Here is a 60,948-nt window from a genome sequence, read left to right on the forward strand (position 1 = left end):
GGTTCAGACTAGTAAACAAAATGCAGGGACATGTTTGCTCTTAAGAGATTTTAATTGTGTTTTCTCTGCCCATGAGAAAAGGAATTGGCAACTTGTTTCTGCTTATGATTTAAAGACGTCAAGGAATGTTTTTTTGATCAGGGGCTCTTATATTTGAGGTCTACTGGTTGTCACCTTACGTGGTCTAATGGTAAGGTTTAGTGCAAGCTAGACAAGGCTGTGGTGAACTCTAGTTGGCTGTTGTCTGGCTACAATGCTCATGCAGATGCAGTCTTCTAGTTACCAGGGCACTTATCTGTTCACTCAGCTTGTATTGTTTCAATTTTTGAGGAGGAAGGGTTAGGGAGAAGACCCTTCAAGTTCTTCAATATGTGGACTATGCACTATGACTATCAAGAAGTGTTCAGGGAGGGTTGGGAGTTCAGAATAGGGGCTGCAACCAGTTCAGATTTGTTAAGAAGTTGCATGCTTTAAAGAAACCTTTGAGAAATCTTAATGTTGTGCACTTTTCCCTTATTTCAGTTAGAGCAGATAAATCCCATGCTGAATTGATGGACCTACAACAACTTTTGCATGACAATCCTTCTGATATTGATATTCAGAAGAGGATGGTTGAGAATAAGAATGAGGCTTCCAGACTTGGAGAAGCAAACAAAATGTTTCTTGCTTAATTAGCTAAGGGCAAGTATTTAAAAGAATATGACAAGAGTACGTCTTTCTTTCATGCTCTTATAAGAAGGCACACTAGCAGGAATCATATTTCAATTGTTATGAAGAACAATAGCGAACAAACAAATTCCCAAATGCAGGTGGCTGAGGAGTTTCTTTGTTTCTATAGAGAGTTATTGGGGAAGGAGGTGCATAATACTATGGTTGATGATCAAATCATTACAAAAGGTTGTATCCTCAATGATTCTCAACAAGACCAGATTATGACTCCTATTACTGATGAAGAGATCAAGCAAGCTTTCTTTAGTATTGGTGATGAGAAATCCCCAGGTCCTGATGGGTTTTCAGATTGTTTCTTCAAGAGATCATGAAATACTGTGGGGAAGAAGTTTACTAATGTTGTTAAAGAATTATTCTCAATTGGGAAACTTTTGAAGCAGATTAATCACACTATTATTGCTCTGATTCCTAAGTCTAGTCATGCCTCAACTATTAATGATTTTCGACCTATTGCCTTTGCAATGTGATGTATAAAGTCATTGCAAACATCATAGCTGCAAGGATCAAACCTTGTCTTGAGGAGATTATTAACCCAACTCAATCAGCTTTTGTTAAACATAGGAGTATGGTGGAGAACATATAACTTGTCCAAGAACTTGTGAGGAAATATCCTAGAAAAAGGGTGTCACCTAGATGCATGTTGAAAATATACCTCAAGAAAGCTTATGATTCAATGTCTTGGAAGTTTTTGAATGAGATGTTGGTACAACTTAATTTTTCTCAGGCCATGGTCAATTTGATCATGGAATGTGCGTCTGCTACATCCTACTTTATCTTCTTGAATGAAGGCTACTTTGGGTTTTTTGAAGGGAGGAAAGGGCTTATACAAGGGGATCCCCTTTCCCCTCTGCTCTTTGTGATCTGCTTAGAGTACCTTTCTAGGCTTTTGAAATCTCTTGAGGAAAATTCAGATTTTAATTTTCACCATAGATGTGAACATCTTAAAATCACTCACCTTGCTTTTGCAGATGATTTGATTTTGTTCTCAGGAGGGGATTTTAATTTAGTAAAGCTTCTTCTGGATAGCCTTGGTAACTTTACTCAGTGTTTTAGGGTTGATTGCTAATTGTCTCAAATCCAACTTGTTTTCAGCTGGTGTGAAAAGCGAAGACTTGGATGGGATTAAAAGAATTACAGAGTTCAACGAAGGGGAATTTCCTTTTCGTTACTCAGGGATACCTCTGGCGGCTTCAAGATTGAATTCCATGCATTATTCACCTTTGATTAACAGGATCACTAGCCTGCTTAGTGGATGGCCTGGACACACAATCTCTTATATAGGTAAGCTAGAACTGATTAATTATGTTATTCAAGGTGTGAGTGTTTTTAGTTGGCTATTTTCCCTATCCCAAATTTTGTTCTGGATCATGCTATAAAACTCTGGAGAGCTTTCCGTGAAGTGGAAGGAAGATGCCCCTTGTAGCCTAGAAGGAGGTTTGCCTCCCTAAAGCTGAAGGAGGCTGAGAGTATTTGATATTTAAGCGTGGAACAAAGCCCTTGTCACTAGAGCCTGTTGGAACATCCAAGTAAAAAAAGACTCTTTATGGTCAAAATGGGTTCCCCAGATTTACCCGAAGGGTTCTAGTTTTTGGGATGCTTCTTCAAAACATGAAGAATCCCCTTTATTCAAGAGGATGATTGAGATTAAAAATTAGATCTTGCAGAGATATGGGGGTCATGTGGCTGTTGACAGTTTGTTTAATTAGTGGGTTGTAGATGGTTAGATTTGTTCTTCAGAAATCTATAATTATTTGAGGAACAAGGGAAACAAAGTCACTTGGCTTAAAGAGGTTTGGAAATGTGGTAGCTTGCCTAAACATGCTTTCACATTGTGGCTGGGAATAAAAGGGAAACTTTTTACAAGTAATAAACTGCTTGTTGAAGGAGTTGACCATAACTGTGTATTTTGCAGAACTGATATTGAGACTATTGACCATATCTTTTTTAGATGTAAATTTTCTAAAATTGTGTGGGATCTTATTCGGCGCTGGATGGGGTTCACTAGAGTTATGTCATCTCTGAAAGTTGCTCTGAAGTGATTGCATATTGAGGCACAGGGCACAAGATTTAAATCTATTGGAAATAAGATTTGCTTGGCTGTTATTGCGTACTTCCTATGGCATTTCAATAAGAAAAGGAAGTTTGACGGCAAATCAATTGAACGAGAGGGATTGTTTAAGGTGATTCAGAGTCACACTTATAGAGCCTTTTATGATAAATTTGGATTGTACTCCTTTGATTGAGTTTTGGAATGCATGTTTTTGCTTTTGATTGTTCTGTTTCATTTGGCCTCTTGGCCCATAGGTATGCCCAAGCTGATTTGTATTTAGCTATTGTCTGTTTCAATTTGATCTTTTGATTAGGAGCTTGACTTTCCCTTGCCTAGGTATGCCCAGTGTATATTGTACATATCCATTTTTATCAATATTATTTACCATTAACTGATAAAAAAATAAAAAAATAATTGAACACGAGATTTAAAGATGATGTAATGGAGTTGCTTATTCTTAGCTCAACATTGGATCCAAAGGATGGTTATAGATTATTTAATGTTGATAATATCAAGCTTACTATATCCTGAGAATTTCACTTAGCAAGAAAAGTTGCATTTCAAATACAAGCTGCAACATTTTGAACTTTGATATTCATCAGCGCCTATAGTTTCAAAAATTGTCAACTATTTCTAAACTATGTTGATAATTGGTAAAAACAAGAAAATTCACAATTTATCCTTTTGTTTATAGATTGACTCGATTTGTTTTTATTCTCCATTTAATGTTGATAATATTTGCAAGCTTACTATATCCTAAGAATTTCACTTAGCAAGAAAAGTTGCATTTTAAGTAAAAGCTGCAACATTTTGAACTTTGATGTTTATCAGCGCCCATAGTTTCAAAAAATGTTAACTATTTCTAAACTATGTTAATAATTGGTAAAAACAAGAAAATTCATAATCTATCCTTTTGTTAATATATTGACTCGATTTGTTTTGATTCTCCATATTTCTATAGTTTCTGTCAGCTCCAGTGTGCGTTTAGAGGGGGGGTTGAATAAACGTCTTTTGCGGATATATAACTTTTTCTACAAAATAAACTTTGGGCAATAAACAAGTGAAATACATCACAATAAATGACAAACAAAAAGAATCACAACAAATAAATAGTGAAGGGAGAGAGAAGCTCAACACAATGATGTTAACGTGGTTCGGCATTGAGGCTACGTCCACACCATGAGACCAACTCAAGGATTCCCCAAATCCACTAAGTAATCCTCCTTCAAGAGGGAGAAGCCTTTACAATCAGGGGTACACAACCCAGCTGCTCACCAAGAGCTACAACAAGATGATCACCAAGAGTCACCTTACAAAGGCTCACAAAGAATCCCCCATACAATGAATCAAACCAAGTAGATACAACTTCAAAGTGCTCCTTCTTAAGCTGATAATACAAGTCAAAACCTCACACTACTCTCTTGTGCAAAGATATGTAAACAAGAGTAAGGAACAATAGAGCTTGAGAACAAGAATGAAACCTTAATATGAATGCTCAATAATGATGCTCAACCACCAAAATGCTTAACTAGATGTAAAATGAATGCTAAAGGCTTATATTTAAGGATAAAGGGACTAGCAGCACGCTAGAGAACCGTTGGGCTTTAATGGAAAAAAGACAAGCCCAAAACTAGCCGTTATTGCGCATCAAATGCAATCTGCCGCCCGACACTCGTCGACAAGTCTGTGGACTAGTCGACGAGTCATACACATGCGTCAGTCGACGAATCCTCTATATTTGTCGACGAGTCTTCTCTGCAGGTTTCAGTTAAGTCTCGGTATCTTTTCGTCGACGAGTCCTTTGTATACATCGACGAGCGACCTTCATACATTGGTTGATGAATCCCCTTTACTTGTTGACGAGTTAGAGATTTTAGGTGGTCTTGGGATCTCTTCGTCGACAAGTCCATGTGTACATTGATGAGCCACTTTCATACATTGGTCAACGAATCCCCCATATTCGTCAATGAGTTACCTCTGAGATTTTAGGTGGGGGATCTCTTCGTTGATGAGTCCCTATGTATGTTGATGAGTTCATCGTATGTGCTGGTCGACGAATTCCCTGTATTCATCGATAAGCTCCTTTGTTTTACTTAAATAAAGACCTAAATGAATTTGGACAAGTTCAAAAGTAGTTTTTGTTCAAGTTAAAATCCAATCTTGTCCAAAATTAACTTTTATCATTTATAAGATGTCTTGATTTGATAAAACATGTTTGAAAGACGTTTTGACATCTTATGCAATTAAGTGACTCAATATGCATGTGCAAACTCGGTTTTCATGTTCTAACCTATTATGAACTAAATGCATATGCAATTGCCCGTCTCTTGCAAGTTACTCTTGAAAGAGTTACAACATTAACCTACATCTCACACAACCCATCAATTATACAAATAATATAAGATTTCATATACGCTTTGGTTGGTCGTGTTCCGGATGTTCCATGTGTTGAATTTTGGTAATGATCATTTGCTCATTGCTTCTTCCATATACGTCTGATCCTTATGCTTGCTTTGAAATTATTCAGTACATCTGAACTGAACTTAAGGAAAAATATTAGTAGATCTAAGAACCACTAATGAGTTGTTATCAAAACAAGTTGGAATGAGATTCTTTAGCCATTAGGGCTAACAATTACAACCGAGCGTACTTTTTCAACAATAAGTTACGTCAAAACTAGACTTCACAATAAGGTAGAAGATGCCTATCTTGCGAATACATTGATTATATACATTGAGAAAGAAACTGATTTAACATTGATTTGATAATTTATGACCTTTATGCTATGAAAGAGCGGTGAGCACAACTAAATGATTATTAGTTTAGAGTTTATCTTTGAGGAAGATTTTTTGTATACTCATAATTATAATTAATGAAACCATCATTTTTATTATTCATGGATATTGATATAATGGATGATTTTGCTGAAAAAAATAAAAATAAAATATATAATAATTATAAACATCAACAATAGAAATTTTAATGTATATAATTTGGTCCCCCAAAGGATGAGCCCTAAAATTAGCCACATATTAAGAAAATAAAAGTGAGATATAAAATGATAACAGAGGTTGGAGATAAAGGACCACAGCTTTAAAATATGTATATAAAAAACAAATTCACATTAGCAACTTTATATTCTTATTTAAGTTCACTTTAGATTGTTCTAGCCTTTAATTTCATTTTAAGTTTATTTTAAAAATAAAAAAAAACCATTTTAACCATACGTGGGTGAACATTGATCTTTTGGTGGTTGCTCAGCGATCAAAGCATCGGCGCGCAGAAGAGTGGTGGCATTCTGAATGCCGATAATTCAGTCGGACGGACTTCCGGCGCTTCAGATGGCGACCACTCTCCGCCAGTTGAACCCAAATCCGCGCGTCTCACGCGTCGCCGCGTGGGGGCTTCCAGCAAGGGCTGCATCTTTCTTAAGCTCGGTGAAGCTGAGAGCTTTTTCCGCCGACGGAAATGAGACCGTCGATAAGGTCTCTAGCAAGCCTTCGATATGTACCGCCGACGAGCTCCATTACGTTTCCGTGTCGAAGTCCGATTGGAGGCTGGCTCTCTGGCGCTACACGCCTTCCCCTCAAGTGGGTCACTTCCTCCGCTGGTTTCTGTTGTTCACAATGCTTAATGTCGTTCTTTTAATTATTTATTATTACAAAAGTTATGTTATTATTTGGCCATTGTTATATGGAATTTTCATGTCACAGGCTCCAACGAGGAACCATCCGCTGCTGCTTTTATCGGGGGTGGGGACTAATGCCATCGGATACGATCTCTCTCCTGGGGTATTTCTTTCTGTTATATTTATTATTATTTTTTTCCACTTAGTTGATCTTTTTCGCTCCGCTTGGTTCAAGATATTTATTTAAAGAAAAGGAAAAGGAAAAGAGAAATAAAATAAGAAGAAAATGTCTTTTACATTATATTTTCTCCATGTCAAGTAGTATTAAAATGAAAATTTATTCTAATATGATTAAAGATTTTCAAAAAATCAAATGTTATTCATGTCTAAAATAAAAATTATATTCCTTGATTTGTTATATATTTTATTTTCCTTCTTATGATAACCAAACTGAAAAAGTAGATTCCTATATATTTTCCTTTTCTTTCCCTTATGTTTTTTCAAGTTCCAAAGAGGCCCTTTATGTATGCGTTGGTAATTGTTCATTTGGAATGGTTTTACATTATTTATTGGAACTAATATGATAATTTACTCGGCAAAAGATGCATGTTCATTGTTCAATTATGTGATTGACCTAATCCTTTACTTTTTGGTCTTTTAACATTGAATTTGAAAAAAAAATAGGTGTTAGGGTTAGGATTTAGTTTTGTAATGCTGCTCTGCAAGTCAGACCATTGCCAACAAGAGATGCGGATTGAAAAATGTTAAAAACAGTTGAGAGGCAAAATGTCTCATTAAGTCGATTATAAAATTTGACAAGGAGTAGTCGTAATGCAGTATATTTTGGAGTCGTTATGAAAATATGAAGTTATGTTTCTTATTTTATGATGATGAACAATGCAGCAATAGTTATGGAGATCTGTTACGCATTTTACATTTTGGCCAGTTTTTCTGGCTACATTATTGATCACAAGTACTGTGGGTTTTTAGTGCAGACTTGAATTTTGGAAAATGCAGCTAAATAAATTTGTATTTCTTGATGCTGCAACATCAATAGTTAATGTGATGCCTGATTTTTCTAGATTCCCATTGTGCCCCCAGGGTTGTTTTTTGGTCAAATTGTGATACTTATTGTGAGTGCCAAGGGTTTTTGTCAAAAGAAGTTAAAAGGAGCTGCTCTTGAATGTTCCAGAGTTTGAAAATCTTTTAACTTTGCAGAAATGCAAATGACCAGATAGAATGGTAGAATATGCAATATATGATTGACTGTTAGTCTACTTAGAAGCAGATATTTGGCCAACATTTATTCCTTTCATTTAGACTTTTTATATTTAGAATGATAAGACTGAGTGATGATCCTGCAGTGCAAAAGGGAGCCAATTCTGGAATGATCAACAAACGGAATTTGTTTATTTATTAGATATGGCACATTTGGGGTTTTTCCAGTTCCAAATATACTGTAGAAGAGTAATTGCACCTCATATATTGCTGAGACTAATGCGACAATCTTGAACCTTACCAATGAATGAGGAAGAAGTTTTGTTTACTTCAAGACATATTTCCCCAATATTCCAAGTTTGATCGAAGAAATATTTTGTATACACTATATACTTTAGGTGCTTGCATTTCTCTGAGAATCTATTTGCTGGAATGTCTTCCCAATCCAATCTGTTTTATGGGGTAAGGTTGTGTTAGACCTAAGATCATAGAGACAAATACATGGTGGGAAAGACTCAAAAATCTTATTGAAGTACACAGCCAGTAACTTTAATTGCTTCTTCATCAAAATTGAACCCTTCAATCCATCAATTTTGAGGTTGGTGGCATTTGTGTTGATATTTTGTGCTCATCCTTTTAAAGAATTCTTTTCTTTTCTTTTTTCTTTTTGTCTTTATCTGCTTCTTTTGTATGCTATAAAGCTCTAAGATTTCAATGCATAAAATTTACCTGCCTTTTTCTTTTTTAAATATTCCTTTTGTACGCAGTTCTTCATTGAAAATCATTGTGGAACAGTAGGTTAATGATTTTTCCAATCTCCCCTTTATTTATTTAAAATTTTCACCTCCCCCCTCTCCAGCTCGGAGAAATAATTAAATCAAATGTGTGCCTCGTAATCTTGCATTCTTCCTTATCTTCCCAAAGTCTCATAATTCTTTTATTTAATTTTGGGTTTGTTAATAAGCTCAATATGTAGAGGCTGGCTGCCCCTTTTGATGTGGGAAATTTCTGCATCCATCCACTCAAAAGTTGGAAATTTTCTTGATGTACGTAGAAGAAAATGATGTACATAGTGACATGGCAAGCTAGGTGTATAAAGCTTGAATTTCATCTTTGAGAAAGGGTTGAAATGTGATGTATTTAAGGCTTGAAGTTTGCCTGTGGAAAATTTCCTTTTGTTTTAATCTCAATAGGATTCTCTTTTTTCTGGCTGAGGGATTGCTCAATTATGCCAATCTGAGACTTAATTTTGTTTTTGGTTGATGATTCTCACTCAAGAAAATTTTCTTTTAGTTAGATGCCCCTAAGAACATATCTAGTTGGCTTGTGGATAGGGTTCTATGGGTTGTTTGTCCATTATATCCCTGATGGCCCAATAACAATTGTAAGGTGCTGGGGGTTGTGGATGGAGCATAATGCGTGCATTTTTCTAGGGAAGAAGTCATCACATTTGCTGGTTTGGGAAAGGATACATTATTTTACTTCTCTTTGATGTGTGAGGCAGGGGAATTTTAAGGGGGTGAGCTTTTCTGATATTCAGCACGATTGGGGTTATGCGCTGCATTGTTAGTTCGTGCTGGTTTTATTTGTCTTTTTTTAGTTTTCCGTTTTTTTTTTGTTTTTTATCTGAATTTTTCCAGACTTTGTGAAGGAGACGTCTTATTCTCCTGGCTGTATATTCTTTATCTATAAATGAAATTCTTCTTTTACTATAAAAAAACAACTGTAAGGTGCTGACAAAGATTGTCAAATGCTGACAAAAATTGAATTTTTCCCCCTAGTTGGCATGTTACATGTGATAACTTATTCCCTGTGTGCATTTAGGGGTATGTTCATGAGTGTGGTATGTCAAAAAATGATGGGTATGAAATGTCTAATTCTACCAATATCCTATAGTTCACACTAGGCATTAAGTTGTACAAATCTTAGCAATTTTTCTAATAAATTGTTTACAAGAACCTTGTAGATGTGCTTCGTAATCTACACATTTTTGGACAACCATGACTAAGACAAAATATATGGAATTAAAAGTTGGTCAAACCAAGCATAACATGAGGAAATAAAGAAAATTTATCATGGGTGACTAAGATACCAAAAAATATATTGTATTTTTTATCATTGCATGCTTTACACAAATGTAAAATTGGTATTGGATGAATGTTCTTAATAGGATGATTTAGTGTAGGGTCTTAGGGTGAGTTCAGAAGAGGCAATTGTTTCTCATTACAATTTGCTTGTTATAATATTTGTTTCCTTTTTGACACATCAGGTTCTTTTGGTATTCTATTCACTCTTTTGCAAGTGTTTGGAAAAGTTGCGAGGTTAAAGGTTAATCTTTGTAACTGTGGTTTGGTGGGTATATAATCTAGATATGGGATCTTTATTTGAGTTTATCAAGTTGGCATGTTGTATGCAAGGACTTAAATTTCGATTTCAATGGAAATTTCAATGGTCTCAATTTATAGAAATTTTGATGGAAATTTTGATTTAAAGAAATTACGGAAATTTATAGTAAATGATGGAAATTCACAATAAAACTTTAGGAAATATTAAAATAGATGATTATGCTAAATATGGTATCAAAATACATTAAAAAAAATGCATATATGACAATTTTTTAGTGTGTTGGATATTAAATTGCATATCGAGAAACAAACTATGAAGTGAAGAACATTCAAATGATTATAAAGTTTTGAAGCTATTCCTTTAATGATTTAAGGCAACAAATTATCATTTAAACAACTACATTTTCAATAAATATCATACATTTAATGATCTAATACCGCATGGACTTTCTTGATGACTTAAAGTCATCTCTCCTATGACCTATCTTTATCATTGGGATTTCAAGATGACATATATTGTTTACAATAATCACTCCATGCCATAAAATTTCCAAAATATTGAGTATAGGTGTACATGTGTTGTTCATACTCCTCCATAGTCATCTGGTTCATGGCAGTTTCTACTCGGCCAAAAGATCTTCTTGTACGAGGATTTCTTCTTGCAGGTTCTACTTGTTGTGTATGTCCATAGGATTGTTTTGCATACTAGTCATACTCATATTCTTCGTTTGTTTGTCCATACCCATAGGCATGTGGTTGCCAATTTCCATATTATCCTGCCTGCTCATATGCATACAGAAACGGTTGGCCGTATGTAGATTGTGAGGAGCTGTTCTGTGTAGATTCATAACCACTATAACTATTAGAGTCATACTCTCTTCCTATACTCATAGATTCCTAACTAAGGGAAAAGGTATCCTCTTCTATTTGATACATCTTCCCTTTTCCCTTTCTACGGCTGTACTGCCTATCAACTGGGCGCGTTTCTCTTTGTGGACCCTCATCTTTTAGTTGGGGAGGACGTGTATATTCCACTTTTGGTCTATAATCTTGCCATCCCTTATTTCCTCCATAGTCCCCACCATCACCACCTTGCTTACTGCTACCACCGGGGTTAGATCTGTCACCACCAGCATTGTCGTCGTCGTCGTTATCATCATCACTACCAGAGGGCATAGTGGATGAAGTTCCATATCTAGACCCAAGATTCATTAGTGAGTCATCACTACTAGATATTACTTCTTCTACCATCACCTGATTAACATTAATGGCAAAGTCATCTCGTGCATGCTTGGTCATTTGTGGGTGGGGACTTCCGTCTCGTTCATCAAGATGGGATGGTTTAATCCACTAGAAAAGTGGATACTCATCCTCATCACCCAATTCAACTGATATGTGTACAGGGGATCTTGTTTAGCCACTTTGTCTATTTCAGCCTCCATATCTCTTATTTGAAGTTTCATGTTGTAATAACAAAAATTAAGTTGCTGAAGTCTGGTGTAGGCTAGTCTATTTCTTTGCTTTGTGTGAATGAGTGCAAATGTGCTCAAATTTCGTTCACAAGCTGATGAAGATGCAATTTGTGATAAAATGCGCAATGCTAGCTTCCTTAGGATTGGAACACTTGATCCATACATCATCTTCCAATCAGCTGTGCAAGATATTTTAAGAACATAAGTTAGTACCTAGTAGATTGTACTTGAAGTTTGTAACTTTGTATTGTACATTTATATATAAATACTTACTAGGTGTCATGGTTGCTCTAGCTGCTTTAGTAGCTGCTTCTCCGAAGCTTCTTTTAGCAACTCTAAATAGAATAATATTAGAAAAAAATTGTTATTGAATAATTAAACATTGATTAAGACTTATTTATTTAATTTTTAGTTTAAAAATATACCTCACTTCCAATTTGATCTAGGCCAGAGGAATGTGACTCAAGGGTGTTAAAAACTTTATGAATTGCATCTAGAAAATAAGGATCTTCCCTAACACCTTCTTTGTATTGACATTTTGGATTTAAAAAATGCGCTGTCAATCAATTAAAGTAAAATCTAAATATGTAATAAGTAATTTGATATATGAATTTTTGAAATTTATAAATATTTTATACCTGTTGCATAAAGAGGATGTTCAAGGGTTCTTTCCCAGTAGTTATTGGTTACTTTGAGAACCATCTTGCACTTCTTACACCTACTTCAATGGCCCCTTTCATCACCTTATTGCTTCAAACACAACTCATAATGTTGGCCACACTTCACTATCGACTATACGCAATGCTCGATATATAGGCTCAAAATTGTTACAAACTTTTGCCACTCTATACCAAAATTGATGGTTAAGAACTGTGCTTTCAATTTCTTTGCCCAATTTTGTTCGACTAAGAGCATGCTCAACCCATTCATCATATGTGATTAAAGATTTTAAACCTACTTTTTTTTTTTTTTTTTGTAGGCTATCAAGGGCAATGTAGTTTGTAGCAAATTGTGTGGCTCCTGGACCCACAATATCCCCTTGACAGTGCTCCCTCATTTTAGCAAGCAACCATCCATGGTTATATATAAAATTAGTGATTTGTCTCCCTTGCAAGATCACTGTGCTTATTGCCTCTCTTTTTCCGTTCTCCTAAAAAATGAGATCAATACAATGGGCAGCATAAGGAGTCTAATACAAGTTGAATTTTTCCATTAATTTTAGACCCGCTTCCTTGTAGGCACTGCCATTATCGGTCACCACTTGGACAACATGTTGTTTTCCTATCTCTTGCACAACATGTTTTAATAGGGAATATATGAATTCATGGTCTTTTATTTTGTCAGAAGCATTTACTGACTTTAGAAAAATTGTGCTTCCTTTTGAGTAAACCATGAAATTTATGATGGATAATTTTGTAGGGTTGTCCATCCATCACACATTACAATGCAGCTATACGTGGCCCACTTTTTCTTCACTTTTTCTACGTGGCTTTCCATTTCTTTTACCTCTAAATCAAGGTATTTTGTTATAATTTCATAGGGTGTCGGTGGATCGACTTACGTTCTAGTTGTTCGGCAACCCCATAGTATGTTTTTAAAATGAGGTGATTTTGCCTTCTCAGGTGGAATGTTATTATATATAAAAAACTTTGAAATCAACCTATTTATTTCTTCTTTTATTTTACCTCCTTTGAATAAATTTTTCTAGCTTTTTTGTTTTGCTGCGTCTGACTTGTAACATTGAGAAGGCTTTGAAATATATGGCTCTGTTTCTGGTTCTCTCACACTCTGAGATCGCCTCATTGGAGGTCGCCCTCCACTACTACCAGCCCCATAACTGCCTCCTTGTTGGCTACCTACAAACCTATGAGATTGGTCTCTTTCCTATTCCGTATGTTTTGAAGCATAGAATGCTCGACAATATGCAGACCTTTCATAAGGAGGAATGTCAGGCGGGTATGCAATATCGTCAGCATCGCCCTCTTCATCAATTTGTTGTGGTTGCATCAACTTCCCACGCAATTTATTTTTTATTTTCTCCATTCTTTCTATTTTCTTTGCCTTAGCTGCTGTTTTTTTTTCTAAAACAATTTTCATTTCCTACTTATCTTTTGGAGGTACTTTGTTGTAGTATTTTATATTATGCTGTGGGTCATAATTTGCTAAGTGCAATTTTAATCTTGTTGCACAACCACTCTTCATTTGTATTCCGCAGTATTTGCAAATAAATCCATTCTTTACATTCAGCATCAGGTACCCATGTTCCTATGCTGGATCTTGTTTTCTTCCTTTGGACATTTTTGCAGATAATTTTACTTTCCTACAAGGTTACGACAACAACAACAACAAAACCAAGCTTAAGTCTCACTAGGTGGGGTCGGCTATATGAATCCTTTTCTTCCTACAAGGTTACAATGAATCAAAAATTAGGTGTTAAATTAGTCAACAATTTTAAAAGGAAATTATTTGAGATGTTTTATTATTAATATAAAATTAATTAATAAGACAATTATTAAAATATTAAATTAAATTTACGAAATTTAATGATAATGTACAAAGTTACTAATAAATTATGGAAATTAAATTAGTCAAATAAATAAAATAATTTAAACTATATTAAGCTAATAAGTAGTAAATTACTTTAATTTATTTAATTACTAGGCTATAATGATTAGGTGTTAAATTACTGTAAATTTTTTTAAAAAAATTATTTGAATGTTACTCTACAATTTTAAAAGAAAAATATTTAAATTCTAAATAAAGATGAATTAATAACTAAGAGAAATATTATATTATTAAATTAAAATTACAAAATTAATGATAATTTTTACAAAATTACTATTAAGTAATAACTTTTGGAAATTAAAATATTCAAATAAATGAAATAATTTATTAATTTATACTATAATAAGATAATAACTAGTAAATTATTCTAATTTTATTTAGTTACTAAACTTACTATTTACCATATTTACTAGCAATGTAGGATTAAGGGGGTAAATGGGAGAGGTTAATGGGGAAAATGTATCTAAGTTCTAAGGAGGGCAATCTCGTAAATATATTGGGGAGAAGGGAGATTTTTGAGTAAATAAAAAAAAAAAAAAAGTCAAAAGTTAAAACATGAAATTTAAAACTTAAACCAGCAATTTGCCATTCAGGTTTTCAGCCCTTTCTTTTTCCGTGCTGCTGCTCATGGAGGTGGACTCGAGTCTCGAGTCTCTCGACTAGGTCGTATGACTCGTATCTTGTTCACAGCTCTGTGAGAGCCTCAGCCAAGAGGAAGATTGCAGCGATGGGAGTTGTTGCTGCTGGTTGCGAGTCTGCGACAATGATGGAGTTGGAGGGTGAAGCCGAAGGCGGAGCACTGGAGGGGATCCGAAGGCTTGGGCTTTTCGGAGTTCGAAGGTGGAGGCAGGACGCAGCTGGAATCTAGGTTTTTTTTTTTTTTGAAAGTTTGAAGATGGAAGATGGAAGAAGAAGAAGGCTTCTCTCAAGGTCCTTGCGGTATGTATCCTAATGCAAGCATGAAGCTAATTTATAGAAAAAAATTGTTTAGATATTTTCATTGGTAGCCTGTAGGGTCTTAAGCCTTTGATTAATTTTTGGAATTGTTGGTTTGAATCTGCAGATTATCTCTGCAAGATAATTTTTTTTTCCACTGTATACTCACGGGTTGCACAACTTGCACAAAAAGAGCCAACAAATCATGTGGAAAAAACAAAATAAAGTCAGAGACCAACACTGAAATTCCCCTCTCCAATTTTTTTTTTCCCGTGATTTCCAAAAAATTTCGGAAGAACAGCTGAAATTTCGACATTTCGACTGAAATTTAAGTCCTTGGTTGTATGTTAACGGTATTATTTGTTGGCCCATTGCTTGTTTAGGCGTTCCTTTAGGTGGCTACCATAGAATTTTGTCCTTTGGAATTTTGTGGTGGAAAATGTGGCTAGGAGGCTGGATACTTGGAAAGGGGCATTTTTTACTTTGGGGTGGTTGATTTTACTTTGGCTGAGGCATCTTTTTTGTATATTCCTCTATTTTTTGTTTGTTCTTAGATTCCCCATCAGTGTTTCTAAGAAGTTAAAAAAATTGACAAGAAATATTTTTGGTCAAGGGTAGGGGAGGTATTTGGTTTGTGATAGGCTTTGTAAGATGAAATATGAGGGTGATTTGGGGTGGTAACCAAGTTTCGAAGAACATTGCCTTGGTGGATAAATGGTTGTAATGTTTTTCTTTGGAGCTTGGATCTCTATGATAAAAGGTAATTCACAACAGTTTGGACTCCAAGAAAATGGGTGACTAGTGGGATGCTAGATTTTGTATTAATTCTACTTATATGAGTGACTTGTAGTTTTTTTCTTAGATTTTCCATTTCTTCTTTCATTGGGTAAGATTTGGGTGAGCAATGGGGAGAAAATTTGTTTTTGTGAGGATGAGTGGCCTAGGATAGAGCCTATTTGTAATGCCTTTCCTTGTCTTTACAATCTCCCGATAGGAATTTTATTAAATAACTTTGAGGATGACACGGATTCGGTAAATTGGAATTGTTTAGTGGGTCTCATTACATGCTTACATAAACTTATTTTCTGAGGAGGATGTAGGAAGAGCTATGGTTGAGCAGTCAGATAGGTGCCCTATCTCAAGAGACAAGGCAAGATGGCTTGAGAGGCCTTTTAGGGAGGTGGAGATTAGAGATGCTATGTTTGGAATGGATAGAGAGAAAGTTCCAGGACTGGATGGGTTTATGATGACTTTTCTTCAAGATTGTTGGGACTGTTTGAAGGTTGACTTTTCAGAGTCTTTCATGAGCTTTTTTTGTCAACATGGTGGTTGGTAAAAGTCCTAACTCCAGATGGTCTCTAAAAAGTCTCTGCTAATAGAATTAATGACTTTAGACCAATTAGTTTGGTTACAAGTGTTTATAAGATTTTAATTAAAGTCTTATCCAATAGATTAGCAATGGTCTTGGTGGATACTATCCACAATATTCAAAGAGCTTTTATTGGCGAAGGACAGTATCTTGATGCTGCATTGGGGGCTGATGAGGCGGTTGAATACGCTCTTTGAAGAAAGAAGAGGGGCTTGGTTTTGAAATTGGACTTTAAGAAAGCTTATTGGGTTAGTTGTGAAAGTGAAGGTGTAATCCCAAGAGAGGGGGTGAATTGAGTATTTTAAAATTTTAACTCAAAAGCTTGATTAATTTTAAAACTTATTTATCACATCCCTTTAAATATTTTAATCACCACGGACACTAATCTGCAAACAACTATACCAATCAACAATCCTAAATATGAAATCAAACTACAAGGTTTATTATTTTTCTAGCATATTAATATTGGGAATAAGATGTTTAACCATACAAATATTTATTCTTGTATTTGAACAATTAATCAATCAATATCAAACAATCCCAACAGACTAAATCAAGTATGAATTTGTAGCTACAGCAGAGTTTGTTCACAAAGGGTATTTAAAACATTCAAGATATCCACGAATAAAATTAGATCATTCACAGCATTCCCAAATCAGATTTCAATCATTCACAGCAGATAAAATCAGTAAATATGTGCTTGAAAGAAAAGAGATAAGGGGAAAGAACGAGACCGGGATTTTTTACAAGGTTCGGCGATGTGCCTACATCCTTGCCTTAAGCAACCTTTGTGGGGATTTTACTAACTCTCTCCATTTAATAGGTGGAATACCTCTCTCCTTTCAGTAGGTGGATCACCTCTCAAGCATGAACACCCTCTCGCTTGGCAACGATTCACACCCGAATCGTCCGTTTACAATCAAATCAACAGCAGATTTTCGTACAATACTCTAAAAAGAGCGGATTTGTACAAGTTAAAATCATTAATATACTCTCAAAGATGAGTTGCTATGAAGCTCAAGAAGTTTTCTAGGCTTTTTGGATTGAAAGATGAGAAAACAAAGAACAAAACCATAAATTATCTTGCAGCGATGAAGAACGGAGCACAGCAGTGTTTGAAGGATGAAATCAATGAGTTTATGAGCGATTAGGTTGCCCTAACATGATTAGGGTTACCCTTAAATAGATGGGTTTAAAATCTGACCGTTTGCCCAAATTTTCGAAACAATATCTTTTGAAAGTGGAAAGAAATCGCACTGTTCGTAACCTAAATTGCGCACTTCGGTTGCCCGAACTCACTAGCGTCAGGCTAGGTTGTTTAGTTTCATGCATTCGGTTGACTGAGCTTTAAGCCTTGGTTGCCCGAACTCTCTGAAATTCATTTTTCCTTTTACTTTTGATTCCATAATTCATTTATCTTCTTTTAAAAAGATATTTGGACTTTGAAAGAATATTTTCAAGTTATTAAAACAGGCATCTAAGTCCAATTTATCCTATGAGCTTCATAAACAAACTTAAACTTTGAGAAGTACTTACATGAGACTTCTATTACATTACATATCAGATATTAACCAAGTCATCATGTCTTCAAGCTTGATCCTCATCCAAGCTCTAGCCAATCTTCATTTAGCTTGTTTTCTTCATGGCTTTTAAACTTTAAATATGAACCATTGTGCTTGTAAGATATAATACCTAAAAATTCACTTGAAAGCACAATTAGATTTCTTTGTTTATCATTATCAAAATCGAGATTAAGCCTTGTTAGGCCAACAAGTTGGGGTTTCTTGGATAGATTTATGGATAGAGAAGGTTTTGAAGGAAGTCGGAGGAAGTGAATCAGTGGTTGTCCCACTTCTCTAGTCTTTCTTGTCTTACTTAATGGGGAGACTAAGTTTCGGTTTCGAGCTTCTAGAGGTTTGAGGTAGGGTGATCCTCTTTTTCCCTTCCTTTTTCATTATTGTCGCAAATTGATTACTAGAGGGGTTGAAAGTGGTTTTGATGGAAGGGATTAAGGTGAGCAATGGGGATCTTTTGATTCCTCACATTCAATTTGTGGATGATACCATTTCTTTTGGAGGATAGAAACAACTTCTCTAATATGCTTTTGTGCTACAGGTTTTTGAGAAGGTGTCGCGGTTAAAAATTAATTTCTCTAAGAGTGATCTGGTTGGATTAGGCGATCTGAGTCCTTTGCTAGATTAGTAGGTTGTGGTGTTTAGAGCTGGCCTATTACCTATTTAGTAATTCTCTAGGGGGTAGTCTTACAGCTGATTCGTTTTGGGACGTTATTTTTTGTGAGAATTACTAGGAGATTGGGTAGGTGGAAAGGAGTGCCTTCCATTTTAGGAGGTTGCATTACTCATATTTGTGGTTGCCTTTCTTCTATCTCCTTTATTATTTATCCCTTTTTAAAATTATGTTATGAGTTGGCTGCAGATTAGAGAAGTTGATAAGGTATTTCCTATGGCGGGTTGTGTGAACGGAATCATTTAGTAGGGTGGAACACTGTGAGTAGATCTAAAAGGGCAAGAGGCCTGAGTCGAGGTTATTTGGTGTCTAAAAACATGTCCTCGGTGGGGAAGTGGTTATGGCGTCTTCGCTCAGAACTTAACTCTCTTTTTGGGCTAAGGTTATCCACAATAATTTCGTCTTTCACAAAATGGGTGGGATTCTATTGCAGGAATTAATAGCAGTTACTCCAGTCCTTGGAAATTTGTGTCTCAAATCTATCAAATCTAGCAATCTTTCTTTCCTAACATCCTTTATAAAGTGGATAATGGGAAGAGAATCCGTTTCTAAGAGGATAATTGGATTGGGAATGTGCCCTTGGCTATTTGTTCCCTTGTTAATTTGTCTTTATAGTCTTCATGAGTCTTCTATTGCAACCTTTCTCATTTTGCAATGAGGTGGCCTTTCTTGGGATTTTCATTTTGCGAGGAAGTTGAGGAACATCAATGAGAGAGAAACTAAAGAGCTTGCTTTTTGACTATTATGCTTGATTCTTTTCTTGTTTGAGTAGGGAGTGATAATGTGTTTGGTATCTTGGTTCTTTTGGGATTCTTGTGTTTTTCTCTCATTTGATCCATGGTCCTAAATGTCAACTCATTTGGTTTCTATTCTCTAGTCTGGAAAGCAAAGTTCCTTTACAGGCCTTTTCGTGGACTTTCATTCTTGAGAAAATCAATACTGATAATCTATTTCAGAAAGCAAAGACCCAACAAAGCCCTATCTCACTATATTTGTGTTCTTTGCTTCAGTAAGGGGGAAACCTGCTCTCACTTGTTTCTTTGTCCCTTCTCCTGAGGACTTCGGAATAATTTATTTGGGATATTTGGAGAAAATTGGGTGTGCCGGCCTCTTTGGAACATTTTTGTATAACTGTGTTTGGAGGCCTTGGTAAGAGAAAGGAGAGGGAAGTTTTATGGTGGTCAGTGTTCTAGGCTTCTAGCTATAATTTGATGCATTTGGATGGGAAGAAATGGCCGAATCTTTAAAGGGATGTTACTTCCAGTGATATGCTTTGGAGTGTAGTGGTCTTTTTGGCATCTCCTTGGCATTCAACTGATGGATTTTTTTTCGGCATGTTTCTTTCGAGACATGCAGTGGGATTTGCTGGCTTTACTTTCTTGATTTGCCTTGCAATTTCTTTCTGTATAGTTGCTTTCTTATTGTAATGGGAGGATATCTTGTTCTCACTAGTTTTTTTATTATTTTTTATTCTGTTATCTTGATTGTAATCCTTCTTTCTTCCTTTAGTACATTTATTTGTTTATTAAGAAAAAAGCCCCAATTGTAGATTTTTTGATCCTTGAGGGGTATACTCTTGTAATTTTTTCTTTAGAAGGAATTTGAGTGAGAGGGAATCTGTAGAGCTGATCCAATTCTGGTGGGGGGGGGGGGTGGGGCTTCTTCCGGTGAAAGATCTAGAAGTGAGGAGGAGGGGGTGGTGCTTTTGCACTTTCAGTTTGCTCACGACACTATTTTCTTTTTAGATGACTGTAGTCCTTCTTTTATGAGTATTTTGGGTCTTCACCATATTTTTAAGATGGTTTCTGGGCTTGAGATTGAAACGGGGAGGAGCCGTCTAGCTGCTAGTAAAGTGAGCTAAGGAGTTGTCTTTTGTCGCAGGGTGTGGTTTGTTTGATTGACCCTTGTCATATCTAGGGGTTCCATTGGGGGCTAAGCCTAGGTTTGGGAATTTTTTGGAGTCTGGTGGATAGGGTGGGAAGTGTTTAGATTGTTGGGAGGGGGCTCTTTTCTCTCTTTGGGGTTGAATTACTCTTATCCGTGCTTGTCTGTCTAATATACTGTTGTATTATCTATCTATTTTTAAGATTCTTGTGGGGATTGCTAGTAAGATCAAGAAATTATGAGAGACTTTCTGTGGTCTAGGTTTGTGGTTGTAGGGATCATTTGGCGAGCTGAGATGTTGTGTATAGGTCAAAATTGAGGGTGGTCTGGGTCTTGAAAGTTTGGTGTCTATAAACACTGCTTGCCTGGCTAAATAGCTTTGGCAGTTTTCCCTAGAGGATTCTTCCCTTTGGCATATAGTTAAAAGCCAGTTTGGGTTTAATGAGAATGGGCGGGATAACAATTTGGGATCTCGATGTTCTTCTGAGAGCTTGTGGAGATCTATTTTCTTAGAATTATTCCCTCATTATTCCCTAGTCTAGGTATGTGGTGGGAAGGGGTTCTTGTATTCATTTTTGGATAGACCTTTTGGTTGGGGAATGTTGTTTTGTCCACCTCTTCTGCTCATTTTTTTTTTCCTGTTTGAGCTCAGGGCAGAATACCATTATTTTTTCTTTTGTTGATTCGGATAGTCTTTTGCGTTGGAATTTTCATTTTTGGAGATCTCTTTCTGATAATGAGATGGATGAGCTTTCCTCTTTATTGATTTTGTTGAATAATTGTCGTATTTCTTTGGCGGTTGATATTTGTTCTTGGTCCTTGGATCCTTTGGGGGTGTATTCATGTAAATCTTCTTGTGAATTCTTAACCTACTCTAATTCCCCCCAAAAATCAAGGCTTTTGCCTGGTTGCTTGTGCTTAGGAGAGTCAATACCAATAACTTGTTGCAAACTAGGAGACCTAATGAAGGCACAGTTGTTTGCTTTGTCATAATAGATCAGAAACAGCATCACATCTTTTTCTGCATTGTGATTTTGCCTGGAGAATGTGGAGTAAATTATTTGTTTTATTGGGAGACAGTTGGGTTTGCCTAGAGCTGCCCAGGACTTTTTGGTAGTTTCATTCGTGGGTTTTGGCAGGAGAAAGGACAGGGCGGCACTATGGAAATGCACTTATTTTGCAGTGCTGTGGGGGTTATGGTTAGAATGTAATGCACGTATCTCTTTGGGGAAGAAGTTGAATATTTTGTTGGTTTGGAAGAAGATTCATTACTTGGCTTTGCTTTGGTGCGTTGGTTACGACTTACGGGTACTACAAAGGAGTGAGCTTTTCGGATATTCAACGGGACTGATGATATTTGTTGGCTTGATTATGGGTGCAGTGGATTTTTATTTATTTCTTTTTCTTTCTTTCTCTTTTTGTTTTTTGTATTTTTTATTTGCTTTGTTCCATATTTTATTCTAGGGCGATGTCTTATTCACCTTTTTTTTGTGTATTCCTAATCTATAATATAGATTTCTTCTTTTGCTACAAAAAAAAAAAAAAAAAAAAAAAAGAGTAGAGGCCGTGTCATGTTAAGCAAATGCATTTTTTTTTTTCTTTGGGTTTAGCTACTTAATTCTGCTAATGGGTATGTATACATGATGTTTGATGATTAATCCCTTTGGCTGAGCAAAAATATTGCGGTTCGTTTTGAACAAATTCAATTTTATTTTCGATTGTAGAATATGAATACCAATGCCAACCTTGTTACCTTGTAGAATTGAGTACATTCAAAAATTCAAACCTTTCTTTTTTACAAATATATCCAGGTCATATGCAAAAAATCATTCATAAAGGATATAAAATATTGATGATGAGTCATATTTTTGACTCCATATGGATCCCAAATATCTCAATGAATAAGAGGAAACAATGATTGACTAGGATACTTGACTCTAGACGGGAAAAGATGTCCTAGTATGCTTTCCTAATTGATACAATGAGAAATTGACTTGAACATGAGTACTCGTAGTTTTTGAAGATATGGATGACCTGTGTGCGATGATCCAAAGAAAAACCATGAGAAGAAAGTAGAAATTGGGGAAGTCATATGACGAAAGGGTGATGTGGCACACCATTGAAATAATATTGGGCCATCTTTCTCAAACCCTCCACCAATCATTTTCTTTTTTTGGAGATCTTGGATAACATAATGAGGGGGAAAGAAGGTTGCATAGCAATTATAAGATTTTCTTAATTGACTAAGTTATGACAGGTTCAAAGGAAAGATAGAGGAAACAGGATTGGAAGGAAACGAGAGTATTGCTACAATGAGAGCATTGTAACCTTAACCTTAGGTTATGTTTGGTTCATGGAATGCCTATGCCTAGGATTATATTAGTTACAGTAGATTTAATTAGTTGTATGACAAATTTTGTTGTCACCATAAAGCAAATACTAAAGTGGAACTTTTTATGAATCCGTAATAAGGAATAGATAAAGAATAACTATTCCCAAATTTCACCATGGGAATGCCTATTCCTTTCCTATTACATAGTGGATGATGTAATAAGGAATATATAAAGAATAACTATTACCTCTATCCCCAAATTTCTCATTATATTCCATCTTATACTAAGGAATAGCTATTCCACCAATCAAATGTAACCTTAGAGTGTAAAGTAATGGGTTTCAAAGATTGAAATTGATTAAGGCTACCTGGAGGAGGCACCTGAATCAATAACCTAGGGTGAGGAGGATGAAGAGGGAAGAAGCCCGAGTCAACCTATTTGGCCTATAGTTGCACTAGATGTAGAAGACTGAGTTTGGAGTTATTGAACTATGTGGACAAGATTGGTATGCTCCTCTTTGATCATGATAGATAATGTCCTCAACTCCAAATGGACTGGCCACGTGCGCTTGAAGCGTTGACAGCAGAATCACCCTTGGTTAAGTGTTATTGGCCCAAGTTGGTTCCCATGGAAATCTGATGTTTAGGACAAGCAGCAGGTATTTGAATGGATTATTTCTACCCAATTTGGAAGCCTATGTCGAAGAATAGGGTGAATGGTTTATTGGGTCCTAAATCCAATTGTGCTTAGTTAGTTGTTTAATTGTGTGCGTATAGTTTGCTTGTATTAGGATTATATATGTCAGGGTCTTGTTCGTAGAATTTGTTTATTCTAGGGGTACATTCGTAACATAATATAGTTTTATGGGTTTATATGCAATTTCACGTGAAGAGGTTTTCTTATAAATAGTGCGTGAAAGCAATGTTCTAAACAATTATTGTTGAATTTGAATTTGAGAAATGAACACGAGTTCCCCCTTGTATCTCTTCTCTCCTCCCTTTCCCTTCCTTCCTCTCTTCAATTTCTTCTAACTCTCTCATGGCTGTAGAACCTTGATGCTGCTCCTGCATCATTTGATATCAGAGCCCACCACGATCTCATTCTTCAATTTCAATTCCTCCATCTTTCCCTTTCACTCTTCTTCATTCTTCCCATTGTTCTGTAACTTCCCTTCCCTCTTTGCTGCTTCTGCTTCTTTGTAGGGGTTAGATATGGAGAAGAGAGAAGAAGAGATGAATGGAAGAGAGAGAGAAAGCCCATAGGTAGTTTCCTGGAGCACACTTACAGCTCCACATCTGCCCTATTATGTATTAATAATGAAAAAAAATACTTAACGAGAAAAATACCACCCCCTCCCCCCCCCCCCCCCCCCCCCCCAACGCACACACAATCTAATTACTACAATTACATAGAAGACATGTTCAATGCATTGTACTTTCTGAATTTGGTGCCAATATTTAAATGCTTCCTATTACAATCTGTTCTAACTAATCTTTGATGAAATTTTGGTTTTAGGCTTGTAAACAAGCTGGCATTTCCTTACCTGACTTTGGTATTAGGTTTTGCATGGCTTGGAACTGATTCGGTGGCCTTAAGCTTCGGTTATTATTCCAATATAGTTCAGCTGGTTCAAGCCTGTATTTTTTAAGCTTTCTGGTGTTCAATTGTGTTTATCCTTGGACTTGACTAGCAAGCTCTGTAGTCAATGTCAAGCTTAGTCCGTATTAGAATATCTAGTTATGGCAGTTCTTGGAATGTAGTTTGTAAAAAATTGTGATCCAGTTCTCTAATGATTTCTGAGATGCAGGCTTAATGAGTGTATGCATGTGAAGCATTTAAAAAAAAAATATTTTATTCAATTTGTTTTTAAGATTTTCTATGCCATCATACTCATCAATGTCTCTTTGATGCATGTGATATATATTGCAGTCTTCATTTGCTCGTTACATGTCCAGCCAAGGATATGACACATGGATTCTTGAGTTTCGAGGCGCTGGCTTAAGCATACAAGGATTAGATACCAAAGGAAGTGAACAATCAGCTAATGTCATCTCAGAGCAGATGGAAGCAGTTGCTAGTAGTGCAAATGAAGTTGTCTCAGCTGACCAGGAGTCGACCAGCATTTGTGGGGCTTTGTCTGAGTCTGAGATCTCTAATGTTGAAAGAGACCTAACAGGGATAGCTACAATAAGCGATGAATCAAAATTGGTGACTAAGCTGACAGAAACATTTATGCGTTTATCAGAAAGATTTTCTGGATTTCTTAGTGAAGGTCAATCAAAGATAATGTCTGCTAAATTATTTGATCAAATATCAAAACTCTTAGGAGATTCTCAATTGTCTGATCGCTTCAATGAGATTAGGATAAAGCTTTCAAATTTGTTGGAATTGAGGCAAAACTCTACTATTGCTGGTCAAATTAGGGATCTAAGTGAAAGACTTGTAAATGTTATTGAGGAAGGTCAACGGTCTGTTTCACCTCAGTTTTTTGACTTGCAAGAACTTTTTTCGACAACATTAGAAGATTTCCAGAAACAGCTTGAGCTGGTTGTGAAGTATGATTGGGATTTTGATCACTACCTGGAAGAGGACGTTCCTGCTGCGGTGAGGTGACATTTCTTCTTGCTGAAAGTCCATAAAAATGATTACTCATTTTGGTTTGACCTTGTAGATTAACATATATTTTGAACTCCTTTTTCTCATCATCTATGATATATAACCCAATTGTGTTTTCGCATAAATGAGATAATAGTCATTATTTTTATTAATACAGATGGAATACATAAGGTCTCAAAGCAATCCAAAGAATGGTAAATTGCTTGCAATTGGACATTCAATGGGAGGTATCTTGCTGTATGCAATGTTGTCACGATGTGGTAAGTTGCTGCCTGTGTCTATGTCATACACCATAATCGAATATGTGACTTGGATGTATTGCAAAGCAATAATTTAAAACTTATTGACCTTTTCATCTTTTTTTTCTTCTGCAATTTTTAATAAAAAAGTATTTCTATTATGTTCTTTTTTGTTGGCTGTTGCTCTATTTTCTTGGCCTTATGCTCTGTTTGGTATTTAGAGTTGTTAGCTATTCTCTTGTTAATCGTCCTACGTTTCCATTGCTATCAACTATACAGTGGCCAGTGGGTTCTAGAAAGTCTTTCTATGATTGTGCAGTTCTGTTTTGTTAAGATAAATCTCTAGTTGGGTAGTTTTCTCATACAAATGGATAATCTTTACCTTCTGACATGTTGGAAAAGAGGTGAAGCAATTCCAGATACCAGGCAAATCAAGCTTCAAATTCCTATTTTGATGAAGAAATAAAATGGCTAGGAGCACTATATGATGTTGATAGATTGCAAAATTTGTTTGACATAACACCTGCAGAATATCTTTCTTGATGGACCAAAGCCAAAAAATTAATTTATATATTTTTGGTGACATTTTCCATTCACTGGCCATCACCTAATAAGCAACACTGGTGCCTCCTTTGATAATCATTTGTTTGGTGGCTTCATTATGCATATTGTCATTCACCCCCCCACCAACTCCATTAGCTCTCAGTTTCCCCTGCCCAGTGTTCTCGTGTATGGAGGCTGGCGCAGGCCTTCCTGAAGCTTTAAGGCCTTAGTTCTGAGGAGGTTATTTGATCCTTGTATGCTGTTGCCCTCACTCCCACTCATTGTGCCTTCCCTTGCTGGCGTAAGCATGTAATTACACTTGCAGTGTGCTGAAATCTTTATGTGATCGAGGTCATAGTTGGGACATTGGTTTCCCCTCTTGTACTTATTCTCTAGCTTAGTTGATCTAATATTATATAACAAAATATGGCCTTAAATTACGGCTTTGTTCAAATGAATAGGTTGAATTTGGAGTCGAATGATACTATTTCTCAAACTTTGAGTGCTTTTGTTGGGGTAGCAGATTTTGGATGCTATTGAAGTGGTGTTGATGCTTGTTGGAGGAAAGGGAAGGGTGTTGTTTTTAAGTTCAGTGTTTTGGAAATGGTCTTTGTTAAGAAGGGATTTGGGGGAGAGGTAGCGGTCTTTGATAAGGGGGTGTTTGTCTAATCCTTCCTTCTTGAGGGTTAGCGGGTGTTATTTTGGTGATGTGGGACAGTGGATCTATTGTTAAAGTGGATAGTCTAGTAGGTTTTTTCTCTCTTTCCGTTTTAGTAGAAGTGAAAGGCCAGAGTCGTTGGTGGGTTTCATTGGTGTATGGCCCTTCTAGATGAAACCTTAGGAGCTCTTATTGGGAAGAGCTTTGTTATGTGTTTGGATTTTGTGTTCCTAATTGAATTGTGGGAGGTTGTTTGAATTTTGTGCTCCTAATTGGATTGTGGGAGGTGATTTTAATGCAGTGAGGTTTCCTTGAGAGAAGAAAGGAGGTGATAGAATTAATGCTACTATGCTGACTTTTGACTCCTTTATTAGGGAGTGGTTTGAAAGACCTTCCTCTTGATAATGCCAATTTTACGTGGTCAGTGGGAGGTTCTAGAGCGGTGGCAAGTAGGCTTGCTAGATTCCTTTTTCATACGGAGTGGGCGGATTACTTCCCTAATCTCCTCAAATCTATTTTACCTAGGCCCATTTATGACCACTTTCCCATCTTGTTGGAATTGAGGAAGGTTGCCTGGGGACCAACTCCTTTTAGGTTTGAAAATATGTGGTTGGATCATGATTCCTTTCAGCCCTTAGTCAAGAATTCTTGAAATGAGGATGTGGAGAGGGGATGGGAAGGCTTTAGATTCATGAAAAAAACTAAAGAGGCTAAAAGAGAAGTGTAAAGATTGGAATAAAGAGAAGTGTAAAGATTGGAATAAGGAGGCTTTCAGAGACGTAAGGTTTAGAAAGGCTAGTATATTAGGAGAGTTGGCTGAGTTAGATGGGACTTAAGGCTTGGTTTTGTTGTTGTTGTTCCATCTAACTCGGCCAACTCTTCTAAGATACTAGCCTTTCTAAACCTTAAGTCTCCGAAAGCCTCCTTATTCCAATATTTACACTTCTCTTTTAGCCTCTTTAGTTTTTGTCATGAATCAAAAGCCTTCCCATCCCCTCTCCAAATCCTCATTTCAAGAATTCTTGACTAAGGGCTGAGTTAGATGGAAGGAAGAAGATAGTATTATATTGGTGGAATGAAGAGATGAGAAGATTATCTTTGAAGAATGAATTGGAGGAGGTGATTTTCAAGAAAATGAGAAGTTGGAGGCAGAAGACGAAGTTTAAATGGACTAGAGATGGTGATTGTAACTATAGATTTTTTCGTAGGATAGCTATTGGGAAAATGAGGAAGAATTTGATTTGGGAGTTGGAAGTGGATTTTTTTTGGGGGGTCATTATATTTGATCAAAGTCAAATTGCTTCTAAAATCACTGAGTTTTATTCTAATTTGTATTTTGAGGAGGATGATAGTAGACCTATGGTTGAAGGATTAGAGTGGAACCCTTTATCTGGTGAGGAGGTGGTTTGTTTGGAGAGACCTGTTGAAAAGGAGGAAGTGAGGGCCATGATTTTTGGGATGGAGGTATAAAGCTCTAGTACCTGATGGTTTTAATATGGTTTTCTTCCAAGATTATTGGAAGATGTCAAGGTGGTTAAGGCTGATTTGCGTAAGGTCTTTAATGAATTTTATGGGAATGAGACTTTAGGCAACAATATCAATCCCACTTTCGTAACTCTAGTGTCGAAGAAGAATAAATCCATTAATATTTCGGGCTTTAGACCTATTAGCTTAGTTACCAGAGTTTATAAAATCATCACTAAAGTGTTAGCTAATAGACAGAACAGGGTGCTTAGGACTATTTTTAAAGCTCAAAGTGCGTTTGTGTGGGTAGGCAAATTGTGGATTGCATTCTAGTTGCTAATGAGGTTGTGGAGGATATTCGGAGAACTTTAAGTTGGATTTTTGGAAAGCTTATGATAGAGTGAACTGGAAGTTCTTGGATAAAATTTTTGTGAGGAAGGGGTTTGGCGAGAAATGGCGGCTTTGGATTAGAGGCTGTTTGCATTATGTGAGCTACTTGGTTTTAGTCAATGACGAGTCTAACCTTGGTTTAAGGCTACGAGAGGAATAGGGCAAGGTGATCCTCTTTTCCTGTTTTTGTTTGTTTAGTGGCTGATACTTTTGAGTAGGATGGCGGATAGGGCAGTGGTTAGAGGTTAGTGAAAGTTATGTTGTGGGGAGAGAGGGGGTCAGGGTGTCTTGGACCTTTAGTTTGCCGATGATACTATCTTCTTTCTAGAGGACCATAAACCCTCCTTTAAGAATATCTTGGATCTCCTTCATGTTTTCGAGAAGGCTTTTGGGCGTAAGATTAATATGGGGAAGAGCGGTATCACGGCTATCAATGTCTGTTGAGGGTGCTAGGGAGTTATCTGCGGAGGTCGGGTGCAGTGTTTTGGATTGGCCGCTGTCCTATCCTGGGGTTCCTTTGTGGGGTAACCCTAGATCTGCAAGCTTTTGGGATCCTATTGTAGAAAGGGTTTCTAAAATACTGGATGGGTGGAAAGGCGCTTGTTTTTTTTTGGTGGTGGAGTAACGCGTATCCAAGCTTGTCTTTCTAGTATCCCAGTATGTTTTCTTTCAATTTTCAAGATTCTGGCGGGGGTTGTTGATAAGATTGAGAAGATAATGAGGGATTTCTTGTAGTCGGGGTAGTGGGTTTTAGGGATCATTTGGTAAGTTGGGGAGTGGTGGGTAGGCCTAAATAGGATGGTGATTTGCATATTGGAAATTTGGTGTCTAAAAACACAGCTCTTTTGGCTAAAAGGCTTTGGTGGTTTTTGCTAGAGAATTCTTCCCTATGGCATTTGGTTATTAAAATTAAGTATGACTTAGATGAGAACGGGTGGGATACTAATTTTAGATTTAGATGCCCTTCAAAGAGTGCTATCTCGCAGAGTTATCCCCTCTTCATTCCCCATATTAAATTCCTAGCGGGAAAAGGAAGTATTATCTGTTTTTGGAAAGATCCTTCGTTGGGGAATGTAGTTTTGTCCACCTTTTACCACACCTTTTTTGCCTGACCTCAAGGCATGATGGGTCCATTTCTTCTTTTGTCATTGGTCCAGGTGGTCCTTCACCTTCTTGGGATTTTCACTTTCGTAGACCGTTAAACGATAGGGAGATGATAGAGCTATCCTCTTTGCCAGTCTTGTTGAATAACTGTCGTTTTTCTTTAGAGGAGGACAGGTGGTCTTGGTCTCTGGATCCATCGAGGGTTTACTCTTGCAAATCTTTTTGTGATTTCTTAAGTCTAATTTATCTTTTACCTCTATATGGTTCCATTTGGAAGGCCAAAGTCCCCTTTAAAATTAAGGCTTTTATCTAGTTGGTTGCGCTTGATAGAATTAATACCAATAACTTGCTGCAGGTTAGGAGACCTTTGAAGGTTATATCTCCAGACATCTGTGTTCTCTGTTTTAATTGTTCAGAATCTTCATTTCATTTGTTCATCCATTGTGACTTTTTCTTGGAGGGCTTGGACTAAGTTATTTGGTAGTTTAGGCGAATGTTGGGTGATTTCTAAGACAGTGGAGGACTCTTTGCCAGTGCCTTTTGTTGGCTTTGGCAGGAAAAGGGAAAGGGCAGCACTCTGGAAATGTGCTTCTTTTGCAGTCTTTTGGGGGTTGTGGATGGAGCTTAATGCGCGCATTTTTCTAGGGAAGAAGTTTTTTCAGTTGCTGGTTTGGGAAAGATACACTATTTGGCTTCTCTATGATGTGTGGGATGAGAATTTTAAGGGGACGAGCTTTTCTGATATTCAGCACGATTGGCATTATGTGTTGGATTGTTAGTTCGTGTCTCCCTTTCTTGTCTTTTAGTCTTTAGTTTGTTTCTTTGCATTTTTTATCTGAATTTTCCAGACTATGTTAAGGAGATGTCTTATTCTCCTAGCTGTATATTCTTATTCTATTAATGAAATTCTTCTTTTATTGTAAAAAAAAAACTATTTTAATTTTTCAAATATTTCAAAAGTAAAATCTTCGATCATATCCTTTTTCAATAATATTTAGTTTCATAGGAAAATAGATAAATTAAGGGAGAAATTGGAATTTGGGTTTTGAATCTCAAATTTGAATTTCCAGAAACTTTTACTCTTAACGATTAAAATTTTGCTGAAATTTCAATATCTCGATAAATTTCTGATAATTTGTGGAAATTTCAGCAGAAATTTTGTAAAAAATAAATTAGTTTCCATTTTAATTTTGAGGATGATGGAAAGCAAAAATTTTGAACTAAAACTTTGACAATTTCATCAAAATTTATGACCATGGCTGGCTATGGTATTTTAATAGATTGGCTTGTCTTGTTTTGGAGTTCCTTTGAGTTGTAATCCTAGGGAAAGTTCCTTCCATGTGATTTGGAATGATCCCAATTTGAATAATAAACAAATTTGGTTTACTAAATCTGGGCCTTGGGATAGTGGGCTTGATAAGAAGTGGGCTGTTGGAAGAAAGAGCAAGTAAAGCCTAATGAGGCAGAATTTGCTGGGTTTCAGCCAACTCCAATAAGTAGGATTTGCCCAAGCCCGCTAATGAAGTAATAAAAGCAGGTGAGGCTCATCAGTAACAAGAGGGGGTTGGTATTTATTTCTGAAGGGAAAGAGGTTAGAACTTAAGGTCCAGACAGATGTGAATCTTCAGCACCTGGGAATTCAGTCTCTGCAAGGGGAAGATAACTGCAAGGAAAGAGAGATGCAACCCAATGATAGTATGCCAGAGACAAGTTTTCCCATTCAACAAGCTCTATCTTCCCTGTTTTCCCCTTTAAGGGGTTCATTTGTAGTCCTGTGGAGAAACCGGACATAGAAGTTTGTACTTTGAATCAAAAGATGAAATGGACAGTATATGCAACTTTGAAATGGACAGTATATGCAAATATGAAAAGGATTGTTATTATATCTTTTGGCAGAACATGGTTTTGAAGGAGGGGGATAATTGGTTGTGGAGTGTAGTTCTAAGAAGCTGTCTGAAGAAGCACAGGTTGGTGTTCACCATTTGAAGAATGCTGACTTCCAGGAAAGAGACTTGATTGTGAAGGGATATTTCACCGTCATTCCTGTTCTTGAAAATAATCCCATTGACATCTAGGGTGATCCTATCTTTGATGTGGGTGGGTGATGATGTGAAAGAATTTCCATTGGATAAGAATCTCTAATTTTCAACAAGGTATTCTTCCCACTTCTTAGCTCGTCTAAATTTTTACTGATAATGCACTACAACCAAGGGGGCAAGAGATGAAGGTGGGGGATTAGTCCTAGAACATATGAGAGTTAAAAAAAGAAGGTTGAGAAAAGAACTTAAATATTCTAGCCTCTTCTATCAATTACTTGGGTTTTTTTCTTTTTTGGGAAAAAAAAAAAAGGGGGGGGGGGGGAGGAGGGGAGAAAAAGAGTTAAAATATGGTGATCATAAGTTGGAATATTAGGGATTTAGGGGATATTAGGAAGAGGGGGCTGATAAGGTAAACTTTGGTTAGACGTTCAAGTGATATTGTGTTACTTCAGGAAACTAAACTAGTGAGTTTAGAGGGGGCCAATGAAGAGTATTTGGGAGGGGAGGTGCAAGGAGTGACAGTACCTACCTTCTCAAGGGACGTTTGGGGGCGTTCTTATTGTTTGGGATACTCGTTCCATTTCTAGAATTGGTACCATATTTGGGTTATTCTCCCTTTGGTCTTGGTAGATGTGAGAGATAGGGGTCAATGGTTGTTTGCTTCTGTTTATGGTTCTTCTAAACCCATTTTCAGTCTTTTTCTGGGATGTGTGTTATTTGCTGTTTATGGATTTTGCTTTCCAGGCAGCATTATGGAAATGCACTTTGTAGTGTCGTGGGGTTTATTGTTGGACATAATGTGCATATTTTTTTGAGGAAGAAGCTGAATTCTTTGCTGGTTTGGGAGAAGATTTATTACTTGGCGTCGCTTTGGTGTGTTGGCTTTGGATGCTTTAAAGGAGTGAGCTTCTCGGATATCCAATAGCATTATGGAAATGCAAGGATTTTTAATACCTCAAGGGATAAATTGTTTTTCTTGCTTCTCTTTGGGCTCTTTTTTGAAAATTTTTGGAGGATTTCTTTGTCTAGTCTCCAAAGGGATTGAAGAGCTCCATTTTATTGATTGCTTTTAGCTGATCTTCAGAGGATGTCTTGTTCTCCACGGTTTGTACTTCTTTCTCTGATTCATTAATAAATTTATTTTTCTTAGAAAAGAAAAAAAAAATGGAAAAAGGCCGTAGCTTTCGGTTGGTCTTGCAAATGGGACCAGAAAGGAGAGGCCTCAATATGACCCTAATCTTCAATATTCAGCATTTCTGCATGAAGTGACAGACCCTAACTTGAAATCGAACATTTATGGAAAATATTTTTTTTTAGTTTGTGATTGTTGTCTTCTTTATTTTGGCTTTGTTCTCAATTATTATCCTTGTGTTTTCATCTTAAAAGCTTTTGAAGGAAGAGACTCCGGATTGGCAGCTGTGGTTACTTTGGCATCGTCGCTTGACTACACTTCTTCAAAATCATCGCTCAAATTGCTCTTACCCCTAGTAAGTGGATTAAAAATTCCATTGCACAGTTGGTCTTCAATGTTTAGTCGTATAACTGCATGCTTGTTGTCGTGAGCAGAATGATGTTTGACAGGGAACTAACAGAATGCACTTGTCACACAGGCTGATCCTGCACAGGCTCTCAATGTTCCTGCTGTTCCTTTGGGGACAATATTGGCTGCGACTTTTCCTCTCTCATCTCGTCCTCCTTATGTATTGTCTTGGCTGAACCCTTTGATATCAGCAGAGGACATGATGCATCCAGAATTGTTGAAAAAGCTTGTCTTGAACAACTTCGGTAAGTTTTGTTGTTTCCAACCTCCCACCTATCTTAAGATTACAGCTCTATACCTTCCCTGATCTAACTTCTTTTTTTTTTGATCTGTAAATGATAAATTATATTGATCAAATGGAATATGTATAGAAAACTCCGGACGTACACCGATAGGTGGGGAACCAAGTTCCCAGCACAATTGTAAAGCAATACAATCAAAAGTCTAGCCAAAGAGGCCACCTACATCAAAAAACAAAGGAGATCTAAGCTCCAATTCGAAACAACAAAAGTAACAAAAGTTACATAAAAACCTGGGCATACCCAGTGAAAACTCCAAAACAGCAGCAAGATCAACAAACAACCATTCCCAATCATCGATGCAGCAAACCCAGCAACTGTAATTAGAACGCACTGAAAATGCAAAAACCAGCCACAACAAGGAAATGAACCCCAGAGCTCACACTCGAAACCTATGACACTTACTAGAAGCATCAACTAGGAAACGAACCCCAAGCTCACACTTCGAAGCCTAGGACACTTCACCCAGGACCTTACACCCAGAGACTGTGAGGATACAATTGGGAGCATCAACCAGGAAGCGAACCCCGAAGCTCATACTCGAATCCTAGGACACTTCACCAAGACCCTTCACCCAAAAATTAGGAGAGACCCTTCTCCCAAAAATTAGGAGGATAGCATCAACCAGGAAGTGAACCCATGCATGCCTGGTGCATTCCACTGTGCCAAGCCCGTGAGGGCGACATTCAGAAATTCCAACAAAATCCCATCACCAATTCCAATCTGCTTCCGGAGGAAAAAGAATCCAACTTGGAAAAACATCCTGAAAAATCGAACATGGAAATTGCTAACAAACACACTCGCAACCCCAAGTCCGAAAACTGAATGGAAGAGCTGTTGACCAATGCTCCAAAACACTGCTCAGGAAAATGACACTGCATTTGAGTTTGTACCGCATACTGTAGAGAACAGTATCAACTCGCTGAACGGTGATGGAGACAACTGAAAACACTTCTTCCACGAAACATCAATCCCAGTCCTACTGTGCGACACATAGGCAATTCAAATTTAAAATCAAACTGATTAGAGGGAAACTTTTGAAACAAAGAAACAATAAACAACTGTAGAAAAATATTTTGCAAAACAACACCAGCTTCCAACAGAATCACCAACCCCAATGACAGACTGGAATTAATGCCATGCTGACAACCGAAAGCAAAAAACAAAGGATGGTCAGAAAACCCACTCCCATCAAACAATGCACCAAAGTGGAATTGATGAGCAGGGAAGGATTTTGAAATTCAAAAGTCACACGGAACACTGAAAGGAGTGACACGCAGACCACAAACTGCATGAACAGAAGAATCAATGAACACCAACTCCAATCGGTAACTGAGAGTTATGAACAGTAACCGCCGAACAAGAACGAAAAAAGAGCTGTCGAACAGAGTGAAAAACTAACACAACTCAATGCAAAAAAATTAGAAAATGATGATTCCAATCGGAAAGACAATAAAACCAACAGAATGAACTTGGAAGGCAACTCTTGAACTGAGAAAAGAACAAAACAAGAATCGGAATACTGAACTGTAAGAACGAATTCAACCGCCAAATCTGGACACAACAAATCCAGTGAAATTAAACGAAGCAAAGTAACCTCCAATCACCTTCGAACTCTGAATCTGTGTCTTTGCTTCTGCAAATCTAAATCGAAACTGATATTAAACTTTCGAAACCGGAAAACCCGCCAGACTTCCGACTCCACAGTTCGAAAAGATCTGCTACTGCTACTGCTACTGCAAGCCGTTGTCTTCAGGACCTTTGAAGCATGGGAATCAATTTTAGTCTTGTGGTTGGCTTCCACATTGACTTGAAAAAAATCCTTCGGGGTAGGGAAATCATCATCGCCTTGATGGTCTTCCTTCACACCATCAGGGATCAATTTCCTACTGGAAAGGAAATTTCCCACTCAAACTGCTCGAACCGATTTACGATTGGCCTCAACTGAGAGCCTCTCGGCCTCCGCGCAAAACTGCTGCGGATGATTCTTGACCCAAAAAGATATTAAATCATGGGCAGGTTCAACTTCCTTCTTCAATCGAAATTTTTGTGTGGCACTCTTCATGGCCATGCGGACAGAAAATCTCCCCATGGCCAATCGGAATCCAGAAATCAAGAGAGAGGTTCAGCCATGGACGAGCGTCCCTCCTAGAGAGGGATGAGAGCTTCTCTCTATAACTCGTTCCCTTGTGAACATTCCTTCCTGATCTAACTTGTTTCACTTGTGCATAAGGATGGACTCTGAACAGTTGGACAATTAGGTGAGTATCTGGATAACTGGGGACAGGTTCATTATATGGGGCATACTGTAGCCTCAAATCATAATGTACAGTGCTTTATGCCTTGTTATACTAATAGAATTGTGATGTTTCTACATAAGAATAATTGGGAGATTCCAGTTCTCACTGAATGGTGATACCAAATCTATAGCCATCTTTGAGAGAGATTGATTTAGAAAAAGAATAGGTAATTTAGGAAAAAAGTAATGCATGAAGCAGAATTATTTATATGGTGTAAATCTTTATCCGAGGCTTTGAAATTGTTTTGGTGTAAAGGATGAAGGATGACTCATTGCATTCTATCCATGGTTTTAAATTTCCATGAAGTTGTTGAAATTTCCGTTGAAATTTCTGCTTTCCACTATCCTCAAAATCAAAATGGTCCTCAAGTTCTGTTTTACAAAATTTCCATTGAAATTTCCATGAACCATTAGAAACTATTGAAACTCAAAATTTTGGTGAAATTTTAACTATAAATTCCCTTGAAATTCATATTTGGGATTCAAAACTGAAATTGAGATTTCTCTCTTACTTTATCCTTTTCTTTTAATAATTATTGAAACTAAATATTACTACAAGAAGGATATCAATTGCTTTCAAACTATTGAAATTATATGAAAAATTAAACTGAGATATTAGATACAATATGTTATTTGACTTATGTCTAAATTATTTGTATTTATATAATAAATAATATCTAACTGATTTATGTATTTTGCACTGTTTTAAAAGGCTCAGTCGAGGCCTTAAAACGCCTTGAGGCTCAATCTACCAAATTCCAAAAAGGCTAAGACATTACATGCTGAGGCTTATGCATTTTTACAAAAAAGCACGCCTTTTACGCTGTTTTAGTTGAGGCTTACGCATTTTGGCTGTGTGATTCTCAAGATAGAATTGGTTAGAAAATTTTAACTACATGTTTGTACGAAAGGAATGTCATAATATGAGTTTATTTCTAAAACTCTTGAACCTCAACCTTTCCAAAATAACTGGACTTGTATCTTACGTCATGAAAATAGTTTGAACTTTGTGATGGTATGGCTATCTCTTCGTCATGATTTATGTCATGTATTCAAGTTAGCAATATTTGAATGACCAACAAGTATTTTGCGAAGTAAATCTAGTTTTTCTTTTTTACATTATATTTGCGAGTTTCTTAATTTTTACTTTATTTTAAATATATATAATTTATTTAACAAATTTTTATCTTAAAAAACAAATTCTCAAAAAGGCTTCCGCCCCAATGCCTTAAGGCTTACGCCTCGCCTTTTGAGGGTTAAAACGCCTCGCCTTACGCCTTTGCCTTTTAAAACATTGATTTTGCATATATTAATTGATAATTATTAGTATGATTATTATATTAGACTTACTGTGCCTTATCAATTCTTGATATATTTTATTTATACTATTTTAGTTCCAAATCTTGCATTATTATGTCTATTGACTTTATTGATTGTTTCTAAAGTTTCATAAAATAATTTCATGCTTTGCTATTAAATTCTATCATTTTTTAAAATTGAAATCAAACTGACATTGACATTGAAATTTCCATGCTTTTGAGGCCTTGAAATTTTAGTTGAAGTCTAAATTTATAACCTAGATTCTATCTTGGTGGGAAAAAACTTGAGGTAATGCATAGGACGAGCATAAGAAATAAGTTTGCTTCATGCCATGTAGACATGTTAAATGGGTGGGTATGGGTCAAGATGGGTGTGGTCATTTATGACCCATTTACCCATTTTGACCCATTTATATAAAATATTTGATCCATTTGTGCCCCATACTCATCTAGACATGAGTTAACCCATTGAATCGTTTAATTTTAAAGCATGCACACCAATTGTTGAATACCGGGTGAAACTTATAACTATCTTCAAACATTATCATTGCCATGTCTTCCCGCCATCTTTGTAGCTTATTTGATTTATAACTTGGTTGAAAAATATATACGTTGTTACGTAAATTAAGTACATGCATGCATGCATATTAATTGGTTTGCATAAACGAATCCAACCAATTGTGTACACATAATTGTATAACTATATACACATAAGCAAAGCAAACCAATTATGTACATATAATTACGTAATTACTTGCATATTCGAACCGAACTATCAATATATTACAAAATTGTGTACATGGATATTCGAATTATAGAATTAATTATGCAATTATGAATTTTAATTTCAAATGATATGTGTAACTAATACTATAATTACATATCTATATAATTATTGACATATCTAAATTGAACCAATTACATACATGCATGCATCTTCATTGATATGGAAGACCAAGCCAAATCAATTACGTACATACATAATTGCGTCATTGCATACATATTCGAACGGAATTGTCCATGATTATAAAATTATGTCCATATATTTCCAAATTATAGTATTAACGACATAATTGTGTTGTTTAATTACATAACTACATAATTACGGACATATTTAAACCGAACCTTATGTATGCATATGAGTCAAACCAAATGCCTACATTTATAATTGTTCATAATTACAAATTTATGTACGTAGATATTTCGAATAACGGTATTAATTACATAATTATGTAGTTTAATTTCAACTTATAGGTGTAGTCGATAATTATTATAATTATATATTGATAAAATTATAGACATATCTAATTTGAACCAATTATGTAAAGTATGAACATGCACGCATATCAATTGGTTTGGAAAACCAAAGTAAATCAAATTAGTTGCATATACATAATTGCACGATTACGTACATATTGTAACTGAATTGTTCATAATTATAAAATTATCCATGCAAGATTTTGGCTAATTATAATCTTAATTACACGATTATATAATTTAATTACAAATGATAAGTATTTTCACTATAATCACATAAGGACATAATTACGGACATGTCTAAATCGAACCAATTATGCAATTATGAACATGCATACGTATTAATTAGTTTGAAAACCAAGTCAAATTATGTGCGTAATTATATAAATATTCAAATCGAACAATAATATAATTACGTTACGCACATAGAGATTCAAATTACAATATTAGTTACATACTTGTAGTATATTTTTAAATGTAATAAATTAAATATATTAATTACTATTGTAATTGATAACGTTGGAAATTTAAATGGGTTGATGGGCTTAGCAGGTACACCCATCTAACCCATTTGATAATGGGTCATCCATTTATGACCCATATACTTAAACGGGTGTACCCTAACCCCTTTTATTTATGATGGTTATGGGAAGGTTAATGGGTATGGGTAGTAATTGCCACCACTAATGCCATGTTCTTGACTAATCACAAAAGATTTACAAAAGCAAGAGAGTATCCTTCACTTCTAGAAAGTGTATGGTGGGGTTTCTAGAGGGGAATGTTCTAGGATTTTAGAATAATTGAAAAGGGAGCATGTGTTATGTGGTTTACTTCATGCGTGGTTCTTGGCTAACCATGGAATACTTTCAGGAGACAGAATTGCCTTGACTTCCTAAAAGTGTATGGTGGGATTTATGGAGAGGGACTTTCTAGGATTTTAGAAAAAATGAAAAGAGAGCACATTTTGTGTGTTCCCAAGAAAAAATTGTGATTATTCAAATGAATTACTAGTGATAAGATGCTTACATTTGACGCCTATCCCTTTTTCATTAACTATAGTTGGTTGAATTCATTGGGCATGTAGGGAAGGAAGTGTGATAGTGTGAATTCAGTGAATTGACAAAACTAGAGAGTAGAGATTTGAGTAAATGATAGGTTTGAATTATAGGTTTGAACTTTTAGATAAATAGAATTAAGGCATTGTATGCATAGTAGTTAAAGGTGCAGGGCATGCTAGCCGCTAGGGTGCAAAGATCATCTGGGAACACATGCACCTAACTGCCCGAGTAAGATGTGGTACGCTCTCATTAAGAAAGAGTATATAATGCCCAAAGAATAAATATTTATTTTGTGAACATATTGGAACTATGCCATCAATAAATAGAATTACCTTATTGATTTAGAGTTTAATTATGTATTTTTATGGCTTTAAATTCAAATTCTTTTCTTTATTCGACTTCAATGGTAAAAATTTTAAATCAAATAAGTTACAAGCTTATCATGTTCCCCAAGTCTGGATTTTGCGTAAATCTGACAATCATGTGTATTTGGCCAAATTTTGACTGAGATCTTATAAAGCTTTTCTTGTAATGATTTTTGCTGATATTTTTATTTCTAAGCATTTTTAGGCTAACTTAATTTTTTGCCTTATTTTGAATGGTATGTCATCCAACTTGAAATGGGGAGGCAAAAAAATCTTGAAATTTTCAAATTTGTTGGAACGTTATCTTTTTATTCTTCTGGAAATTTTAACCCATTTTATTGAATTCAAAGGGAGGTTATTTCCGTTTTCATGTAAAATCTAAAGTTGAATCTTTTTATATGTAAATAAGCTGCTCGTTGTGCTGGAAATAGGACATAAGCAGCTAAGGTTGTTGGAAAGAGGAAAATGTCCATCAGGTGTGCATTTCTTGTGCTTGAAGTATGGGCGCATAGGTGCATGCCTCATGCTGGGTGCTTTGCATGGGGCTGCTTCTGGGCAAGCTTTGGTGCACGTTATAGGCCAGTACAATCCTCTTCCGACCAACACGTCGGGAATACAACAAACAGTACAAATTTTGTGTACAATACAAATGCTTCTCAACTAAGCAGATATGTACAACAATAAGCACAAATTCACTCACGTATGATATGACATAAAGCTCAAGTGAATATGTATGGTATCTCTAAAAATGATCTTGTAATCTTTGAAAATGATGTATATGATCATGCATTTCAAAGATTCAAACCCTAATAAAAGTTTTCTCCTAACAATATTTATCAATAACAATTATAGGAGAACTGAGGGTCTTTGCTTTCAAGTGGTTTTTCCAAGATAAAGATTTTTCAATGAAAGCACAAATGCAAGTAGACTATATAAGCACAATGATGAATGACAAATATGTGCTCAAGTCTTTCAAAGAGAGCCTACAAATTTTTTTTTCTCAAAAATGATATTCAAATATTATAACTCAAGGGAAGCTAGGGTTTTTGCTGAAAACAATTTTTGCAATAAAACACAATAAGCTTTTGGAGTCTTGCAATGAATATGCTAAGATTCTCAAGCTATAATAAGTTTTCCCTCAAAAATATTTATCAATAAAAATATTTGAGGGAAATTTTCAAGCTAACTCTCAAGAAAGATTTTCAAACAAAAACAAGTGAGAGTAAAAGCTTTTCAAAAGTGAATGCCCAAAAATATATGCTCTCCAAAAGAAAATTTTCAAGTGTAGGAGAGTGTAAAAATGAATAAGAATCAAAAATATTTTGGGAGGATTTTCTCTCTAATCTCATTGTTAAAAATAGAGTAATGAGGGGGTATATATAGACTTTGGAAGATATTGACCGTTAGGGACATATTAGGCATTTTAGAAAATGTTTAATTAAAATTTTATCCTAATTAGCACATTAAAAATGGCCTGACCTGAGAGGTTCGGTCGACCGAGGACAAGGGCCGGTTGGCCTAGTTAGGGCGATTTCCGAACCTTCGTAGGTTCGGTTGATTGGGGCTTAAGGTTGGTGCTCCGGTTCTTCCTGGTTGGTCGACCGAGGTGATTTTGAACTGAAGGATCGGTCGGTGGTGGGCATTGGAAAGCAAGCATACATGCATCGGTTGACCAGGGAAGATGAGTTCAAATTGGGTCGGTTGACTGAGGCTTTGACTTTGGTCAACTTCTTGGGTCGGTCGATTGAAGTGATTTGAATTGGAAAGTTTGGTTGATCGAGAATTTTTGACCCTAAATGATTTTCCCGAAAATTTGTTGGTCCCCTATGGTTAGTCTATGGTTATTTTGAGCTTACATCCACATCATGCATGCCATGCATTTATTATAGACCAAATCAAAAACTAAAATGCATTTACAAACAAAATATATATATGTCTTCTTCAGTGCTCTTCACTTCATGGACTACGCCAGATGTATGTGTTCTTAGAGTTCCTTCTGGCTTCCATTTCCCTTTGTCTTATGTGTGTACCAAGATACAAACCTGTTCAAGCACTTGAAAACACACATAAGATTCTTGTGCTTTGTTAGCATCAAAACAGGGATCATACTAGTTTAACAAAAAGGGTGGATGGTGCAATTTGCATGGAGTAGATTTTCAATTTTAATTGTATTTTCGTTTCTTTATTTGGGGTATTTTTATTAGGGTCTTGTCTTTGAGGTATTAGGATATTATGATTTAGGAAGCAAGCCATGGAAGATAATTCCCTATGGCATAGAGTTATTCGCAGTAATTTTTTCGTTGGATGAGAATGGGTGGGATATCAATGCTATCTCGAGATGTTCTTTGGGGAGTCTTTGGAGGTATATTTCCTAGATTTACTCCATTTTTACCCCTCACACTAAAATTGTAGTGGGGAAGGGATTCTAGATTCGTTTTTGGCAGGACCCATGGCTCGAGAATGATTCTTTTCCCATTTCTTTTCCGTGTCTTTTAGATTGTGCTCTGAGCCAAACAGAGTTATTTCTTTATTTGTGGATAATGGGAGGGGCTTTTTCGTCGCTTGTAATCTTCATTTTAAGAGTCCTCTGAATGATAGGGAGATGGTGGAGTTGTCTTCTTTGTCGTCCGTATTCAACAATTGCAAAATTATCCTCGGGTAGGGATGTTCGTTCTTGGTGTCTAGATCATTTGGGGTGTTTTCTTGAAATTATTCTTTGAATTTTGACCCATTCAAATTACTCCTTTCCTCTTTATTCAGTTATTTGGAAGGTTAAAGTTCCCCCAAAAATTAAAGCGTTTACTTGCTTGGTTGTGCTTAACAAAATTTATACCAATAACTTGCTGCAAATTAGGAGATCTTTGAGGGTTCTCTCTCCAGATGTTTGCGTGCTCTGTTATAGGAATTCCGAAACAGCCTCTCACCTCTTTTTGCATTGTGAATTTGCATGGAGGGTTTGGAATAAATTGTTCGGTGTTATGGAAGGGAGTTGGGTGTGCCCTTTTTTAGTGGAAGATTTGTTAATCACTTCTTTTGCGGGCTTTGGAAGAAGGAAGTAAAGGGCAGCTCTATGGAAGTGTAGTATGCAGTTTTATGGGGTCTTTGGTTGGAATGTAATGCGGCGGATTTTTTCTCGGAAGGAGTTGAATTCATATTTGGTGTGGTAAAAGATTTAGTTCTTGACTTCCTTATGGTGTATCAGGTTTGGAATTTTTAGAGAAGGTAGCTTTTAGGATTTAAATAGGGATTGGAGGAATTGGTTGGATTGATTTTTGTTTTTTGATGTTTTAGTTTTTCTCTGGTTTGTTCCAAACTTTTTGGGAGATGTCTTCTCTCCCACTTGTAAATTCTCTTCCTATTAATGAATTTCTTTTGCTATAAAAAAAAATCATTCAGGAAGCAAGATTTTTGTTTATTATTATTTAAGAAATTAGTATTTAATTTGTTTTTGGTTTCTTAATTTAGTTTCCTTACCTTCCAAGATTGTATCTTCAAGATTCTAGGTTGTTATCATTCAGGAAGCCAGTAGGGTTAACTAGGTTTCTTAATTTAGTTTTCTTATCTTCAAACATTGTAAGCCTATAAACAGTACCTGGGAGTTGAGAATTTAAGCTGCTGGACCCCGGTACCTACATCAAGTGATATCAGAGCAGACTCTGTCAGTGTTATTCGACAAGGTTTGTGATTTTAACTTAAATCCCCTTGGTTCTTAGTGTTTGACAGGGTTGTCTACGAGTTTTAACTCAAACTTGTAAGGTTAGGGATTTCAACTTTAATCACCTTGCTTCCTGTGTTTTGAAAACTGGACCAGAGCAGCTGGTTGGATTGGGACCAGGATCCCTTTCTGGTTTGGTTTGAACAACTATATTGGCCATCTTCTAACCTGGATAAAACCGGTGAACCAGAAGACCCAGACAAACTGGAATGGGCTGGGTTTGATGCATTTTACAAACCCAAATCTCATCTCCAGCGATTGACCATGACCTGGCAAGTGGCCGTGAGGGACCTGCAATTGCCAAAGACGCATGAGATGGAGTAAGAAAAGTAGAGAATGGAGATTAAACTATGAATAATACATACCAGATCCATGCTGGAACTTCCTCTTGGAGGGAATTGCTCTTCACACTTCCAACTTTATTCATACCATTGTGAAAAGCCCATAAAAAGAAGTGGAAGATCAAAATTATTCTTGTTTTCAGAAGAAATGCTAGCAAATTTTCTTGTTTGCACAAGAAAGTGAAGAAGGCAGCAATGGCGCATTACAGGAGATCTGGAGGATCGTCAAAGGTACTGGAATGGTTGGGAAACAAATTAAAAAAAACCAAATTTACCAAAATGCCCTCCAAGAAGAGGCAAAAAAAAAGGGCAACAAAAAAAAGTGGGAGTAGGGGGAGAGGCTTGAACTATGTGAGGCCTAGACCATTGAGCTGCTGACAGCAGCTTGGGCTAATGAAAGTTGTATAACTAATATAGTATACGAAACTTATAAAATGAAATATAATCGGTTTGACTAGCGGTTTAACCGGTCCAACTGGAAGAATTGCGAACTGTAGAGCTTGTGGTTCATTGCCCAGTCCCGTTTTAAAAACATTGCTTGCATCAACTGCCATCTTTGCCGCCACCATCATCACCACTATTCAATATCGACCACCATCTTGCCTTTCATATCTCAGTTGATCCATCTTTCACAGTGGTCCCAGCATATATATTATTGTGGCCTTAGTTGAATCCCTTTGAAGTCATGAAAGGACTTCATCTTCTTCCCGTTGATTAACTACAACTGTCATGCCTAAATCACATAGTGCTCCATGTCATCGCCATCACCATTGCCGAATGAAGATTTGTATATATATATGTGTTTATATATGTATATATATAATCGTGCCTCTGTTGAATCTCTTTGAAGTCATGAAAGGGCTTCATCTCCTTCCTCGTCGATTAACTACAACTATTGTGCTTGAATAACAGAGTGCTCCATGTAATTGCCACCACCATTGCCGAACGAAGGTCCCTCCTGAATCCCTGAGTGCTCGACTTTGTCGTTATCATTGAGTTCTTCCCACAGATGAGACATGCCGTCACCGCTGATGCTACAATGAAGGTACTTGTGTTCGTCCAACACTGACGCCTCAACCTCCATCATTGGCCACATCTCCTTCACTGAGCTTCCACCATCATTGTCGGTTGCCAGAGCTGAAGCCACAATGCCTGTAAAGAGCAAAGACAAAGCAGCCAAGCCGAGCCCTAAGTTTTTTGCTCAAATCAGTACAATTGATTCAGCAAGAACGGGTCCAACCAGATAGAACAATCCCGGTTCAGCCAGAGCGGACTAAAGTAGACCAAGATGGTTCATTCAAATTGGTTTGAACCAGAAAATAAATAAATAAATAAATAAGTAGAGGCTAACTTTATCCTGCATTGGACAAGATTAATGTTAGGATTGATTCAATGCTTCACACCCTAGTCTCATTCTGTGATCCTGATAGTTGCAAAGTAGAAGAGACGACTTTTGTTCTTCCCGTTAGGTAGCTTAAAAAAGAAGAAGTAGTTGAGGATGCTCCTTTTGAGATTGATGAATCGCTGCGGGAAATAGTGGATACCTCAAAATTGGAGCCTGCTTCCTAACCAGTTGATTTCATCTACACCTCAAAATTGGAGCCAGATTCCCAACCAGTTCATTTCATCATTCCACATAAATTTGTTAGTTGTACCTCCACAGCCTGTTCACTCAAACAATCTTATTTCATTTTTGATGCCAATTGCCCTTCCTCGAGCATTCACAATTTGAATTTTTTTTCCTTGCGATCTTTGAAATTTGAGGTCGAATTCTTTCTAATTGAGGGAGAGTGATGCAGTCAACATGGGGTGTATTTTAGTTTTAATTGAATTTTCGTTTCTTTTTATTGGAGAATTTTAATTAGGGTCATGTCTCTAAGATTTTAGGATATTATTATTTAGGAAGCAAGATTCTAGGATATTATTATTTAAGAAACTGTTAGTTTAATTTATTTGGTTTCTTAATTTAATTTCCTTATCTTCTAAGATTTTATATTTAAGATTCTACGTTAATTATTAATTAGGAAATGAGTTTTTTGGGGCCTAGTTTGGTTTCCTGCTTTAGTTCCCTTATCTTCCGCATTGTAAGCCTATTAAAAAGGCCCTCATGTATTACTTGGTCGTGACAAGAATTGAAATTTTAGTTGTTGGGCATTGGTTCTGCATCAGCAGCAGTAGGTGGAGTAGAATGGTGATGCCATCATGAAGTTGATGGCAAATGGTTGGCTTAGGTATGATGAGAATTCATCTCATTTGAATTATATATTTATGTGAAGCGTGAGCTTGAGTGCTTGACTGTTACAAATTTGTTTGCAATTATCTTTGATTTAGGTGCATCCTAGTCTCTTCATCTTTGATTTGGGCCTTCCAATGTCCAAACATACAATTTTGTGCTTTATTTGTTATTTTCTATTGCACTTGGTTGGAATGAAATGCTAGGATTTTTAGAGATGATTTGCTTCAGTTTCATCCATTTCGGAAGAGTTTTATTGTGGATGTGGCTCATATTTTGAGTGGAACGCATGAACCGAGGAAAGCATCGTGAAGCGAGGGAACATAGAGAGAAGGTTGCAGGAGGCAAACCGTCGACGGTTTCAGGATACTCTGCAAGGGAATTGCTCTTGGGTTAAAACCATCTACGGTTATGCTTGCACACGTCACGAAATTTCGAATTGGAGATCAGCAGATTGGGAGGTTTTGAGGAGATCGCTGTAGAAGTGTTTTAAATAAAGTAGAAGTATTTTGTACACATAGGGTTAGTATATGATCATATTTTGATGAGCTTCATGTAAGCTTCATTGTGATAGTGAAAAACAGCCGTTGCTGTAGTGGATGTAGGCAAATTTCCGAGCCTCGTAAATCTTGTGTCGTGTGTGTTCTTATTGCTTTCCTTTTATGCTTTGTGGTTGATTGTTATTTTCGTATAGTTCATCATTGAGTGATTGCACTGCTTGTTTGTTGATTGATTTGTGGGTTTGTGTGAGGTCTTTCATTGCGCGCACTTGCGAACAACAATTTGTGTTAGAGCGCCAATTGATTTTCCAACAATTGGTATCAAAGCTATTGGTTCGCAATGGCTGGGATTTCTTCTGCAAGGTTCGATGTTAATAAGTTCAATGGAACAAAGAATTTCGGATTGTGGCAGAGGAGGGTGAAGGACTTGCTAGTGCAGCAAGGTATGGTGAAGGCTCTATAGGGGAAGAAGTCGGAAAGCATGGATGACGCAAGTTGGAAGGAGCTGAAAGCGAAAGCTGTGTCCACTATAAGGTTATGTCTGGTCGATGACGTGTTGTATCACATCATGGATGAGGAATCGCCGGCAACAGTTTGGCTGAAATTGGAGTGCCGATACATGTCCAAGTCATTAACGAACAAGTTGTATTTTAAGCAAAAACTATATTGGTGTAAGATGACAGAGGGTTCGGACTTGAGTCAGCACATCAACACATTCAATCAGATCATTAGTGATCTGATGCTAGTTAATGTGAAGTTCGAGGAAGAAGACAAAGCGTTGATGCTGCTGAATTCCCAACTTACGTTGCCTACATACGAGAATCTGGTTACAACTTTGACTTGGGGGAAAGAAACATTGGAGTTGGAGGATATCACGAGTGCGTTGTTGGGGTTCCATCAGAGAAAGAAGGCTAGCGATGAGGGTTCACAAGGTGAAGGACTCGTGGCGAAGGGTAATTAGGATAGTGGGAGAGGCAATTCCTAGAGTAGATTGAGTGGTAATAAAAGTCAGTTGCAGTCTAGGAGGAGGAAGGACGTTCGCTATTTTAAGTGCGGGAAAATAGGGCACATAAAACTAGAGTATCCGGAGTGGGAGAAGGGAAAAGCAAAAGCTCAAGAGGGTTCGTCAAATCTGCTAATGTAGTGGAAGGAGACTCAAGGAGTAGTGATTGTGAGATGCTTTCTGTTTCATTAGGTTCAAAAAGCCTCGCGAATTCTTGGATCCTAGACTTGGGATGTTCTTTTCACATGAAGCCCAATAAAGCCTGGTTTACCACTTACAAATTGGTGAGTTCTAGTTCCGTTCTGATGGGAAATGATGTTGTTTGCAAAGTTGTTGGAATTGGGGATATCAAAATCAAGATTTATGATGGTGTGGTAAGGACGTTATGTGGTGTAAGGCATATACTTGATCTACGTAAGAATGTGATATCATTGGGCACTTTGGATTGTAACGGGTATAGTTACATGTCTGAAGGTGGGACAATGAAGGTGTGTAAAGGCGTCTTGATGGTGATGAAGGGACAGAGGTTGGCAGAGAATCTTTATGGACTGCTAGGTAACACAGTTGTAGGTGGAGCTGCAGCTGAAAGATCTTTGTCAGATAATTCCTTTTTGTGTAAATCAACCACACACAAAACGGAGTGTATTCTTAACTACATTGTTTTGGATGTTTGGGGATCGGTGAGGGTAGCATCACGGGTTGGACATGGGTACTTAATGAGTTTATCACGAAAGGTATGGGGGTACCTCATGCGGTACAAGTTGGAGATGTTTGCCAACTTGTGGCCGAGGTGGAGTACCAGATCGGGAAAGAGTTCCTTAGGTCAGAGATTGGAGTTGATTACGCTGGTGTTCAAGGAGTTTTGCAAGCATGTCATGGTATATGCAGGGCTTGTAAGAAACTTGTTTGTAAAGTCGGCGAGTATGACAGGTTTCTCGATTAAATTGCCAAGGGTATCACTAGATGGGAGAGTTGTAGGAAAGACTTGGTAGGTTATGCGGTAGACTGGTCTGGTTTGAGAGAGTTTGGAGGTCCACCCATGCATGTTTCTAGTGAGGGGGGATCTAAGTTTGGTGCAATGTTCGGACAGTACATCTTTTTGGGATATAAGAAAGATGAGTTTAAGCTGGGTGATCCAATGGCAAACAGGGTGGTGATCGGTGGAGACATGGTTTTTGGTGTTAAATCCATGGTGCAGCATACTCAGGTAGATGAAGAGAAACAAGTGCTAGAAAGCTGCAGTAGTAACGAGCATGTTGTGTAGGTGGAGTCGGAGACTCAGGGTAGAAGTGCAGGGAGTTCTAATTCAGGAGACTTGCAGTCTCACAGTATAAATGGTAGTAGAAAGGAGATTGTGATGTAGGTGGAGTTACAGACTCAAGACAGAGATGACATTGGTCATAATGCAAGGAGTTCAAGCTCGGGAGACCAGCGAGATCACAATGGGCTCAGATGCACTATCAGGCCACCGCCCAGGTATAATGATCTGATGACTTATGCATTCATTACTATCAGGAAGGATCCTACTACCTTTTAGGAGGTAGTACACGGCCAAGAGAAGGGTAGGTGGATAGGTGCCATGGTGTAGAAGATGAAATTACTAGACTTACTATATAAGAATCAGACGTGGGGGTTGGTGGAACTTCCAGAGGGGGAGAGGGAGATAGGATGCAAATGAACAATTATTCTGTTGCTTTATGTGAGGGACATGCCAATTGCTGCGAAGGTTCTGATTGAGGTGAATCAATTGGAGACTCTATTGGGAAAGGAATTTGACATGGAGGCTTTGGGTGCGGCCAAGAGGATTCTTGGGTTGGAGATTTGCAAGTACAAAGTTACAGGGAGATTGAGATTATCTCAGGGTGGCTTTGTGATCATAACCAAAGGTAGACAATTTACTTTGATTCGCAAGTATAAAGGTATAGGGAAATTGAGATTATCTCAAGGTGACTTTTTGATCATAACCGCAGGGAGATGGTGGTTATATCGGGGTGCTACATTGGTGGCAAATCAAAGTAAACTGTCTATTGCTCAGTACTCAAGGACGGACAGTGATGTTCGAGACATGTCAAAGGTTTCCTATGCTAGTGCAGTGGGGTACTTTGGCGGGCAACAGTGTGGTCTGTCAGTTGTAAGGTTTGTAGATGCAGACTACACAGGGGACTTGGATGACATGAGGCCTACAACGGGTTATGTTGTGGAAAGGCCTAATTGTTGGAAGTCTAGGGTACAGTCTCAAGTTGCACTAGTTACAACTGGATCGGAGTACTTGGCAGTGGCTGAGGCTGCCAAGGTAGCTTTATGGTTTAAAGGATCGTTCAAGGAGTTGGGTGTTCTGTTAGGTGGAGTTCCTATTACCACGGACAAGTTCAAGCGTTGTTTGAATCGGTTTACTTCTCTAGGTGTTAGACGGGAGGCGGTCCCAATCTACTGGCCCAGGTGGAGCAGTGGGGTTATGTTTTCGGATTTCTCCTAGGCGGTAAATATTCGCCAAGGTAGAGATTGTTGGGGATGTAGCTCATATTTTGAGTTGAAAGCATGAATCGGGGAAAGCATTGTGAAGTGAGGGAACATAGAGAAAAGGTTGAAGGAGGCAAACTGTCGACAGTTTCAAGATATGCTGCAAGGGAATTGCTCTCGGGTTAAAACCGTCGACGGTTTGGCTGAAACTGTCGACAGTTACGCTCGCACACGTCACGGAATTGCGAATCGGAAATCAGTAGATTGGGAGGTTTTGGAGGATTTTCCTCCGGGGGGATCGCTACAAAAGTGTTTTAGATATAGCAGAAGTCTTCTGTATGCATAGGGTTAGCATATAATCATATTTTGTAACCTTAGTTTGATGAGCTTCATGTAAGCTTCATTGTGATAGTGAAAAACAGCTGCTGCTCCTGTGGACAAAAGCAAATTGCCGAACCACGTAAATCTTGTGTTGTGTATGTATTCTTATTGCTTTCCTTTTATGCTTTGTGGTTGATTGTTAATTCTGTATAGTTCATCATTGAGTGATTGCATTGCTTGTTTGTTGATTGATTCGTGAGTTGAGTGATTGCATTGCTTGTTTGTTGATTGATTCGTGAGTTTGTGTGAGGTCTTCTGCTGCGCCCACTTGCGAACAACAATTGGTATCAAAGCGCCAATTGATTTTCCAACAAGTTTAGTGCTCTCTGCTTCTCTTCAGTTTTCTGCTTTGGATTTTTTTGCAGGAATCCCAATAATTATCATCCAGCATGATTGGAAGATTTTGGTTCTTTTATTGTTGATAGTTTTCATTTAGTTTGGTCGACTTTTCGTCCTCCTTTATTCTCCTTAATAAATTTTCTTTTATGAAAGCGAGCTTATGCTTTTTGAAGCTTTTAGCCCTGAACCGAAGGCCTTTTGAAATTGCTCGGATATTTTGAATTATGGCTCTTTCAGAACCTGTTGCATCAACTGAATGGTTGTAATATGCAATTTTGTTATTTGTTCAAACTTCAAAGAGACCTAAGACAATAACTCTTAAGAAAAATCTCCTTGGAGATTTGAGTTTCTGCCATCAGTACAAGATATTTTAGTGTGACTTTCACATTTTCTTTTTTTTTTTGCATGACTATTTATTAACAATGTACGGTCCCATAATTGGCAGGTACTATACCTGCTAAACTCATCTTGCAGTTAACAACAGCTTTTAAAGAAGGTGGATTAAGTGACAGGGGTGGTAATTTTCTCTACAAAGATCATCTTTATAGAAGTAATGTCCCTATCTTGGCACTTGCAGGAGACCAAGACTTAATTTGCCCACCTGAAGCTGTTTATGGTATGTTTTAACCTCAGATGATTAACACACTTCTAGTGATTAGATCTGTATTTTCTTACCTGTTGCAATATGATTGAACAGAAACTGTTAAACTAATTCCTGAGCACTTCGTTACCTATAAAGTATTCGGAGGACATGGAGGTCCACATTATGCTCACTATGATTTGGTGGGAGGACGTTTGGTATGTAAATCATTTTCTTCTTCCTCACTCTCTCCCCCTTGCTCCCTGGCAGGTTTTTATCTGCAGATATTAATTTCAGTTAAAGAGACTGCCATGACATGCACTCAAAAAGTACAAAATGCTGTCCACCTTTTAGCACTAAATGGGAAAAAAAAAAAAAAAAAACTATCAACAAATCCACAATGTCATTGAAATTAGCTCTATAATAAATAACAACAAAAAAACCAAGCCTTAATCCCACTAAGTAGGGTCGGCTATATGAATCATTTTCCGCCAATTTATGCAATCTTAACCCTTTTCTTTTGATAGATTTAAGGATATTAAATCCTTACTATTTCCTTCCAAGTTATGTTAGGTCTACCCCTATCCCTTCTATTGCCTCCCACAGTAACTAAGTCATTCTTCCTCACAGGTGTACTATATGGCCTACGTTGCAAGTGTCCATACCATTGGAGTCGTCTCTCCCTTATCTTATCTTCTATTGGAGTTAAACCTAACTTACCACGAATATGTTCATTCCTTTATTTATCTTTCAATGTTATACCACTCATCCATTTAAGCATTCTCATCTCGACAATTTTTACTTTTTGAATATTATGTTTCTTCGTCGCTCAACATTCCGACCCATATAGCATAACTGGTCTTAAAAGAGAGGGGTGCAACACGAGGACTTCCTAGGAGGTCACCCATCCTAGTACTACTCTCGCCCAAGCATGCTTAACTACGGAGTTCTGATGGGATCCGGTGCATTAGCGCTATAATCTATCTTATTAAAAAAATGCCATATAATATGGAGAAGTGCTTCGGGCTTATTGTGTTGTGTTATTTTAAAGTACCCTTAAAATTAGGAGGAAAGTTTTGTAGGATGATTATAAGACTAGCTATGCTATATGGACTAGCATGTTGGGCAAAGAAACGACATTTTCAAAAAGCAGAAGTTGTCGACATGAAAATGTTAAGGTAGATGAACAGTTGTATGAGATAAGATAAGGGAGGGATAATTCAAATGGTTTGGGCAACATAGGCTGAATAGTGCACTGGGAGTGAGCTAGTTATCGATAGTGGTAGTAGAAGGGATAGGGGTAGACTTAATATGACCTAGAATGGGGTGGTAAGGATAACATTCCTTAAATTTACAGAGGAATTGCCCACAATTGTATAAATTGGCGGAAAAGGATTCATGTAGCCAACACCACTTGGAGCTTGTTTTGTTGTTGTTGTTTGAAGCCATCTTTCCTCTAAATTTTATAAAGTAAGCCTCACTCTCTTAGAAGCCACATTTTGATCTCTTTCCAAAGGTTCCATGGTTGCCTTGCATGGGGCTCTTTTTTGAGGGGCCATAGATTGCTTTCCAAAGGATTATGTGATTCACGGACTTGTGATTATTTATTTATTTGTTTTGCACAGGAAGCATTGATTACCAAGACCCTCTTTTTAGCAAATTGTCTTGTTAAAGTATGCTTTTACTGGTTTCCCATGAAAGGGATAGAACGCTCTCCTCCCAATAATATTTTCATATTGCTGACATGTAATGGTCATTTTTATTTCCTTTTAAAATGCAGGCATTGGAGGAAGTATATCCTTGCATAATCCAGTTTCTGAATCGTTATGATTTGACATGATCATGAAGAGTTTGAAACTTCTATCGACAATTCAATGAGGCAGAAGTCATTTCCTAACTGGCACTAGTTCTCTTTCATCATATTGTGTTCTCGTCACCATTGTCATCATCATTCATCTCTAGTATGACATCATTAATCTTGCTTTTCCATTCTGAACTGTCCACAATTCTCTTCAAAAGGTATGAGGAAAAAAATAAAATTTTCTCAACCCTAAACCCTGAATCCTAAACCCTAAAACCTTTTCTTGTTCCTTTCCTATGCAGGGAGGCTGTGTGGATGAAGCATTCTATGTGGGATATTAGCCAATCAAAATCCTGGCTGAAAGTCGTACACTTAGGATGTTAGGGGCTGTGCGTATTTTTTATAATATATATATATATATATATATATAATGGTCTAAATACGCAGTTAAGGTGATTTTAGTGCAGTTCATGTTACGACAAATTAACATTCTGGATGTAGTGAAGAAACTGTTGAAGAATGCAAGGGGTTGTGTGTACTTCAGATTGCAAATGTTCCCTTGAACATCCTTTTTGAATGGATGGGTGTGGGTGTGTGTCCTGAATATGATTGTACTCATGCTCCCCAGAGCTAATTTTACTTATTTGATTTCCAAAAATATTTGATGTTTTATTTGCGTCAGATGCTTTAGTTGTTTCAATTGTATTCATACGCCTGTAGATTAACTACTGAAAGGAAAAGATAATTATGGGTTTCTTTTGTTGGCAGCTGGAAGCTTTGTATGATGTTGTTATCATGAATTTTGGGCATGCAGAAGAGTGGGTCAAGCATGTTTTATTTTGATGGCTGCTGAGTTAAACTCATACATGAAGTTCACCATTATAGTTGAGGATGCTGCAGACGCCTTAGTTTTGTCAAGAATTTATTTTGGGAGTTCAGTTATGGGAAATAATTCCTTTTTTTTTTTTTAAATTTAATTTTGAATATTTACAAAATACCATTTTTTAGGTTTTTTTTTTTATTTATATAAGAAAGTTGAAAAAAAAAAATATTTTTTTCATGTTAAAGTTTTTTATATAAAATTTTAAAAAAGGTTAAATTGTTATAATTATTTAAAAATATGAAAATAAAAAATAGAAAATTGTTATTGCAAGTAAATGTGCCCTCGGTGTTTTGAGATTTGTTCTGTTCCTATTTGCGGCGGTATGGAATGTTTGTTTAATAATCCAGAAGTGGCGTGTGTAATTTGTCTCTTTTATTTTTATGGTCTAATTAAATTATTATTATTATTCTATAACATTTATTGTGTGGTTCTTTAAAAATCATTATTAGAAGCCAGGTGAAGGTGAATATGGTATCATAATGGCATTGTTCTAAATTGTGTTATTAATAAAAAAAATTAAAAATGTTTATAAGTTTTTATTCTTTCAGTAGTAGGAGTTGGTGCCTTGGCCGGGTTGACACTCGGCTGTGCTTGAAGTGGGGGGGTATGTGTTCAATCAAACAGGATGAGGGTGGAAGGGTTGATTGGAGATGGTGTTTGCATTGTCTTTTTGTCCTCTGTTGTAGAGTGATGACAGTTGCCTAATTAGGAAAATCTCTGAAATAAAAAAAATTACTTGGGTTAGGTGAGTTATCACCTAGACGACCCAAGAATATCAAGTAGTGACCTAGGTGGCAAAAGTCATTAGGTCATTAGCCGACATTGATTGCTTAGTCACTAGGCTAAGTGAGGAGATCATAAGTGGTTACCTAAGCAATGGAGATTGCTTAATTGTTGGACGACAATTGTTGTCTAGTCATTAAGTGATAATGCAGATACTATTAGGTAAACATGTCTATCAATTATAATAATTGGATGTTTAATATTTAAAAACGATCCTAATTTATGTCCTTACTTTTTAACGTTTAGAAATAGACTAAATTTATGATTAGGATTATGGAAATTTTATGAATTGTAACCTTAGAATTGATATACGTACCCCAAAAGGACATAAATAGGGGTACAAATTATCTTCTAAGGGATCTCCAAATTGATTCAACAAACATCATGCAATAGTCTAGCATTACACATGCCTCGGTGCCTTTTGTCCTTCTTATCTCTTTATTTCTTTTTTCTCACTCTCTTTATTTCTTTTTTCTTTTTTCTCACCTTAGACTCTCTCTCTCTCTCTCTCTCTCTCTCTCTCTCTCTCTCTCTCTCTCTCTCTCTCTCTCTCTACCTTTTCTAATTTACCTCTTTTCTTTCTCCTTGTACAATTTCTAAGAATTCTGATTCTATCCATACCCTAGCACCTTTACTGCTAGTTAGCATAATAAGTTCATTTTAACCCATCTCAATCTCACCATCACCATCCCTTAAGGTGCTTGGTCTTTGATGAAACATCTTTTTGGCACACCTAGTGGGATGCATTATGCTACTAGCTACCAAAGGTGTAAGGTAAAACATGATGTTACCAAACCTAATTGGACACACTAACACAGATTTGACAACAATTCGACGACAATTTGTTGAATAAAGTTTTTGTTTGGTTACTCACACTTCTCACAAGGTGACAATCATGATGAAGACAATTATGAGCGATCTACAAACTGAGATGAGATCTTGGATGAAGAGCATGCAAATAGATATGTTCATCAATTCAAGATTGACAATAGAAACACCCATGAAAGCCTCCGCTACCATTCGCCCATAATTCTCCTATGGGCATGGCTTAACCATGACCTATAGTTACAATGATGGATTTAGTGAGCATATATATATATATTTTGTAGATGGACGATGAGTCATTTGCCCCCTAATCTCCTTTTGGACAAAGCATCACCTATGATGGTTTCGGCCAGACTTAATAGCATTGGGGTGGGGGGAACAAGCTATGGTTATAGATAATATCAACCATGAAGATCATCAGAATGATTTATTGGTTGATTATGTAAAAGAGGATGAAGATGTTGATCCTACCATTGACCAAGATAATGAAGACTCCATGATGATCAAATATATTAAGGAAGAGGAAGAATTTAACTCGACCAAACATAGAGTATTCAAGAATTCCTTTTTGGTCTAAGACTTATAGGGCCAAAGGCTAAGGCAATCTTGAGAACAAAAATGATCTTAAGACTAATTTGGATATTGTTAGCTTAATTTGTGAAAATTTTCAATTAAGTGAGGACCATCTCTTGCTCTAGCTTAGATATGATATTTGGTGATCTTCTCTTAATCCCCATCATCGATCAATCAAATGTGTTCCAATAGGCTTAAGGGGCAATACTTATATGTAAATTGAAAGATTAGGAAACCATTCGACCTACAAATACAACAAATGTAATGCATATTCTAGGCCAAAAGCATTGCGACTGCTTAATTTTAAACATTTAAGTGCAACTAAATGGAGCAATAGTTGGGGGGGGGGGGCATTGCTTACACTATCTTTTTGCACTCTGTTATAGAATGGTGACACTCACCCAATTAGGGAAATCGTTTGAAGTGTCATGCTGAAAAAATTTCTTGGGCAAGGTGAGTTACTTGTCACCTAGGCAACTTAAGAATATCAAGGAGCTACCTAAGCGAAAAAGATCATGCGACCACCAGGCGATGTTGATCACCTAGTCACCAAATGAGGCGAGGAGATCATAGGTAGCTTTCTAGGCAATGGAGATTGCAAGGTCATCAGGCAACAAATGTCGCCTAGTTATTTGGGGTTGCCTAGTCATCAAGTGACAAGGCAGATAAGCATTGGTCAAGTATGAATGTCAACTATAACAATTAGATGTTTAATGTTTAAAAACAGTCCTAATTTATGACTAAACTTTTAATATTTAGAAACAAATCAAATTTATAATTATAATTAATGGATTGAATTTATGGTTTATAACCATAGAATTGATGTACGTTTTAGCCCAGAGGAATATAAATAGGAGTACAAACTATCTTGTAATAGATCTACAACTCAACTCAACAAACATCATGCAATAGCCTAGCGCTAAACATGCCCTGATGCCTTTTTATTTATTTATTTATCTTTTTATCTATTTCTCTCTCACATCTTCCCCCCTTAGTCTCTTCCTTCTCTATCTCTCCTTAACTGTTCTAATCTAAGTCTTTTCACCTCCCTTCCACAATTTTTATGAATTCTACAATTCTAGCTATACCTATCCTTGCACCTCTAATGTTAGCTAGGATAATTAGTCTATTCCACCCTATCTCAATCTTGCCATCACCATTTCCTAAAAGGTGCTTGGTCTTTGATCAAATTGATGGTGGGTGTTTTGTGAAGGAATTGGATTTATGGGCAAGGGGAGGAGGGACAAGGGGATAAGAAATAACCTGAGGGAAGGGTGGTTGTGATTGGTGTATGCCTCTCATAACCGTCCTATAAAAAATTGAGGGCCTCCTCGATTGTTGAATATTGAGGAATAGATGTAAGAACAAATGTATTTTTTTTTTCTTAATTTTGTTTGACGTAAAATGGCATAATTTTGCTTCTTCTATTCCACCCTTAAAAACCTATATGATGTTAAAATAATGTCATTTGGTTGTACTAGGTCATTTAGACCTTATTTGATAGGACCAAAAAAATGTCCATTTTTAAAAATTTTTTAGAGACTATGTTAAATGTTCTCTCCTTTTTTTAAAATTTATTTTAAGTCCAAGGCATTAAGTATAAAAGGGAGAACAAAATCTTTAAAAAGGTTAAAAAAAGGTTTTTAAAAATTTGTTCAATTTTGAAAGACATTAAGCCCTTGGGAGAATCTTGGGCTACTCAAACAATGTGAGATGTCTAATGAACATAATAACCTTATATTCCAATGACAACTATGAAAATAATGTTATACAAAATCGTGAACAATTTCGATCTATGTTAGGTGAAAAAAAGCCTTTGTTGGCATTGTCTCACTGGGTGGTTCATTTTTTTTTTATTATTTTTTTTTATTTTCTTTTTTTATGGAAAACATTTTACTAACTCAAATTTTTTAGATTGCCAATGGTATTTCTACCACTGATGATAGATGCTTATTTAATCTCTCTCATTCTTGCTGGAGTCATATTTATAGTACTCAAGGTCTTAGAAAGTGCTGATATGAAACGAGGACTAGCAATTCTCTTGGTAGTTTTTAAAAACGGTTCAAATCAAATATAGGAGCCTTAATAGTACTAGCTAAAATGTTTGTAGGAAACAAACAAATTATATACATACATACATATAAACACACACACACACACATATATATATATATATGAGTTTTCATATTTTGTTTTGTATATATTGGAAACTCTAAGGGCCTATTTAATTTTGAAAATATTTTTTTTAATTTTAATTCATCAAAAAAATATAAAAAGTTAACTAAATTTTCATTTTTACAACATTCGTATGAAATAAATGAATAACAATAAACAATTTTGACACTATTTGCTTCCACTTTCCCATCTTTTGTGTCTTCATAGTTAGAGTCTTTGTCTTCTTTGGGTTTTATTATTTGGGAATCGCCATGTAATTCCCACACATGGGCACCCTTGGACAGAATCCAATGTCGTCGACAGTAACTACTACCTCTTTTCGTTTGCCTCTCCAACGCATTGACGAATTGCTTGCACCCATCCTCGGGGTTTCTTTCGCATATTGTTGTGTCCCCTTTGCAGTGGAAGCTTGTAAGACATTGAGTGATGACTTATGGGGGCACTTGAGAACTCTATAAGGGTCTTAACATAAGAAGCATGTCTCGTTTAGCATTGGTGTGTTGAATGATTGAGATGATGAAACTTCCTTTGAAGTTGATGCTTAGCTATTGGTTCCCTCACTTTTGGGTTTTCCCTTCCTGGATGATTTTTAGTTATTTCCACCTACACCACTCTCTTTGGACATTGTGGAACGCTCTCCAGCATAGTCAGACAAGAGTTCCACGATAGCTTGTGCAGTTGGCATGTCTTGAAATTTTTGTTGATTGAAGTTCTATCTTTGCCTATAATTATAAACTCTCAAGAAAATAGAACAACTTGTCTTTCTTTGACATGTCCTAGATATCCAACATCAATGAAAAAAAACCATTTGACACACTCCCTGATCAAACCATTGTGCTAAGGTCTCTTAGTTTACATTAAGAATTGTACTTAATATTCTTAGGAAAGAATTAAGCTTGGAGATTTTTTTTTAAAGTTTTCTCAACAATCAACTACACAATGTCCATTTTCAATTTAATCATACTTGGAACGCCGCAACAACTTAGCATCACCAACCAAATGCATTTTTTCGTGGTTAATTTCACTTGTTTTGAGTTGGTCCCTATTGCGCAAAAGTATTGCTCTAAAATCCAACTCCTTAGCATCTCGAGCACCCCTAAACTTTTTAGTTCCTCTATGCTCCATAGCATTGGAGTTTCCCATAAGAAGAATCATCTAGTTCATTTTGGCAATTAGCTCTACCATTTGTGCACGTAAAGTTTCTATCATATGATGGAGGTTATTTATTTGACACCTCTACCATAAAACTTTGTTGATGTTTTTGTGATCCCTCCAAAGCATCAACACATTCAGCAAGCCTGACCATCTCTATGGCCACATTATTGGTTGTATCAACCTATGCCTCTAGCATTTCAATTCTCTTGGTATTGGTTGACATGGTCTCTAGTAAATGCTAAACATAATTTCATAACAAAGGCAATTGAATTCATACAGAAATTAACCAAGCTTTGATACTAGCTATTATAGGTTAAAAAATTCACACCTTATGAAAGGCTATACAGCACTAGTTAAAAGACTTTTGTTCAACTAGTCAACTAAAGATTATCATGGTTTACCATAAGCACACATTCCATAGTAGTTGAATGTAAAAGAAAATAAAAGTAGTAATCAATTCAAAAAAACAAAAGGAAACTAAGTGGTAAACATTGAAACAGTTCAATTCATTAACAACACCTCCATAAGCAATATGTGTTTAGCGAGGGTGGCAAGTAGGATAAACACATTTAACAAATTCTAATGAAATTTACAAAACTGATGAATGCTCATTTTCTTTTAAAGAATTTTATATTCTATTTTGTATTCGGCACTAGGAAACATCAAATTGTTTAAGGAATCATACTCCCTTTTTACACTAAGTTGTTAAAGAACTCATCCTCAAAACCTAGGTGTCAAGGAGAAAGAGTTAAGAGGATCTTATATTGGCTTTGGAACTACTCATTGAGACGATGTGAGACTGGACGCACACTAATACTCCCCCACGAGCCCATGAGAGAAATGAGGCGAGGAGAAGTCTAACCCACGGAGGAGCCAAGCAACCCAATGCCCAGCTCTGATACCATGTTAGAAAACTCATTTTCAAAACCTTACACCTACTCAAAGTAGAAAAACTATACTATTCTTTACATAATGGTAACCATCCCATACACACAAAACATGCAGTTACCTACAAGCATAATGTCCTAAACAAGTTTGACTCGTGACATAAATGCATTCCAATTACGGTGAGCAATATTAACCATTGCAGCAGCTATGACCATTGCAATGGTATGTCCTTGCAGGTTCGGTGTTTAAGAGAGAGAAACATAAACAAGGAAGGTCTATTGGTAGAAGGCTTTGTTAATGACAATAGTCACTGGTGCTGCGGCGACGATGCTGTTTTAACGAAGGAA

At 36.7% G+C, this 60,948-nt stretch overlaps 1 protein-coding gene and 1 pseudogene across 4 annotated transcripts; one reads left to right on the forward strand and one right to left on the reverse strand.

The window, feature by feature from the left end:
• Positions 1-5,990: 5,990 nt before the first annotated feature.
• Positions 5,991-54,082, forward strand: LOC131153293 (uncharacterized). Of its 4 annotated transcripts, XM_058105502.1 has the most exons (12): positions 5,991-6,369; positions 6,493-6,570; positions 24,706-25,380; positions 25,550-25,652; positions 33,216-33,316; positions 33,440-33,614; positions 51,384-51,434; positions 51,516-51,554; positions 51,636-51,736; positions 53,144-53,191; positions 53,299-53,537; positions 53,622-54,082. In XM_058105502.1, exons 1-11 carry the CDS (start codon positions 6,082-6,084, stop codon positions 53,356-53,358), a joined length of 1,719 nt encoding a protein of 572 aa, XP_057961485.1. In that variant the 5' UTR covers positions 5,991-6,081; the 3' UTR covers positions 53,359-53,537; positions 53,622-54,082. The 4 variants fall into 4 exon arrangements, with proteins under 4 accessions (XP_057961485.1, XP_057961482.1, XP_057961483.1 ...); XM_058105499.1 differs by having other exon boundaries at positions 51,384-51,554; XM_058105500.1 differs by lacking the exon at positions 53,144-53,191 and having other exon boundaries at positions 51,384-51,554.
• Positions 52,390-52,505, reverse strand: LOC131154610 (5S ribosomal RNA; annotated as a pseudogene).
• Positions 54,083-60,948: the final 6,866 nt, after the last annotated feature.

This window comes from Malania oleifera, chromosome 4, assembly GCF_029873635.1.
Source record: "Malania oleifera isolate guangnan ecotype guangnan chromosome 4, ASM2987363v1, whole genome shotgun sequence".
Classification (NCBI taxonomy): Eukaryota; Viridiplantae; Streptophyta; class Magnoliopsida; order Santalales; family Ximeniaceae; genus Malania; species Malania oleifera.

Excerpts from the sequence above, each read along its gene's own strand:
- LOC131153293 (XM_058105499.1), top strand. The coding sequence starts at position 6,082 with ATGCCGATAATTCAGTCGGACGGACTTCCGGCGCTTCAGATGGCGACC. Across the intron at positions 33,317-33,439 it reads TCAAATTGCTCTTACCCCTA|GCTGATCCTGCACAGGCTCT; the intron begins GTAAGTGGATTA and ends CTTGTCACACAG. Across the intron at positions 51,737-53,143 it reads ATTTGGTGGGAGGACGTTTG|GAAGCATTGATTACCAAGAC; the intron begins GTATGTAAATCA and ends TGTTTTGCACAG.